At 41.6% G+C, this 59,073-nt stretch overlaps 3 protein-coding genes and 1 pseudogene across 11 annotated transcripts in view; 1 reads left to right on the forward strand and 3 right to left on the reverse strand.

Annotated features, from left to right (window-relative positions):
* Positions 1 to 479: 479 nt before the first annotated feature.
* On the forward strand, positions 480 to 11,715 carry pan2 (poly(A) specific ribonuclease subunit PAN2). Of its 7 annotated transcripts, none has more exons than XM_080763045.1 (26): positions 480 to 586; positions 1,226 to 1,525; positions 1,908 to 2,077; positions 2,190 to 2,310; positions 2,497 to 2,574; positions 2,973 to 3,243; positions 3,357 to 3,702; positions 3,951 to 4,047; positions 4,247 to 4,366; positions 4,475 to 4,594; positions 4,717 to 4,845; positions 5,266 to 5,480; positions 5,816 to 5,964; positions 6,075 to 6,181; positions 6,427 to 6,525; positions 6,971 to 7,059; positions 7,190 to 7,343; positions 8,107 to 8,244; positions 8,381 to 8,440; positions 8,536 to 8,626; positions 8,746 to 8,903; positions 9,535 to 9,678; positions 9,848 to 10,027; positions 10,109 to 10,202; positions 10,393 to 10,596; positions 11,079 to 11,715. In XM_080763045.1, the coding sequence occupies exons 2-26, from the start codon at positions 1,244 to 1,246 to the stop codon at positions 11,114 to 11,116; spliced, it is 3,654 nt and encodes a 1,217-aa protein (XP_080619171.1). In that variant the 5' UTR covers positions 480 to 586; positions 1,226 to 1,243; the 3' UTR covers positions 11,117 to 11,715. The 7 variants fall into 7 exon arrangements, with proteins under 7 accessions (XP_080619171.1, XP_080619172.1, XP_080619175.1 ...); XM_080763046.1 differs by having other exon boundaries at positions 11,082 to 11,714; XM_080763049.1 differs by having other exon boundaries at positions 10,393 to 10,584; positions 11,082 to 11,714.
* A 682-nt stretch (positions 11,716 to 12,397) lies between these two features.
* On the reverse strand, positions 12,398 to 27,085 carry LOC308315207 (synaptophysin-like). 2 transcript variants are annotated; one of them, XM_080763075.1, is made up of 8 exons: positions 26,984 to 27,085; positions 25,250 to 25,315; positions 17,195 to 17,319; positions 16,593 to 16,788; positions 16,148 to 16,339; positions 15,649 to 15,864; positions 14,651 to 14,715; positions 12,398 to 14,243 (listed from the first exon to the last, which is right to left on the reverse strand). In XM_080763075.1, exons 1-7 carry the CDS (start codon positions 26,999 to 27,001, stop codon positions 14,662 to 14,664), a joined length of 867 nt encoding a protein of 288 aa, XP_080619201.1. In that variant the 5' UTR covers positions 27,002 to 27,085; the 3' UTR covers positions 12,398 to 14,243; positions 14,651 to 14,661. The 2 variants fall into 2 exon arrangements, with proteins under 2 accessions (XP_080619201.1, XP_080619200.1); XM_080763074.1 differs by having other exon boundaries at positions 14,647 to 14,715.
* Positions 27,086 to 47,211: 20,126 nt separating this feature from the next.
* LOC308316024 (E3 ubiquitin/ISG15 ligase TRIM25-like) lies at positions 47,212 to 50,051 on the reverse strand (annotated as a pseudogene). The gene is made up of 2 exons: positions 49,812 to 50,051; positions 47,212 to 49,008 (listed from the first exon to the last, which is right to left on the reverse strand). The product of its transcript is annotated as an E3 ubiquitin/ISG15 ligase TRIM25-like (transcript).
* Positions 50,052 to 56,089: 6,038 nt separating this feature from the next.
* The window catches only part of cacna1fb (calcium channel, voltage-dependent, L type, alpha 1F subunit), a gene marked incomplete at its 3' end in the record, with an annotated part of 47,725 nt that continues 44,741 nt past the window's right edge, over positions 56,090 to 59,073 (reverse strand). Inside the window, 5 exon segments of the mRNA XM_080762841.1 lie at positions 56,090 to 56,377; positions 56,804 to 56,889; positions 57,216 to 57,258; positions 57,680 to 57,814; positions 58,184 to 58,275. Coding sequence (XP_080618967.1) covers positions 56,090 to 56,377; positions 56,804 to 56,889; positions 57,216 to 57,258; positions 57,680 to 57,814; positions 58,184 to 58,275 — 644 coding nt within the window.

Here is a 59,073-nt window from a genome sequence, read left to right on the forward strand (position 1 = left end):
TTACCTCCTTTATGCATGAATTCCTGTTCTGTTAATTATTTGGCTATATAGAAGTGTCTATTTGTACGCCTCTAAATGTTTTGATGAAAGGTGGACCCCTGTAAACAAGTGTAATGCTTTATTGGGTCGTCCACTCACAGTTAACAGTCTTTGTATTGAGTTGTGCTTGAAATGTAGGCTACTGTAATTCTGCAAAGTTAAATAAAAAATTAAATTAAAAAATATAGACTAGTGTCAAATTAACAGGATTCTTTATTCTTTATGAGCTAAATTTAGTTTGTTGTTCTCTAACTTATTGGATCACACAACGTTTTTTATTAGCTTTATTTTCCCATGATGTGGCACAAAATGGCATAATCGCCGTCGCTAAATTGGAAGGTGAGCTATTATAGCGTAATAACCTCGATCGCGTCACCACCATTGCTTTCCACCGAGGAAAACAGCGAGCGAGTGTCTTGAATGCGCCCCATAATATGGGGCCCATATGCCCCGGAAGTTTTTAGTTGTTTTTGTTATGAATAGAAGGAGCATGGATCGGATGCATGATATAAAAATAGAAGATATAAAACAACTATCTAAAGAATAGGTGGGTGTTAGGTAGAGTGGATGTCTTTCCCCCCAGTCCACTTAACGCTAAGCTATGTCTGTGTTTAAGCCACAGCTATCATTTGCTTGTAACCGTGTTGTTCTATAGTGAGCTAACGCTATTTGCTAACATTGGCTCAAAAACATCCCTGATGCTGCGGCACTGTCGATAAAGAGTCGAGTGTGGCTAAGAGAGACAATTATTTGTTGATGACATATTCATGTGTTAATATTTTATCCTCCATTGATGAGTTGAATACATAGGACCACAATAAACAAGACCTCTGGACCTTTTTGTTATGCATTTCATTTTAGCACAAAAGATGCTGATCCATGCTGTTTAATCAACCAATCAATCAAAAACATGACTGGATAAGATAACTTGTGGGAAAAGGTTGATCAAGAATAATAATGAGTTATTAAAGTTAGATATTGAAGAGGCAAGAGAAAATTAATATGTAAACTCACATCATGTACAGAGTAAAATCCTCAGTGTTAACTTAACTCGGAGTGTACAAATGTCACTCCGCTCATGCACCCGGGGACGTTACAGTTCATATAAATGATTTATACACTCTTGAGTAGCTACAAATGGATAAGTCACTGAGGATTTTGTACCTTGCTGTCCCCCATGTTCCAGGTTGACACAGTCGTACTCATGATGAACTTTGACGGTCTCGATCCAGGAATGGGCGAATATTCGCCCACTCTCCACGGGACCATGGATGCAGGGATGGAACCCACAATGGACCCACGCTTAAATCCCAGTTTAATGCAAGGCGTGGAGCTTGATCCAGAGGGACTCGCTGGACCAGACTCTGTGCACCTTTTAGAAGGAATGTTCTCTGAGCTGCACAGTGTGGTTGCCGAAGGTGGCATCCCAGTGACTGCAACTCATTTTGATCTACAAGAAGAGATGCTTTGGATGGGCAATCATAGGGTAAGGGACTAGGGATGCAGGATGATGTGGACAAAATCAAATATCACAATATTTTGGACCTTATTGTGAGTGACGATAATATCCTAATATTTATTTTTACATTTTTCAAAACTCTTCAGAAAGGAAAACTTGCACGCATTGTGAGCTTGTAGATTGTTATTAAAACAAGAAATGGCAATACTTATTCCATTATCACAATATTACAAAATCCCAGACGATATCTAATCTCATATCAATATATCGATATATTGCCCTATACAAGACTATATAGCGCCAACATATTTTGGAGACTTGTTATTCCTTTTTCGGTTTCATAAACATTGAAACATTTGATGTTCTGCTGTGTTATTGATATTTCTCTGAATCACCCGTCTTTCTTTAGGGTCATGCCAGCTCCTTCTTTGGACCTACTATGGGTCGCTATTCTTCTTTTCAAGTGCACTCAACTGATGACATCCGCGCCATTCAGAGCTTGGAGACGGGCGTCCTATTCCTTTCTAAGAGCAACCTCAAATGCCACACTCGTGGAGGCCTTGTCATGTTTGATTATCCGTGAGAGCTGCACATAATAATATACCAGTGCTTTTAGATAAGTGATTGTTTAAACATTTCAAACATTGGATTTAAATGTATCACTTATTGTAAAAGGGCATGTTTATTTCAGATTGGAGGAAAGCTCTGATATGCACAGTCTACTTATGACCGATAACAACACGTTGCTTGTGGGTGGACTACAGAGCTGTGTGGTTGAATTTGACTTGAATACTGTTCAGGAAACTCAGAAGGTGAGCGTTGGGGGGTAGCATTTAACTTTATTGAATGAAACCTATTAACCATGCATATTTTTGAAGCGCTGCATGATGCATGCTCAGTTTAAATCATTCCAAATTAAGCACATCATTTGAATTAGTTAAATCTTTAAAATGGCAAATGATTAACCACTTCCTTGCTGTGTCTTTGCATTGATATAGTTCACAGTTGATGTACCTGGAGTGGCAATCATGCGCCAGTCCAGTCGATTCTTCTTTTGTGGTCACACATCTGGAAAGGTATGGTCAAATTATTTCATCCTTTCTTTTAAACGTTTGCGTAATATGTGCAGTTTGTGAGGGGACAGGGCCCCCAACCCCCCCAACCTCTGGAATGAACTCCCCAATCATCTCAGAGTTGCTCCCTCCTCTCCTTCAAAACCTCACTCAAAAGTCAAAACCCACCTCTTCAAGATAGCCTTCCCCAGCTGAGGTCTGGTTAAGCTGTCCCCCCATCCCTTGCTTAGCCTTTTATATGTTTTAACCTGATATTTTACTTGCCTTGCCTTGTTTTGTTTTTTCCTAGTGTTTTATGTAAAGCTCTTTGGGTACTTAGAAAAGCGCTATATTAATCTGAGCTATTATTTGTTTATACAATTAAGCAATTAACCTTGTCTTTTACCTTCACTTGAAACCAGGTTACCCTTCGTGACATGCGCACGTTCCAGGTGGAACACGAGTTTGACGCGTTCTCTGGCAGCCTGTCAGATTTCGACGTCCATGGAAACCTTCTGGCCGCTTGTGGATTCTCCAGCCGAGGAATGAATGGCCTGGCATGCGACCGCTTCCTCATGGTGTATGACCTCCGCATGATGCGAGCTGTAACGCCACTTCAGGTGCACGTGGATCCCCTCTTCCTGCGCTTCATTCCGACTTACACGGCACGCCTGGCCATCCTCTCACAGACAGGTATCGAAATACTGATTGTGACATTATTTTTGACAAAGCTTTTAGTGGAAAATACAAGAGTTTATCTGCCTTTGGTCTCTGAATGCGAATCTTACATTATTTTTCAAATCTAGGTCAGTGCCAGTTCTGTGAACCAACTGGGCTTGCCAATCTTGCTGATGTTTTCCACGTTAACACTGGGGGCCAGTTGCTCATGAGTTTTGACGTGTCCTGCAGCAAACAAGCCTTGGCCTTTGGTGACTCTGGTGGATGTGTGCACCTTTGGTCAGATGCCCCAGAAGTGTCTTACAACAGCTTTTCTCGTGAGACAGAGTTTGCCCAACCCTGTCTGGTAGACTCACTGCCACAGCTGGATTGGAACCATGACCTGCTGCCCCTGTCTCTCATCCCCATGCCCCTGACCAGCACGGAGACATTGCTGTCAGACTGGCCCACTGCACTGGCTGCTCCCAGTCCAAGGTTGGCAATCAGTCCATAATTTCTATAGCAACTTAATCATACAATGAACATGCAAGTAAATAAGTAAATAAAAAAATGCACATAAACAGAAGTTGTTGTTGTTGTTTGTATTTATTTATGTATAGCTTTTCTTTTTAAAATTTCAAAAATATTTGATCTACAGACAATGCATTGTGAGCTTGTAGATAGGCAAAATGTGTGGTCAAAAAAGTAAAATGGCAATAAACAAACCCTTCTTTTGTGTTTAGACGAGCACCTCCTGTGGACCCAGAAATCTTGCGCACAATGAAAACGGTTGGATTCATTGGTTATGCAGCCAATGCTCGCACTCGTCCTCGGAATCAGGTATGTTGAAAGCCTATACAATGCTGATTTGTGTAAATAAAGGGATACAATTGTGATAGTAAATGTATTTATGCTTTAGTTCTGTCACTTACGTATTTTAGTTTATATATTTCATTTGAAATACACTTTTGTTTTAGAGATATTAACCAGGAAGGTTCACTGCATTCACTGATCAATTTTTTTTTTTTTTTGATTCCAGGTTCCATACAAACTTAAAGAGGTGGAGTTAGATTATGATAATTACAACCAAGTGCCTGAGTCGCCAATTGGCCGCGATGAAGAACCACACCTATATATGGTCCCCAAGAAGTACAGGAAGGTTTGAACTAATTTTGTTATATCCAAAGGCATGATTTGATTGTCAAGCCTGCACTATATTGCAGTATGAGTGTGTTGATGACTTGTTTCCACTGGCTATTTCCACCAGGTTACCATTAAGTATTCTAAACTGGGCCTAGAGGACTTTGACTTCAAACATTACAACAGGACCCTATTTGCTGGCCTTGAACCTCACATCCCCAATGCGTACTGCAACTGCATGATCCAGGTATGAGTCTGAAGAGTTTTGTCAAATTCTTATGCTATGTTTTGTAAATCATCCAATGGTCACAGTCCTGTTCAAGTCGACCTGTTAAACCCAATTGTTGTTAAACTCGGTTGATGCATTAGGTGCTGTATTTCCTGGAGCCAATCCGCTGTCTGGTCCAGAATCACTTGTGTCAGAAGGAGTTCTGTTTGGCCTGTGAACTAGGTTTCCTTTTCCACATGTTGGATCTGTCTCGAGGAGATCCATGTCAGGTACCTTTTACCACAAGGCCACTGAAACTGTACATATGATAAGTGTTAGAGTAGCTGAGGTTCAATTCCACTACTGGGACACAACAAAAACTATAAAAATGCCACCCAATGCATGCCTATTTGGCACGCAGCATCAAGGTTTGGAATGGGGGGTTAGTCCCTGTGACATACCTGTTACCTGCGACATATCCGCGTCATGTCCAGACTCAGAGAGGGTGTACTTCCTCACTCTACCACATGGCAAATAACATCATGCCAAGTAGCCTTGGGAACCAAGGGTTCCCAAGGCTACTTGGCATGATGTTATTTCCTTTTATTTGGGAATGACTTACTGGTTAGGGTTTATACCGAATTAAATTCCATGCATTACCCTATAGTTCTTGTCCGTCTTGGCAACCCCCCCTGCTTCCACTCTTGCAGGCCAGCAACTTCCTCAGAGCATTCCGTACTATCCCTGAGGCGTCTGCGTTGGGCCTAATCCTGGCAGACTCGGATGAGCAGACGGGCAAGGCTAGACTGGGCCGTCTCATTCAAAGTTGGAACCGCTTCATCCTTACCCAGCTGCACCAGGAGACACAGGAGCAGGAGGGTCCACAGGCCTACAGGGGAGCCAGTAGCAGGTCAGGGCAGGCAACGTAAAGACACAACCATGTTGTCAAATCTAATGTGTAGTGTGTACATCCTTCATCACGGCAATGCTTAACCACTTACATTCTATGTACTTCATTGACTGGTGTCCCCCCCCCCAGGATATATACTTGTTTCCCTCCTTTCCCTCGACACCAAATCTCTACAAAATAATCATCAAAAATAATCCTCGTCTATTATGACATGGCCAAAATAGGGCCACAAGGGTTGACGTGGTTGACGTTGGTATAAAGTGAGAAAAAAAATACATCTAAGGAGGTATAGTCTAATAAAGTATTTATGCCTTGGAGGCTCTGATGTGTTGCTGTTGCCTCTGTTTCAGTGCGCTGGGCTCCTCTGGTGAGTCTGTCATCGGAAGACTGTTTGGATGTGAAGTTGAGAACAGCAGCCTGTGCCGCTGTGGCAAAGAGACGGTTCGCTCAACTCTCATGTTGCTCTTCACCATCCATTATCCTGAACACAACTCCCACGGTTAGTTCTCCCCCCAAAGGACCTTTTATTAGTCTTCTAAAAAGATTGGAGTGTTTAGGCTGTAGAGAATGAATATGGTGGCTGTACAATTCTACTTCATGACCCACCAGATAAGGTGATAAAGGAATATGAATTTGCTGAGATCCTGCAGAAGAGCATCTGTCTTGAGCAGAGCACTCAGGCGTGGTGTGAAAACTGTGAGAAGTACCAGCCCACAGTGAGTGCTTTCCTAAGCTTAATGTATACTTCTGTGCACAACCTCAACAGGAATAACTGATTGGCCGACCGCGTTGATCAATGGCAATAACTGATTGAAAATTATCATTTTGAGGGACGAACACCGGTCATGCAACAAAGTGTAAATGATCCCAAAGCTTGTACAAATTATGACAGAATAAATGTATTCCATATTATGACTGAATTAATTTATTCCATAATGTGTCTTCAAAAATACTAATATAGGTACAAACGCGTAACATCAGGTGTTTACCAGACGTTCTGGTCATCAACTGTGAAGTGAACAGTGCCAAAGAGGCAGAATTCTGGAAGGTTCAGGCAGAGGTAGGTGTACTGTACAATAACATCATGAAAGGTTGATAAAAAAACATTTTCACTCGGTCATGAATTTAGATACACACTGTAATCCTTCCCGTGCTACTATATCAAGAGCAATACTTCATACTTCTTCAATACTGTTCATTGTGTTAACCACTTATGCACTACACACAATGAAGAGCAAAAATGGCTGATTTACAAGCTTAAAACACGTTGAAAATGTTAATGTTGGCCTGGGCCATGGCTCAATGGTCCAGGCACCTTGGCTGGTAATCCAGTCTGGCAGTGTGCCGCGGGTTTGACCTTTACTGCATGTCTTCCCCCCCCATCTCTCTCCCCATTTCCTGTCGGCCCACTGTCTGTGTTCAAAATATAGAATAAAGGCGAAAGCCACAAAAAAACATAAAAAAAAACTGAAAATGTTAATATTGTCATTGTACTCTCTTTACAGTATGCCTATAATAAGGCTATGCAGAAGGAAGCGATGGAGCCCCCCAAGGCCAAAGAACCCCAACCCATGCCCACAGAGTGGTGCTTGGAGTAAATATTGTTTTACTTTTTAAATAACTACTTATAATGTCCAGCTAGTGTCTACTTGTCTGTGACTTCACAACATTCAACTTCACAAATGGTCAATTCACCCAAGTTGGTGCTCTTCCTTCTTGTGCAGTGGAGAATACCGGGAGGAGGGATGCAGTGCGGAGAACTTGACCTTTGATACCAGAGCAGAGGACCTGCGACATGTATGGATTCCTCTCTCTCTCAAGATGTCAATCAGCAAGAGTCAAGGGCTGGAGATCAGCAACTGGCCAGAAGGAGAAGAGGTGAGAGGGTACCTCTTAAGTTATTGTGTCCATGCTCTTTATTTCCTTCTCTGAGAATCGTATATATAAGAAGTTTGAATGTGATGTATTTATATTCTCTATGGTCCTGCCGTAGAGATTGACAGATTGTATTCAATTCTTTGATGTTTTGTTTTTCTTTTCACTCCAGTTTTGCATTTTTCACTCTAGTTTGCATGTGTATTAAAAAGAGTACTAAAATTAATCAGAATTAGGGCATTATGGCATAGAGGTAAAACACTCACCCGCCACCACCGCAAAACACTCGCCCACCAGTGACCACCACTGCAGAGACCTTGCAGGTGGGAAGCTGGCCTGGGGATCATGTTTGTGTCTGTGCACAAGCGGCCTCTGCTGGTTGGGAAGGGAACTGGGAAAGATAAACCTCAACATTATGCTTTCCTGTTAAAACTCCTCATTAAGAGTTGAAAGCGAGCATAATGGTAACTCGAACTCCATGTGCAGTTGTGCACAGATGGAAAGAAAATCATATGGACACTATTGTTAATAGTACAGGTAGTACAGTCAAAGCTAATGCAAAAATAAGTCAAACTTATGATGGAGGTCAATACAGGGTGCCAAGACAGTTGACCACCCAAAATTGAATTTGTGAATTCTGGAAGGTTGACCATGTGGACATTTATCTACCAAGTAAATTCTAGTCATCAGTCTGCCACCTCCCCACGTGTTTTATTCAGCTAGATATGTCTTGCACTGTATGACTCCTTGTGTTGACTCCCTCCAGTTAAGTGCTGATGACGAGGGTGAAGGAGCTTCTCTCTATGACTTGGTGGTCACTGTCCCTCACATACTGGACGCTCGCACAGGAGGCAACTTGGTAGCGCACATCAAAGTGGGAGAGACGTATCACATACGGAAAGAGGTGAGAATGCACCTCAAATGTACTGTTCCAGAGAGTAAAGATACTCGACAGTGAGTAATGCTTGTATAGCATTGGACCATACTGACGCTGTGCATGAATATGGATATTCCGACTAATGCTTTGTCTTTTATTTTAGGGGGTCACACACCAGCAGTGGTATCTCTTCAATGATTTCTTAATTGAGCCAATTGACAAGGTAAACGTTTGGTTGTCTTTAATCTGTCATAATAATGTGATTAATGTAGCAGTGTTGTAAAGACTCATAAGCAAAGTGTTTTCCATAATCTTCAGGCTGAAGCCGCACAGTTTGATGTGAACTGGAAAGTGCCAGCCATGATGTATTATGCCAAGAGGAACTACCACTCCAAATATGACCTGCGCAGTAAGTTTTACTCCAGAAACGGGTTTTTATTTTGTTAATGCGCCATTCAGCACCAACTCTTCCCCTTTGAAATCTATAGCTTAAAAGTTAAAACCATTCCTTTACTTATTATTCCCCAGTTAAGAACCCCATCGAGGCCAGCGTGCTGCTAACAGAGGCCTCACTGGCTCGGAAGCAGAGGAAGAGTCATGCCACTTTCATTCCTCTCATGGTTAGCGAGATGCCCCAGGCTGGAGAGCTGGTGGGGTTGGATGCCGAATTTGTCACACTCAACCAGGTCCGTCTGGCATGCTCTGTTACTGTCCTTTCAGTGTGTCATGTCATATCATCGCTGTGTGGCGGAAACCATGTACAATAATTTTTACTTTTGAGGAAATGGAAAGAATAACCTGTTTTCTAATGTAGTTATTATTTATATTCATATTAAAGCTCTTGTTAATACATTTATTACATATTTATAAATAAAACCTGCATACAGACTTAACCACTTTCAAGTGTATCCGCTATTTTCCACTACCTTTGCACAACACATAAGATGTCATAAGACGAAGTATAATTCATTTTCTTTATGATAAAACACAGCAAACATTACATTTCAAGATACAAGGTTTCTGCCCTTGCACAGTGATGATATGCCTGGCCTGGATATGGCCTGAATATGCCTGGCCGCATAATCTATATATTTTAATGCATCCACCATCAACAACCAGTGGCTGGAGGCATTATATTTCTGGGTCGTCCGTCCTTCTGCCTTGAGGGAATTTCATGACATTTTGCACAAACATCCACTTGAACTCAAAGGACGAACTGATTTGGAAGTAGGTGGTCAAAAGTCAAAGGTCAACGTCCCTGTGACTTCATATCTGTTCCATTTTATATTGTGATGGCAATATGTGTGTTGTTGACAGGAAGAGGCAGAACTGCGGAGTGACGGCACCAAGTCCACCATCAAGCCCAGTCAGATGTCTGTGGCCAGGATCACCTGTGTGCGGGGGCAGGGCCCCAATGAGGGCGTGCCCTTCATCGATGACTACATCTCTACACAGGAGCAGGTATAAAACATAAGAAACTCATCTGCAATTTATAATTACTGTTGTCAATTTTGATTTGGAGTATTTATTTATTTACATTTGTCAAGCTAGGACGGAGAAGATCAAATTCAGAAACCATGGCACGGTGCTTTTTCCATTCGTTCTCATACTTCTATATTCTTTCACACAGGTGGTTGACTATTTGACCCAATATTCTGGCATCAAACCAGGCGACCTGGATGCTAAGATTTCTTCCAAACATTTGACCACTCTGAAGTCCACTTACCTGAAGCTGCGATTTCTCATCGACACTGGAGTGCGCTTTTGTGGCCATGGCTTGCAGAAGGACTTCCGGGTTATCAATTTATTGGTATGTTTAACTTTGATGATTTAACAGCCCAATTATAATTACACAGGTTTTCTGTTTAATCATTGTTCTTTGTTTTTACAGGTGCTAAAAGACCAGGTCGTTGACACTGTATATCTGTTCCACATGCCTCGGAAAAGGATGATCTCTCTAAGATTCCTCGCCTGGTACTTTCTAGGTGAGTGCTTTTCCCCCCACCCATTAATGTTTATTTCCTGACAATTTAGATGACTACATTTTTGGCAGTGGTTCTTTGGTATTTCTGGAGTTCACATCATATCAAGCCATTTGAACAGGCAAAAATATGAAATAGATTTTGTCTAAATTATCCTGAGAATTATACTCAATGTTTGAATCATTGTACCCAGACCTCAACATCCAGGGAGAAACGCATGACAGTATCGAGGACGCACGCACCGCTCTAGCGCTCTACAGGAAACACATAGAGCTGAGTCGCGGTGGTGGCACGGACGAAGTGAGGAAGGCTCTGAAGGGACTCTACGAAAAGGGACGGAAGATGGATTGGAAAGTCCCAGAGGTCGACACAGGAGATGGTCAAGGTAGCCCAAAATGTACGAAACTTACCCCAGGGGTACTTGAGGGAGTTCCAGGGGGGACCCAGCTAAATGATCACTTGGAACCAAATGGACCCTTATGGGTCTGTAACTCAGAGAGTTAAATTAGCATTGATTTTACAATATAAATTGTGGGTCCAAGAGATAGAAATGCTATTAAATAGTGGTCCGTAGACTAATGCATGTCAAACTGGGGGTCCTTGAAATTAAACTGGTTGAAAATCACTGCTAGAGCTGTAAAAAAATCTTCTCTTATCCATGGCATGTCTTTTCAATTGGGGGTCCGCGGGCTAATTAGTGTCAATTTGGGGGTCCTTGACATGAAAAAGTTTAGGAACCCCTGCTGTAGGCCATTTAAAGGGGTGTAATAATAGCTTCAACGTGGGTGTCGTTTTCTTTTTTTACTTGATTCATTACAGAAGGGCGGCAAACTAGTCATGTTTGGCCAAACTGTTTGAAAGTCATCTTTTCTCTTCCAGCAGGTGGTGCTGTCTTTCCCTCTGTGATGGGGCTGTGAGCAGGAGACAACCTAAATGAATTGAATTCCAAATCCATATCCAATCCAATACATTCTTGTCTAGTCACTGTGTCACACTTTGCATTAAGGTGAGAAAAATTGCAGAATATGTTTTGTGCCCCCCTCCCCCATCATGTACAGTGTCTACATTTCTGTTTCCTGTAAAATATTTAACAAAAAGCCAATAATATTTTGCTGGCTCAAGCCTCAAGGACTGGATTTTTTGTGTAAATGTTGTAGCAATTGGAAGCTAAACATACCACATTACCAAACATTCAGATATACATTTTTTTTAATGCGTCTTACTTTTTTAAAGGTTCTGGATTATGAAAATAAAGTGAATATTTGTTCAATATTATGGAGGAAATATTCTTTCCCAGATCTTTTCATGTTGCATCCCCCTTGATTGTACAATCTCATAATTGTCCACAATTCACAAAGATGTGATGGTGTAGTGCTTCTGAAGATCTTTAGGCTTTTTATAAAACATTGGCACAGACAAAATATAGCTGCTTAGTAGAGTAGAAGTAGGAAATTAAAAATATATATTTGTATTTACTGTCATGAAAGGAAATGATTGACAGCTTTCTTTGTACTGCTTTCAGGGGTAGAATTATAGACTACGTAGCATTTGAAGATTGTGGAATAGTTGTCTGGCTTGAAAGACAAATCAAATGAAGCTACGGGGAAATGAACCAGGACAGGAAATGGGTATATGCCATTTTCTGGAAACTCGCGACTACTACTATCCACAGAGGGGAAGATAAGATGAACATGGCATGATAGTATGATTTTTTTTGCCTTTACAGTTTGTACAGGCACAAATCCTCAAAAGGGCCTCCGTGTATCAGATGGGCTACTCTTATGAGGTAGAACAAAACATCACTATGTCCACAGGCCTGCAGGGCCCATAACAAAAATATTTTAAATGGCAAAATGCAGCAAAAGTGATGGAAAAAGCACAGAATAAAACAACCATGGAATGGGGTAGCTAATCTCAATTTTAATATTCTAATATAGTGCCCATATATCTGACTTATACCTCCTATACCTTGTGGGGAACATAGAACCTGAAGAACACAGGGATGACACTGTTTTGTCCTAGGGAATGTTTCTAAACTGATTGCAGCTGAGTACAGGTAATTAGACTGTTATGTTTTATGTTAATTTCCCTTTCAATGTGAAACACACACACACACACACACACACACACACACACACACACGCTTTAACACATGCACATTTGTTCATCAAAACAAATCAGCCACAAAGCAGCGGCGGTCTTGTCTTTTGGTCTTTATTGAAACGTTCCACCATGGATCCATAGAATATGATTTCACCACATCAGACACATCCTCAGGGGTCATGGGTTATGTTGTAACATTGTAGTTTTTTTTCTCCATGGTAGTATTTCATAGGCCTACATACATCATAAACCACGGTTCATCGTCAACGTCATCGTTGTTATTATGGTAGCCGATTGTTAAATAGAACAGTTCATTTTACAGGAAGTTACATCACGAGCCAGAGGGCTTTGAGAGAGTCACCACAAGAGTCAAGACTTTATCAAACACCAAAGAACGACGGCATACTGTAGCTATAAAACAGAGAAGGAAGAGATTAGGTTGAGGATGCCAGGAAAAAAAGGACAAAGGTACAAAAAAAGAAGAGACAGAACACTAGAAGGGGAGAAAAAGGAGCATAAATCAGGTGGAAGAACATAGTTTTAGAGAGAGAAGGGGTTAGAGGGAGTGTGAAAGACAGAAAGCAACAGGACAAGAAACTAAAAACAGTTTCCATCCCAACACGCACACGTTCACACACACACACACACACACACACACACACACACACACACACGCGCACACACACAAAATCCCATCTCACTGTACACAGAACGCCTATACAGCCAAAATATATTGAGGCTAGATCAAACTGGCTTCACACATCAAATACTGTACAGACATCACAACCGCAAGGGGGTTATTATCATTATAGTTATTATCATCATTAACAAGTCACCATGCTCAAGAGTGGTTTCCATAAAATCTAAATATCATTTCAACAATTCAAAACAGATTCAGGAGAGAAAACAAGGCCATGGTTAAAATATAAACTTACAGTACATGATGATGTAATCATAATCAGAAACAGCCCACTACTGATTGGCTGAGTGGGTGGCGTTAAAGATTTTGATGAATTGTTCAATTTTATATTTTGTCTTAAACCGATACAAACTAGAAATTAAGAAATGAACTGATTTAAATTAAGCTCATAAAAATGAATACCTTTTTACTAGTTATTTTTTTTTTAAATTTAATTGCTTTTCACAACAGGCAAGCTCATCTCCTTTACTGACCTTTGCTTTTTAAACAAACAACAAAGGATGTGTTTTTAACAGTGAATAAATAGCTAACTTTCTGACAGCGTACTCTCCTCACCACACACTGGCAAGGAGTCAGTCTGGATATGATGGACAAGTAAACAACAAAGCTCTGTTATGCTCTGTTATGATTTATACTTTGTGTCACTCGTTGAAAATAGCCGACCTACAAACTCATAACATAAGGTGTCACATTAGCGACACGTTGTCGGCTTGTTGTCGGTCTGCTATTTTCCGCACGCAACACCGTTGTGCTCCGGAGCATAAACTATCACCAAAACAACCTAAATAAAACCAGTTTGAACTGTAGAGAGGAGCCATTTTGTGTCTACCACTGTCTGCTGTATTTTGTTTTTAATATTTCAAACAAGGTTGATACGTAATAATAAAAAATGTTGTCTATATATTTATATATTTGTAAATAGTGATATTTTTTTTACAACACAAACAAATACATTCTCCCAATGTTTTTCAATAATATGCCTTTTTTTGCAACATTATCATCCATTGTTCAATAAATTTATCATATGCATTTTATACGATTTCAGTCATTTTGGTGCAATGTTCAAGTTAGTTATTCATTAGAATTCCCTTCTGTCATAAACACAATATTTATCATGACACCTACCTACTGCCACACCACCCACCCCCTATCAGCACACTAATGGCACAGACAGACATACAAGAGTGTTGCATTGTGGGTAGGTTGCAGGCGACCCACTCGATGTTCACTCCAACGCCACTCTGTGGAAGGGGACGGAAAAATAAATAATCTGTAAAATACTCTTCCCATTTCATAATTCAGACCCCTTAAGTCTTGAGCTCTTCACGGTACAAAAATAAACAAACTGTCTTATATATATTGTCGGGGAGGTGTCTCTGTATTGTCTGAGTCGGTCATATTTGATACAGTCTGTTTCTAGCGAAGATGTAACAATTTCGGCAGCAGTAACATTAGCATTTTCTCTCTGTCAGTTGATTCTTCATATCCATATGAGTGAAACTCCAGGATGATTTTTTATTTTTCAAACACAGTTCCCCTACAGGGATTACAATGCAAATTAAAAAGTACATGAACCTGTGGATTTAGCACCCTATATTACATAGAGATATTGAGTGCTCTATGTTGTCTTCCTATGTGACTTACCTACTAACAGTGTGCTCACATCTGATTGGAGAAGGAGGTTGGTGCCCCCTGCTGGCCGTACTCCGCTTCCTGTAGAGGACAGGAACAGGAAATACAGCTCACTAAACAGAAATGTTAGCGTTTAATATAAATGAATTAATATAAATCTTGAAGCGTTGTTCATGAGGTCGATGTCCCGCTCTGCCCTGATGGGGTTCAATTTCCCAATAATGCTTCGCTGTACATTATTGTGCTTATAGCTTCTTATGGACACAATCACTAAGTTGACATGATATGGATCAGAGCATATGAGAGAAGCAGAGTGCGGAGGCAGTGGAGCAGAGCAGCCAGGTTTTGACTGGAGCAGGGAGCGAACTACACATCCATAAAACCGGCACTTTGTTGGAACTGGCTAAAGCCCCAGAAGATAAAGAAATTGACAGAAATGGTCGCATCTGCCGCATCGGCAAATGCAGCATTCTGGCGCGACTGTCTGACTGTACCTTTATGCAGAGAGTGTCTATAAACTCGTATGTACTTCCTTTGGAAATGATCTTTTTCTACCAATCACAGCACTCATTTTATGAACGGAGAATGTAAAGAGATGGGCCCATTTCCTTGGGCCAGCTAGGTGTTGCCGAGCCTGAGCTAACATGTTAGGTTTCTGGTCTAGAGGGGCGGATCGCGGATTTTTTGCGGCGCAGACAATGAAAGCCTGGGTAACGAATCTTCAACACTGCAACAGGAGTAGACAACACATTTCTGCGGTCTCATAACATTCAGTATTTACGGTAATTCTGAACTTAATACTGTTAAATTTGCACTGTGCTGGTTATCTTGTGTCAGTTATGTTTATATCGCCATTCAATCAAAGGGTACCTTTTGAAATGCAGTAGTTTTTTTGATGATTGTTCATACCAGCTATACCTACTGTAACTACTTACACCTGTAGGTTGTGTCCTTAGTGGGTGGTGGCCATAGTACTAACTCATTCAAATTAACTATCTAATATTAATCACATACCTGGTTGTAACCTTGCTGGCTGTAGTCTGGCTGGTAGCCCCCCTGGTTCTGGGCATAAGGGTCCTGTTCGTAACCCGGCTGCTGGGCGTAAGCATCCCCTGCAGGTGGTTTCTCCTGGGGAGGCGGGGCTCTCATAAACGGAGCAATGATTCCTGTCTCCTTGAAGACGAACCACAGGTTTCCTCCCCACAGAATCAGGTTGATGAATCCAAATGCCTGGAGAGCATGACAGAGGAGGGGCGTGATCACAATCTTGTTAATGCCACTATACTGCACCGCAGTATCAAGTGCCTGAACTTCTGACTCAGTTTCTACCCAGCTACCATCAGGAAATATCAGATCTACGAGCTCACAATGTGTTGTGAGCTTGAATATCTGCTATTTTCGCTATTCTTTAAAATAGAGTTAAAGTGGTTAAAACTGATATTTTTAGTCAGCCTCTCTTTTCTGGCAAGTGAAAATAGATTGTAGACAGTATAGTGGAAATAGTGTATCTTACCACAGATGTATTGAGTCCAGACATGACCGGGTCGTGGACTTCACGACAGCGGTTGGCCAGGTCCTCACAGGCGCTGATGAGAGTGAGGACCTTGTCAGGATCGGTGGCTGTTTTAACGTCTGACAGACCTTTAGCCCACGCTGCTGAACTCACCAGCCACATGAATGTAAACACTGCTGTCACCCCCAGATCCTGTTGCACGCACGCACGCACGCGCACACACACGCACACGCACACACACACACACACACACACACACACACACACACACACACACACACACACACATACACACACACACACACACACACACACAATTAAAACATTTGTGCATTTTCTTTAACAGTAAGACAGACAGACAGACAGACAGACAGACAGACAGACAGACAGACAGACAGACAGACAGACAGACAGACAGACAGACAGACAGACAGACAGAACTCACTATGAGTGGTCCTTTGTTATTCTCCTTGTACTTTTCATAGGTAAAGACATAAATGGCGAGAGCAGCAGTCGCGTACAGGAAGGCAAACACTCCAATGGTCACAAAGAACTCGGCAGAAGAAGAATAATCTCCAACCAGGAACAAGCGTTCTGGACCACCTTTACAGGTAGGAGCATCAAAATACACCTGGTGGAGCCTGGAGAGAGTGAGAGAGAGAGAGAGAGAGAGAGAGAGAGAGGTAAAAGTGAAGTAAAAAATAGTTATTGTTCTCAATGGAATAGTAGGGAGACCACCTCCAACCACTGCAGATGTAGCCTACTAGTTATATTGTATTAACATAATTACTCGCTTTAAAGGAGTAGTTCACCCGAAGAATTGCTTATTTTCTATCAATTACACACCCCATGAAACCTTAAATTCAAGTTCAATAATTTGATGACTCCGGCGGAGTCTCCTTGCCGGACTCCGCCAGAGTCTCCTACTGAAAGATGACCCATATGTCATACTGACCTGAATGCCTGAATGGTGTAGTTTTTTTATATGCCACACTGACCTGAATGGATATTAAAGGAACAGCTTGTGTTCTTTTGTGTCATACTGACCTGAATGGATATTCAAAGTCCACTGGAATGTCGAGGTCGCTCTCTGTTCGGTTCTTACACTCCACTGACATCTTGAATAGGCCAGAATAACTCCCACAGGTAGAGAATGCAAAGATTGAGAAAAACTGTAGGGGAAAAAAAGGAGAGTTTAGGACACAATATCATCAGATGTGTGGAGTCATTCCTGACTAAACACTGAACGGGTACAACTGCATGCCAGGGTGAACAAAGCAATATCTCCCTATACGACCAATGCGGGGGCTCTGCAAGGGAGCGTGATTTCACCAGTAGTGTTCACGTTGTACACAAGCGACTGTAGGAGTGACTCAGATCACCTGTGGTTCTTTTAATTGCAGACGACACAGCTATTGTTGGTTTGATTGAGGATGATGAGATAAGCGAAGAACAGTGGATGAGTTTGCTGAATAACTTCCTTCAGTTGAATATTAAGAAATCTAAGGAGGTCATATTTGATTTTAGGACTAGTGCTCATGCACACTAGCAAATAGTCATTGATGGGACAAGGTAGTGCATGACTGTGGAGGAATACTTGGGTACAACAATTGATTCCAAGTTGACATGGAATTTCAACACTGATGCCATGTATAAGAAATGTCATCAAACGGGGTACTCAGGAAGTGGAAGGCTATTGCTAGGGATAGAACGCACCCGTTATACAGCCAATACCATCTCCTACCATCGGGGTGACAACAGTACACAGTACATTTGTTGCAGGCTAGTGCTTCAAGATTTGACCGGGTTTGTCCCCATAAGTATATATTCTATACAACTTTACAAGCAGGCCCCAACAGATTTGCAGAAACAGCACACTGGGCATGCGCCTTGTTGACGAGTCAACAAGTTAGTGTTATATGATTTAATATTCAACATGGCAATTATAGCTTGACAAAGACTGTCAAGGATTGACGTTGGGATATATATGCCAACTATCATCGATGGTCATTATTACATCACCCCCTCACACAGATTATTACGCTCACTTTACATGATAAGTAAATAATGTTCTGATGGGCCCAGGCGGTGGCGTAACCATCTGGGCACTCGAACCCGACTGGTAATCCAGTCGCAGTGTGCCGCGGGTTGGTAAATGGTAAATGGTGCATTTATATAGCGCCTTTATCCAAGGCGCTTTACATAGATTGTGCATTACATTCACCCATTCACACACCGATGGCAGCGGAAACCATGCAAGGCACCAACTAGCACATCAGGAGCAATTAGGGGTTCAGTGTCTTGCTCAAGGACACTTCGACAGTAACTCTGGGGGAGCCCGGGTTCGAACTGGCAACCTTGCGGTTCCCATCCAGGCACTCTACCCCTGAGCCACCGCCGCCCCGTGGTTCGACTCCCGAGCCCGACACGGCCTTTACTGCATGTCATCCCCCCATCTCTCTCCCGTTTTCCTGTCAGCCTACTGTCTGTCCCTTCAAAAAAACTATAAAAGGCGTATTAAAGCTGCAAAAAAAAAACTTAAATAATGTTCTGATGAATTTGGTGAATTCTGGGTGAAATGTTCCTTTAATAGCAGTAATAACAGGAACAGGACACATCAAATTAATGGAAATAGGAGCCAGACTCTCAGTCAGTTGTACTCTTCATCCTCATCATCCTCATCATCAACATAACCATCATCATTTGCCAGCTGGCTTAACTCTGCCAGGTCTAGGACAACCACTCCCATGGATTAGTAATAGTAAATCATGTGCGGGCACGCACACGCACACGCACAAACACACTGGCAGATGGTTTACGATGACTCCTGGGAGAGGTGAGTCACAACAACTATGAACTATTATTCTATTGTACTTATGGGAACGGATACGGAGAGGAGACAGAAAATGAAAATGATCTCTTGAAAGTACAGTGTAAAGTATGAGTTGTAGCTGAATTTATAATAGCTGATATTCCTCCTCATGGAGTCTATTGATTGTCTTATAATTGATTGCTCATTGTCTCCACCAGCCGAAAGCATGAAGCCAGAAGATTGAGTTGTTTCCTTATGTCATGGAGTTTAACTGAAGTAGAACTTGATAATAATACTGTACTGTATATAATATAATTCTAAATAAAATGTGATATTCAGTATATGTGCTATGTGCTACGTTGTGCAGTAAATGCCAAATGTGATTGGCCCGGAATGTGATGATGTATGATGATAAGAGCACCCCTCACTTCACACAAGTGTGATTTTGAAAGTACCGGTAGCTATCAAGTCAAAAGTGTGGGCACCCTTGGGTTAAGGATACTGTCACAGGGCAGCCCGTGCCCTGACACTGCACATAACCTACATAGCTCCTTCCATTTGCTGGCCATAAAGCCAGCTTGGAAGAGATGGGTTGGTGTGATTGTTTGAAATATGATTGTGTCTTTTGTCTACAGTATGTGTGCCTAAAGCGTTTTACTTTGTGTGTGATAGTATGGGAATGCATGCTCGTATAGGCACGCCAGTGCATATGCAGAACGATGTGGGGTTGCTTGAAGCAATCAGTGCACGCCTCAATATAAAGATGCAAGAAAAGAAAAGGCTGATACCCCCGGCAAGCCCTTACTTGTTGGGTGAGAAAGCTGGATGTTCATGATCAACTCATCAAAAAACGAACCAGTGAATCAAATGGCTAACTAATGTATGCAGGACCATGCCAAGGGTGGGTGTCCTCAAGCCGAATATAGTCATCATTATTATACTGTGGACTCATTCTATCTCACAATGGTCACTAGCCAAGCTTTACCACAATGCACTGTAAGTGTACTTATAAATCAAACCAGGGTCTCCACAATACTCTTACAGTCTCTGCCTTCGTGTCACTCTCCAATAGTTAAGAAAAAACTAGGCGGGCACTCAAAAAGAGGAGAGGGTGGATATAAAATCTAATGAATTAATCATGTTAAAACGCCAACATGTTTTGACTCACAAAGGAGTCTTCATCAGGGCAAGTCGCCGCCTTCTCTTCAGCATTTCAGTCCCTTTGATCTTTGAAGCACCAGTTGGCTTTTTAAAAAAACTTTTTCTGCACCTCCATTGCACACTAAGGCTGCCCCCAAACATTCAAGGTTCGACTGTTCGCTCGTTAGGGTTGGCACTCAAATCTTAATTAATGGGTTTGAACCATTCTTTTATTATATATTTTTTCTCGAAAATATATCCCGGCGAGAATGATATATGTTAAAAGTAAGTTTCTCGTGCATTCCTGTCAGAAGTTATGTCTATCTCCTTGTTGTGCTGTCCCTCTCCAAAATCCCCTGTGCACGTTCATTTGGTGATGGGCCTGCAGCCAATCAGCCAATCAGCAACAAACACACACACACACACACACACACACACACACACACACACACGCACACGCACACACGCACGCACATGCACACACGCACGCACGCACGCACGCACGCACGCACGCACACAAACACACACACACACACACACACACACACACACACACACACACACACACACACACACTCACACACACACACACACACACACACACACACACACACACACACACACACAGAGAGAGAGAGAGAACTAACCTTAGGCCTGGGCTACACGTACTCAATCTTTAATAAAACGGATATTTTCGTACTCCGTTGTCGTATGGACAGGGGCCCATACGACAAAGATATCTGTGTCCACACATACAACCCAAAACGATCATTTTTGACTCCAACAAGCATGCCATGCCAGTAGGTGGCGATAAGAAATATGTAACGCAATAGAAAAATGTTCTGAGCATGCGCGGTGAGCTGGTTTCCCAATAAATCCCCCCACATAACTCGGTAGTACGTGCAGACAGGGCTCCGTCTAGTGAGCAACTTTAGAACTCACATTCTAATAGAAACAGAAACCCATTTTTGCCAGCTGTCTCGCTAGCCTAGTGGACTACTACGCACACTTGTAATATATGCTTTGCTTCGCTTCGCTGGTTCGCGCCCCACTGCCGCCGCTGTTTTTACAACCGCAGACTTTTTAATAGTTTTTGGATTTTGGATTAAGGTTGCATTATAAAGACTGGATTAAGGTTGGTGAAGGATGTGTTGCTCCCCTGCTTGCATACATAACCGCAAGCAGGGGAGCAACGCATCCTTCACCAACCTTAATCCAAAAACTATTAAAAAGTATGCGGTTGTAAAAACAGTGGTGGCAGTGGGGCGCGAACCAGCGAAGCAAATATTACAAGTCGGGGAAGTAGTCCGTGGCTAGCAAGGCAGCTATGCTTGTGTTTCTTCATGACTCCCCTAGACGGCATTAACATCCAAGCTATTTCTCATAATTGATTGAAATTAGGCCTATTCATTTTAGATACATGATTTCAGCAGAATGGGGTTTGTGTTTATATTAGAAGGTGAGGCTGCGCTGCCATCGTGTTTGTTGTCGTTTCTATGGTAACCTCGCGTTCAGCCTGGAAGTTGTTTCAATCCATGAACTGATGCGCATGCTCAGTGTTAAAAGCAACAACGAACATGCGCGACTAGGGAGGTGACGTCATCCTTCCTCAAAAACTCCGTTTTGCATGACTACACAGCTCCACCATCCGGATCTTTTCGAAAATCTCCACTTATTTATCCGTTGCCAAAAACCTCCGTTTGAGTGGCCGAAAACGCCGTTTGCGTCTGGCTGAAAGGCCCAAACGCACATAGAAATGTGCGTTTGCAAAAACACCCAGAGTCGTGTAGCCCAGGCCTTAACCAGTGTGTGTGTGTGTGTGTGTGTGTGTGTGTGATTGGCTAATGTTTAGGAGGAGCCAAGCTGCTGATTGGCTCCTGTGATGGCCTCAACTATATAAAGCGGAAGTGGAAGCAGCATCCTGAATGTATTCTTCCTGGTGTGTGTTTGGTCTGTCTGTAGCTGGAAGTTACACACCGTCTGGCTGTAGCAAGAAGGTAACTAAATGTTAAACTTAGACCTTTAGCTTTGTTTTAATTTGGTTCAGTTTGGGGAACTTGATCTGTGAATGAATGCCACTGAGATGTGAGTTATGTTTTATAACAAGAGTTAAGGTAACTGTTCCAATATGGCTCATGGTGTCTTTTTGACTGGCATTCAAACTCTTGACAGTGGACAGGGTCCATTTGGTTCCATTTGTACAACGAGAGCTGTAAGGGTCCATTTGGTTAAACACTTCATCTTCAATATAAAATTGGTATTGTCACAAACGCACAATACAATGTTGGGTTTAAGCTTCATTCAAAGCTGAAGGGAAAACATATTTCAAAAGTTGGGGGAAAATGTATATATAAAAAATGGGGGAGGGATGTTAAGTTGTAAAATATGGGTTGTGGGGGCTGACAAGGCTATACAGCCACATGTGTTTCTAATGTGATGTAGGCCTACATACTAATGACACTTATCTTTTCTCATGTAATTCCAGAATATGAAGAGTCACTGCACCAGTGGTGTAGGCAGCACCAAGCCCTGGACCCTGAGACGAGCCATGTCCGTTGGCCCCACAGCCCCACCAATTTAGGCTTCCGAGGACCCCCACCCTGGAGCCCATGTGAAGTGTCCCAGACCGATGCCCCCCTCCCTGCACAAGACATTGAGGTAGGAACTGTACGCCATAGCTGCTGTTGGGAAGAGCTGCTTGCTGCGCAGTGAGTACAAATCTTGTTTATTGTCGCTGGTGTGCAGGTTAAGCAGGGTACTGATGGTGTTGCTCTCGTTTGCGTTTGCGTTCCGGCTCCCTGCGGTTGCGTCGCGTCGGGCAGCCTGCTGTTGCACTCGTTTGCGTTGCGTCTTTTGCGTCGACTGCCACAATTTCGTGCCGGTTCTGTCATTTCACCTCATTTCACCTAACTTGTGGACACTGCCTGTCATCTGCAGAAGAACGTGATGGTTCACGGTAAGTATCTGTTTTTGTATTCTTTGCTGCTGGTAGGGTAGGGCTGGTAGGGTAGGGCTCCTACTCCTAGGGTAGGTTTTTGCGTTGCATCGCAAACTAAGCACTTTGGCACAGGCATGGAGCTCCTGGTTTACTGGGATGGGGTTCGATTCCCTGCTGCGCCCTGCTGATTTAATCTGTTAAACGGGCATCCTTTTGCACAATAGAGCGTCGCAGTCCCTCCCCCTTTCAGAACTACGAGTGGCCCAGGAAATTCTCCATTTCATTTTCTCCATAGGCATTTCAAAACTTATTTATTTAAAGACCTTTAAGCGTTGTACGAAGCCAACTCTTGTCGTGACAAATCATGACAACACACACACTTTTGGACCAAATGATTACAAAGAAGAACAAAACGTGTTGTAACCTGCCGTTTTATCTACTTTCTAATTCTTTGTTTGGCCCGAAAAATTGTGTTTGTCATGATTGGTCCGAATGTTCACTCGAAAATTCCTGCCGAAGTTCAAGTCCTAAAATAAGGGCTAGGGTACAGCCTTATTGCACACCCAGTTTTTATTTTTTCGGTTAAAAAAACTAATGGAATACGCACATCACTTAGTGGTGCTGGGTTGGAATTAAGTGACACCAGAAAAATAAGGAACCTGCACACACATATCGAAATGTCTTATGTCAATAAATTATATTGGAGCAGGTGTATCTGCAGGTTTTTCTTTTTCTGGTGTCACTTTCCAATGTTCCCATATTGTATCGTCCCTCTAACCATTGGCAATCCACCAGACCAGACCTACATGTCTGTCTGCTAGTGTTGGACAGTGGTGTAATGGTGATTTATTTTTCTCTGTACCACGGCAATTTAACGATGTGCACACACGCGTGCGCCTACATGTGCACAGAACAGCCTATGCAGACTAGCCTACAGTAGGTACTTAACAGGTCAGACATGGACCATTGATATGTACGAGTTGTGTCTGCAGCTTTTGTAGCTTGGTAAAAAAAAGTGCAAATGAGCCAGTCAATGATCTATTGTTGTCGGAGGAGCAGCTTTTTTAATTTATTTTTCACCTCCGTCTTTCAGCAGCCTGCTCGGCAAGCTTAGAGCACTAGAGCTCCGTTGACTGGGCTGCCCAAAAGACGCTGGGATTGGGGACGCGTTCCTCCGTTTTAGCGTGCACGCGCGTGCACCGTACCGTGCCCTACCTGCGAGTGCGCGTGAAAAACATTATTGGTACCACGGCGTGGTACTGCGTGCTACAAACATGACTACGAACATGACACCACTGTTCTTGGATCACATCCAACACCAACAGTCTCCAAGCTTTCCTACTGTCTTTCTCTCCTTTATTCTAGCGTCTTTGTGAAATCTGCATGGCTGAACTGGGGTTGGCCAAAATACACATTTCGGTGGTCCGAAAAGGTTTGAGCACCACTGACAGCCTATATCAATTAACATACATTTTTCAGAAAACTGATGAAGATATTCTTTTAATCTGCCTGAGAGGCTGTGATGTGATCCTTGATGTTTAGTTAAGGTCGGGGATCAGATCCACCTCCTACAGCTCACTATCTCTCTCAGCTTTCCTATACTGTCTCTCCTACTGTGTCTCTCTCAGCTTTCCTACTGTCTCTCCTACTGTCTCTCTCTCAACTTTCCTATACTGTTTCTCTTCTACACCGTCTCTCTTACAGTCCTACTGACTGTCTCAATAAAAAACTAAATTCCAAGGCCAGTCATTCTGAAAGACAGCATTGTTTCAAACTTCATTATTTCCTATAAACAGGAAGTGTTCTGACATTCACCATTCACTAGCATAGTGCATGCAGGGCAGGCACGCAAGTGTAGCAGGCTGGCACTGAGCCTCTGCCTGATGACCAAGAGCCTCATATCTTTCCTGGTCAAGGGGGAATTCCCCTTTAGGCTTTTGGCTTTCGTGTGCCTTCCCAGGGTTCGATTCCCGGGCGTGTTACACACGCACGTCGCATACATACACTACAGGCATAGCCTACATACAACAGTTCTATAAAATGTGATAATGTGCATAATGACAATGGTGCGGTTTTAACTAATATTCCTATCCAACGATCTCAGCTCCTCCCATTTTTCCCTTTCAAACAATGACTTGCTTCCAGTATACAGATGGGCTTGAATGTGGGGTTGATTGATATGGCAACAGTGCCTGTTTGGCAGGTGGCTCACCCATTGTAACACCTTGATGAATCCCAGTGGAACCTTGAGCACTCTGAACTGGCCCTGGGCGACCAACTAGAGACACACAGAGAGAGAGAGGGGGAGTTAGAACATAATACAGACATGTAAGCAAGTATTAGTTATCACTTATCAGTTATCAGCAATTTATTCAGTTCAAGACTAACTAACTAACACATTTCATTCTCTCATCTCTTCTCCACTATCTTCTCCTCTTTAGCCTACAACCTCTCTGACTACTTTCTCTTCTCTCTCTCTCCTCTCCTATATTCCCTTCTCTCTCTTTACTATCTTGAAATTTCCCTTAATCTCTGCTCTACCCTTTCCTTCTCCCCCTTTACTTTACTGTCCAATCTTTTCTACCCCTCTCTTGCATCCTGTTCTTCTCACAATTATCTTCTTTCCTATATCCCCTATAGCTCATCCTCCCAAATAAAATTATAGGGAGGGACATTCATGTCAACATGGGAAGCAACGTAAAATCAATCATCACCCATTGATTAGATATATGAGACCTCTGAGACAGATACTCAGATGGCAGAAAAACAGCCAGGACTCCATTTCACTCACAACTCAAAACACAAATACCATGATACACACTAGTAGCCTACACACATAAAGCAACCAGATGCCCCCCTCCCCCCCCCCCCCCCCCCCCCCACACACACACGCACTCGCACGCAGACGTGTGTGTGTGTGTGTGTGTGTGTGTGTGTGTGTGTGTGTGTGCGCGCGCGCGTAGAGAGGGGGGGGATGAATCGGGGTCGGGACACACCTTTGCATTATAGTCTTATGTCTATTCAACTGATCCTTACGGCGCATTTAGGTACGGGCTGTGATGCTGCATGGAGGTTTGCGGAGAAGCTGCCATTTTACAAGGTTTATCTGCGACTCCGCTCTACACTCACATGCATGATGCATCCATACCTACAGACATCTCTCTCTGCACCATAGACCATAGCGTAGCCTATCATAACATTTCGCCATTAGTCGACTATACCAGACCTCATTTGCACATTTATATGTAGCCTATCGGCAGAACGCGTGTACGGACGCCGACACGACGATGTGAATATTTTAGGTAGACGATATTGTTGATTAGATTTAGGCCCTTTCGAGATGCGGGTCTATTTCGGTAAAAAATAAAAATCACGTTTCATCTGACAGTATAGGCATCCGACGTTTTATTTAAAAATGTCGGATGTTTTCTTTATCAGAAGAAACAGTGATGTAAAGTAACAAAATAACGAATATAAGAGCAGCGTTACAACAAATGCCGGGTGCGCATCGGACTATATACTGCACAAAATAAATAGCCTACAAAATAAATAAATAACAGACGAGGTAGTAGGCTATTCCCCTGGTAGGCCATAGGTCCAGATGGGAGGTTTTACTGGTGTTGGTGAGCAACCCCCCATAATATATCACATGCATCATCACAGTCCCCCCGGAGCGCCCCAGCCAACACACCCTATTAGCTCTCAAAATACACACACTACAAAATATCACAATAATATATGACTAGCCTAAGCCTGTACATATTAGGCAATCCTCCATCTTTCCAACTACACCAAACCACCCCCCCCGACAGCAATACCACAGTCTCACCGGAGAGGCAATACGCATCACAAACACACCCTCCAAAAAACAATGAATTAAAACGAAGCAAAAACATACACATTCTAAAGATGATGATGGAATTTGATCTAATAAACGTTTGTGTACCTGGTTAACGATGTCCATCTTGGCCTCCTGCTGCGTCGCCTCGCTGGATGAGGAGTAGTGGAGAGGAGAGAGTAGAGGAGAGGAGGAGGAGGAGGGAGGCGACGAGAGGATGAGGGAACAGCACAGAGAGATGGGGAGAGAGAGAGAGAGAGAGAGAGAGAGAACGGAGGAATGGAGGGGGAGGGGTTGGATGGAACAGCTCGCCTCTACTGCGTCATTCTGGTTGTAGGATGGCGTTGACGTAAGCAATGATGATTATGATGATGAAGGCATGAGGGTACCGTGTGTGTGTGTGTGTGTGTGTGTGTGTGTGTGTGTGTGTTTGTGTGTGCCTGTTTCAGTTTCACACATCATGTTATGACATATGATCTTGTTTGCACTAAGAGAGAGAGAGAGAGAGAGAGAGAGAGAGAGAGTTGAATCATCATGAATCATGACTTACAGTATAGGCTATATAGTTGCATATTTATTGCATTTCAGATTAATGTTGCTGTGCAGTAGAAATAGAATATTCACCTGTCATTGTTTCTTCTAGGATTTACTCACCTCACCTCCAAATGCATATTTGCCAACTGTAATATTGCTGATCTAGGATTTGAACAATATTCTACATTGTTGTTGTAATTTGAGAGTCTGCATTCACTCTGGATCAGAGAATCAGGTAACGGGTAACTGAATGGAGGTCACAGTCATATTCACACTCATATTCATATTCATATTCATGCTAGAGCGTTGGGCACTTTCCTACTTGGAACGATACAAGTTGGAAATGCATGCCCCATTGCCCCACAGAGATATTATGTCTGTGTCCCTTTTATGCCCGTATATGGAGTTATTTGTCAGGCATGCCCAATTATGGAGTCTATATGCAGATGTCAGAACGTCATTGTGATGTCAGAACAGGCCAGCTTCATATAGATCTAGGGGTGATCAGGTGTGATCAATTTGGCAAATTTGGGCCCTGTCCAGAGCCCGGCTTTTGTGTTGGTTCTGGACAATCCGACGGACTGGACACCGGGCACTGCACTCCCTGTGGACAGTGGAACGTGTGTGTCAAATTTGAAGTCGATGGGGCAAACGTTTCTGGGGTTCCGTGGATTACAGACGTACACACAGAGACGTGGTGCATTTATAGGTTATAATGAATTGCATTTTTATAGCGCTTTTCCAAGTGCTCAAAGCGCTTTACAATGGTTCATTCATTCATACATTGGGAGGTGAAGCGGCGAACAGTCGACGCCAGCGTCCTCACTTCCCACCCCAAATCCAACCTTTGATGCTGAGTGTCAAGCAGGGAGGCACTGGGTCCCATTACTTAGAGTCTTTGGTATGACCCGGCCGGGGATCGAACCCCGACCTCCCAGTCTCAGGGCGGACACTCTAACCACAAGGCCACTAAGGTAATTATTATCATTATTACATTTTCCTTTCATTCACAGAACATCACAGGGCCAGTTTGTGACAGAGCAGCCTCTGTCAGCGTAATGTAAGCTGTTAGTAGTCTATTAAGACACGTATTATCCCTGACCGGAAGTATTTCGCAGCCCCGCCAAATCTAAGATACTTTGTGGGCGTGGCACTTCCTCATTTGGTGACGTCATCATATTTTTGACAGTGTCAGCATATTTCTAGTTTCGCTTTCGATCAGTTGTTGTTTCCGGTATGCAGCTTCCCCATTTCGGTGGGGGGTGGATCTCTAACCAACTGGTAAAAAAACTGACAGACTGTAGGCTGGGTGGGCGTATTTCGCAATCTGCCCCCAGCCTGTGTCTGGACAGGGACATGTGGGGAAGTGTGTGTGTGTGTGTGTGGTTTGTTCCATATATGGTTTGCACTGTGTGGGTGTGTGTGTGTGTGTGTGTGTGTGTGTGTGTGTGTGTGTGTGTGTGTGTGTGTGTGCCTGCTACTTGAAGTTTTATTTTGCAGCCATGGTGCTGATGTTTTCAACCATTTCTCATCTGAGTGCTTAATGGTTGTCTCATACAATATATGTCATTAAGATGCTAACATCCACAATACAAATGTAACAACTGGTATTGGCCATAGTTCGCACAATACAATAATGAGAACACACAATCCTAACACTTAGGCACACCAATATCTATTTATTTATTTAACTACTCTCTCGCTCTCTCTCTCCCTCTATTTCTTATATTTTTTATTCCATGGTTGAGTAGCAGTGTTAAAATTTGTGTTCAACCCTAATTCTGTGATAGTCTGTGGTATAACACCCATCTGTTGGTGTAGATGTCCCTACAGGTTCCATCAGAGACCCCCCCAAAGTCAGATATGTATGTGAGGTTCTGAGCATTGCGAAAGTATGAAGAAAAAAAAAAAGTGTTAAGACACATTTTGATGCAGAATCAGCAGATCTGTATTTCTCACAATATGTCACTCTTAGCAGTCTCCAATTCTATGTCTCTTACTATTATTTCAACAAACCTCAACTATAGCATCGGTTTCTTTAACAATTACAAACTTCTCTGTCTGGCTTCACTGGTTTCCTTTTTTCATCAGCCTTGTAACTTCTGTGATCGTACGAGTTCTGTAAAGCAGAGGACTAAAGCATTAAAAGGCGATTGAACGCTGATTGATTCCAAACATTTATACTTTACAAATTAATTGGGTATGGTGGGTTAGTAAACATATGATTATTGTGTTTCATGAGCTCGGTGGATGTGTGTGTGTGTGTGTGTGTGTGTGTGTGTGTGTCGTAAGTGGTATTTTGTGACCTAGTAGCAGTTGCTGGGGTAGCAGGTAGTTCCTCATGTGTTGGAGGCCGTATATAAAACTCTAAACTATGTAGAATAATAAAATGTTTGAACTGTTCAACTACTGGATAGTTAGAAGGGTCATGACATGCTAATGTATGTTTTTAATACAAATGCATTAACAAACACGTTAACATCAGCATGTCTGATGGTGCAGTGTAAATGTAACAAAGACCATTATAACAGGCTATGTACACTGTGTATACTAAAGTGTGTAATACTGATGTACCGATGTTTTTCCAAGAAATCAGAAACTATAGTTTAGAAACACGTGTAAGTATATACTATACGAACTCTTTAGATCCCTGTCAACATCAAATACCATATACCAAAAGCCTGTATCTTATGTTCAGTATGTTTTATTTCGACAAGAAAATAGGTAATTATACACATGATACAATACCATGTAGCAAATGTACAATCATGCAAAAAAAAAGAAAGAAAAATGTGGATAATCCATACAATCCGTACATTGAATTCATCAGGTCATCAGCTAATTCTAATATATACAACTAAGCCCACAAGTCATTCATTGAGGCTATGTCTCTGATTATTATTTTTGTGTTATATCAGGGTACTCGGTTATAGCCTTTTCGAGTAGTTGAGTAACGTGTATTTTCATAATATCTATAAGTTTTGTGGGGTTCGCCCCATCAGTCTCATCCATAGTCAGTGGGTATGGCATCGAAAGCAATGGTGAGCCGGAGGTTGGTGTGGATGAATTTGCGGATGATAGGTCTACCCACTCAAAATGTTCAGTGTCCCCCATATCATAGCTCCAAAAGGCCCTCTCAAAATATTCAGTGTCCCCCATATCATAGCTCCGAAATGTCCAGTCATCGTCATATTCATCGTCGTCCGTATCCCCATTATTGGTGTTATTCCGCCACGGTGCCACATACACAGTCCTTTGTGGGTCCATCCAACAAGAGCGGGCTCCTTCACTTGAGTTTGATTCTTCCAATGAACACATAGAATCCTCCATTGTGAATGAATATCCTAGTGTGCTATACTGTAGGAGGGGGTGATGTATCTGTAGTTGTTGGTCCATCATTTTCTAGGTCGCTGTACGAATTATGATTTACAGGACAGTTATCCATTGAGAATAGTGTAGCACCAGATGGCTTTACGAGATCGATAGACCTACTCTTTGGTATATATCCCCCGAACGAGTACCCTGTAGTATGTGCTGAAGGGCATGTCTGGTAATCTACACACCGCGACTTCTTTGTATAGGGGTAGCCCATTGATCGTGAATCTACACGTTTGGCGTCTCTAAGGCGGACTTCCAACACTGCCAACTGTCGGCTCTCTATAGTTGTCTTGAAAAAATCTAAGGTTTCACACAACACATGCTTTAGTATCCCTAAATCTTCCAAACCAACGGATAGTTGAATTGGAAAGTATTTCTCTTTCTCCCTGACACTCTTAGGTAATTCAAACGGGATAGTGTCTTGAGATTTGTATCTTAATAACAACCATAAATTTGACCTAGAACAGTCAACAATGAAGGCCTCAGTGTCACTACGTGAGGGTATTTCATTGTTCACACGTACAAATCGAGATGGCTTGATATATCCAGGGTTTATCTTTGTATCCAACTGCAAATAATTACAGAACTCTAGAATAGGACCGACCAATCTCTCAAATTCAGATGCATAGATACGTAGGTACGGCAAACGGTCTTCAAAAATACTGTCCCCTGACTCCAGGGTATAGAGTTCAATAAATCGATGATTCTTGAATGGGAAAAAAGACAACCGAATTCTCCGGCCACCAGATAAGTCCCATACTTTCTTAGCCTCATCTTGATAACAGGTATAGTACATATTTTCTTTCTTTCTCCGCAGGAGATAGTATGTCTATTATAGAATTACTCCCTTATGCGGGGTTGTTCTCCGTATTTAAGGACATCCCCAGAGAGGTGGAGCCTATGTAATCCTAAAGAATAACTGCTATGCTAATCAGGGTCGACCTTTGAGGTCAAACTGTTTTTCCATTTTTTTATACAGGACTGGATACATTACACCCCAGCAAGTTACAGTAAGTTACAATACTGCATTGTTTAGTATACTACCCACGTAAGAACCTAACTAGAAATTGAATTGAAATTGAAATAAATATGAAATAAAAAACAAAATACGTCTGATATTTTTTATTTAGAGAGAAACATAATATGTATTTACACAGGTACGTTACACACAATGTTACACACATTTCGTTCTGGGGTTTCAACCATTTAGAATTGGGTTTCATCCAACTAGTTTTGACTGTAGGTGAAACAGACGCTGAGATCGCCGACATGCCTTGGGGGCATCTAGAGGGGGTCTTCCAACCTCATCATCAGATTCTGTATGGGGTGACTGTGGATTGCCGTTCTCTGGTTCAGAGTTCGGTGCTGGGGAGGATGGGGTTGTGTTGGGGAGTTGACCAAATTGTCCATTTTCAGAAAGTCCAGGAGTTTTCTTGTTCGTCAGGTCCAGCGGTTCAATAGTATCAAAATATTCCTCATCCATATCGATTATTAACCCATCTGACTCCAAGTCTTCCTCAGCAATTCTCGACATATGTCTGCTTAACATCTCTGCGGCCATTATCTGGTCCTCTGCTCTCCTTTCGTAAAATTCGAAATCAGGGGTATAGACAAATTTACCCTGTGCTGAATTATATTCCTGTAGTATGAGAGGATTGATATATCGTCTATACGGTTGGTGTTCCACAGGTTCAATACGGATATTGGGGATACGTGGTTTGTCCATAGGTTCCATGACGAGTAGATAGCTGACGAAAAAGGTTGTTTCTTGAGAAAATATCTCCTAGCCTTATCCTCTGGCGTGAATAAGTCTAGCTGTCTTGGCTCTATACATACATGTTGATCTGAGACCTTCCTTTTAAATAGTTTACTCCTTTTTCTATACACCCCGCCCTCTCATTGATTATTCACGGGAATGTCTCTGATGTAGGCGTACACACTTACGCAGACCCCCTTGGTCTTTTGTTTGACTTAGGTAAAAGAAATTTGAGGGGATTTGTAGTTGGCCTACTCAGTACTCAGTAGACAGTCTAACATATACAGTATTACTAATTTTCAGTAATACTGAATACTGTCGCTTATGCACAAAATGAGGAGCATTGAAGTTGAGGTGGACAGGCCTGAACCACTACGCACACATCTCAGCAAACCAACCTCGGAAAGTGAAGTGACCAGCACAGAACCAAAACAACCACGAGAATGGCACAGAATCAGTCAAAGATGGAGCCAACAGCTAGAGAAACTTGCAAACATTCACGAGGTTGATGACGCTGTCAAGTGTGGTAATTTTATCATTGGGAAAGGTAGTGAATTCACCATAGGAAAGGGAAGTGATGGAATTCAAGTCTACTTGGGGTTAAGAGAGGATGGCACTGAAGTCGCAGTAAAAAGAATGATGAAGAATGAGAAAAACTTGTGTCTTCCAGAGATTGACCATCCTTCAATTGTACAATATGTGAACTTTATAGAGGATGAAAACTTTGCATACCTTGTTCTTGAATTATGTGAATACTCATTGGAAGAATACGTCAAGTTAAGAGACGAGTTTCCTGGAGGCCGTCTTTGTGAAATGCTGATCGCAAAACAATTTCTCATTAGCTTAAAGACACTCCATCAACACATTCCTCCAATTCTCCACTGCAATATCAAACCCCAGAATGTGATGTTTGGTAAGCTATAGATGAAAAAATATTTATATAAATTGTCATTTAAAAATATATATTTTGTTATTTATTTATACAATTTACCTGTAGATGTTACAAAGAAGCTCAGATTGTCAGATTTTGGAATACGCAGACAGCTGCGCAGAGGACAAACAACCTATGTCACAAACAGTGCAAGAAGAAAATGCTGGAAGGCGAAACACTGTAAAATGTTTTTTCAGAGATTTGAAAATCCCTTTCGGCCTATCAAAATGTATTTCAGAGATTCAAATATTCTTTCAGAGATTCAAAACGAAAATTCAGTCTTGAAAAAAGAGTTTCAGACATGCAAATATTTTTTTCAAGCTTTTGAACCCTTTATTTTCAGTTTGGACTTTACAAGGTTTCAAACGTGGAAACAAAGGGAAAACAGTGCCAAAAAGTAAATTCTGAAGCTGTGCATGTGACAAACTTGATACTCTGAAAATGCCTGGGCGAAACCCTGTAACATATTTTTTCAGAGATTCAAAAATACTTTCAGAGATTCAGAACGGATTTTTAGTGTTGCAAAACTATTTTCAGAGATTCAGAACGGATTTTTAGTGTTGCAAAACTATTTTCAGAGATTCAGAACGGATTTTTATTGTTGCAAAACTATTTTCAGAGATTCAGAACTTGAATTCAGATTCACGTATTTTGGCACTAATCTAATTCCATATGGAATAGCCATGGGGGTGTTTGAGTGATGCATTGGAGCTGCTAATGATAATGTGACATGTGGGTTATCTTGCAATAGTGGGCATCATTGATATGCACTTACCGGTGTAGGGATATAGATTTATAGGTTCATGTGATGTGGGTTATGTGGGGTTCAGGAAAGTGTTGCATGTTTAACCAGGTGAAATGGTACAGTCTGCACTGATTGGTTCAGCTGACTATAAAAGGCTGCCAGGGAGCACACACCCACTCAGTGTTGGATTCAGTGAGAGGGCAAGGTGGAGCTGCACACCAACATGCCCTATTTGTTTTCTGCCTGCGTACTGCCATTTCCCATGCCGTCAACCTTCTTTTTGGAATAAACCACGGTGTGGCTGCTTTTTACCTCCTGACTCTGTGCTCATTTCCAGCCGCTTATCGGGCAGACACTACAGGACTATGTCACTAATTAAAATATATCCCCATATATTCAAAATTAATCATCAAAGCATCAACATTTGTTTGAGGATCTTCACCTGTACACCTCATGTGCCTCCAGCATGTGCCTGGCTTCCCCAACAAACACTCAAATCAGGCTCCTGGACAAACATTAGGCCTCAAACCCCAACAAAAGCAACAGCAGTCCTGGAATTGTTGAAAGAGAAAGACACAGCTGTATAAAGGTATAGCTTAATATAAAAGCAAGCTGTCATTTCCCAAATTACCCGCGCTAAACTACAGCATGCAAAAGTATAGCAGGTACACAAACTCACAGCGTGCTGCTATTTTTGTGTATTTGAAAAGTTTTTGGAATAATTTGGAATTGTTTTAACACAAATCTTCTGGGGGTGAAAACATTTTCATGGGTGCTGCAACGTCTAAACAGATGATTGTGGGGGTCCTTGGCAAAATAGGTTTGAGAACTAGTGGTTTAGAAGGCATTTGTAGAATCGGCCTCTCGCGGGTGTATTAAAAGTGATATAACTTGGAAGCAGTATTAGGCTAATATATGTTGCAATGGACACATGTTTGAGAAATGCCTTTTTAAACTGTTACCCCGTGTCCTGGGGTGGGAAATGGGGGAAGGCGAGCCAAAAGGAACTGTTCAAGCTGGGGTTTGTCTCGTCCATCAGCCACAGAGATCTAAATATTTATCCTCTCTGATCCACATTTATTCATTCGCTGGCACGGCTCTATGGGTCAAAAACATTATGTTTCTGAGAAGATCCAGTGGACACACACATTGACCAGTACCCAAAACCCATTCATCCAAAAAATGTCAGTGTTTACAATAACACAAACTCACAGCGTCTCACTAAAATCATTATACGCCCTGCTGCCTGCATGCAAAATGGTTTCACCATGAGTTAAAAGAAGGCACACACGTCACACAGCCCTTTATTCTGATGTTTGTGAATAAAGGAAAAACAACACTTAGAATTATCCAAACTAGAGACAATTGAGTCAATGGACTTTTTATTTTAATACACATTACAAAGAATATAATGGCTTTACTTGACTCAAGGGCAAAATATATAACAGGATTAGGAAGCCATCACTGAATACAAACAACAGACCCAGAAGACACACACACACACACACACACACACACAAAAAAAAAGCTTAGTATAGATAGTATAGGCACATATCTTAAATTGAACACTATTTACATCCTGCAGCCTGCAGATTTGTGACAAATCTTTTGAGGGGTGTCCAACTGTCCATGATTTTCCATCATTTCTTATGTTAACATTGATGATTGACTGCAGTGCTTCCCTTGAATAGATTTTTGACAAAACAAAATGTATAGAGGATGAGTTAATGCATTTATTGTTTAATGAAACCTCCACAATTGCACGCAAAGCGTCTTACAACATCTATAGTTTAAAAGTTTGGTAACTGTATATGATCTTTACTTTACTTTACTTTTGAAATTTTGAAATGTATTATACGCTTACCTGACACCCACACTATTGGTATGCAACTAATCTAATTTATATATGGTCTAGATCCAGATATTCTCTGGTGAATACATTTTCAACCACAACCACAAAAATGGCCAATGTGTTGTTTTTTCCTAATTAGTGGGAGAGTGCAATCATCCAGCTATATATAAATGCACCATTTACCATTTAAGCAACTCAAATAAGGGTGAATACCATTTTCCGTTTTGGCAATTATTTTGGAGGCGCTACCCATGCACACGTTGCTCATTCCATAAATGCCTGGTCTTTACAAACTGTACCTCATTGCCATATAAGGCCAATACAGAATTCATTCCATATGTTAATCTGAGCTAATCAAACCCTTAGATCTCCATATATGGAGCTGGCCTGTTCTGACATCACAATGGTATCATGGTATGACAACTACGGCAAAACCTTGAATGTCAACAACCTTTGCCACTACTACACTACCAGTAATCCGCCCATTCTCTCTGTCCCTGGGGGCGCATTCTTAATTCCGCCCATGGTTTTCCAGTTCCAGCCTTCATGGAGACGATATTGTGTGACCAGGTGTGTGTCAGGGTTTCGACATTCAAGGTTTTGCCGTAGTTGTCATACCATGATACCATTGTGATGTCAGAACAGGCCAGCTCCATATATGGAGATCTAAGGGTTTGATTAGCTCAGATTAACATATGGAATGAATTCTGTATTGGCCTTATATGGCAATGAGGTACAGTTTGTAAAGACCAGGCATTTATGGAATGAGCAACGTGTGCATGGGTAGCGCCTCCAAAATAATTGCCAAAACGGAAAATGGTATTCACCCTTATTTGAGTTGCTTAAATGGTAAATGGTGCATTTATATATAGCTGGATGATTGCACTCTCCCACTAATTAGGAAAAAACAACACATTGGCCATTTTTGTGGTTGTGGTTGAAAATGTATTCACCAGAGAATATCTGGATCTAGACCATATATAAATTAGATTAGTTGCATACCAATAGTGTGGGTGTCAGGTAAGCGTATAATACATTTCAAAATTTCAAAAGTAAAGTAAAGTAAAGATCATATACAGTTACCAAACTTTTAAACTATAGATGTTGTAAGACGCTTTGCGTGCAATTGTGGAGGTTTCATTAAACAATAAATGCATTAACTCATCCTCTATACATTTTATTTTGTCAAAAATCTATTCAAGGGAAGCACTGCAGTCAATCATCAATGTTAACATAAGAAATGATGGAAAATCATGGACAGTTGGACACCCCTCAAAAGATTTGTCACAAATCTGCAGGCTGCAGGATGTAAATAGTGTTCAATTTAAGATATGTGCCTATACTATCTATACTAAGCTTTTTTTTTTTGTGTGTGTGTGTGTGTGTGTGTGTGTGTCTTCTGGGTCTGTTGTTTGTATTCAGTGATGGCTTCCTAATCCTGTTATATATTTTGCCCTTGAGTCAAGTAAAGCCATTATATTCTTTGTAATGTGTATTAAAATAAAAAGTCCATTGACTCAATTGTCTCTAGTTTGGATAATTCTAAGTGTTGTTTTTCCTTTATTCACAAACATCAGAATAAAGGGCTGTGTGACGTGTGTGCCTTCTTTTAACTCATGGTGAAACCATTTTGCATGCAGGCAGCAGGGCGTATAATGATTTTAGTGAGACGCTGTGAGTTTGTGTTATTGTAAACACTGACATTTTTTGGATGAATGGGTTTTGGGTACTGGTCAATGTGTGTGTCCACTGGATCTTCTCAGAAACATAATGTTTTTGACCCATAGAGCCGTGCCAGCGAATGAATAAATGTGGATCAGAGAGGATAAATATTTAGATCTCTGTGGCTGATGGACGAGACAAACCCCAGCTTGAACAGTTCCTTTTGGCTCGCCTTCCCCCATTTCCCACCCCAGGACACGGGGTAACAGTTTAAAAAGGCATTTCTCAAACATGTGTCCATTGCAACATATATTAGCCTAATACTGCTTCCAAGTTATATCACTTTTAATACACCCGCGAGAGGCCGATTCTACAAATGCCTTCTAAACCACTAGTTCTCAAACCTATTTTGCCAAGGACCCCCACAATCATCTGTTTAGACGTTGCAGCACCCATGAAAATGTTTTCACCCCCAGAAGATTTGTGTTAAAACAATTCCAAATTATTCCAAAAACTTTTCAAATACACAAAAATAGCAGCACGCTGTGAGTTTGTGTACCTGCTATACTTTTGCATGCTGTAGTTTAGCGCGGGTAATTTGGGAAATGACAGCTTGCTTTTATATTAAGCTATACCTTTATACAGCTGTGTCTTTCTCTTTCAACAATTCCAGGACTGCTGTTGCTTTTGTTGGGGTTTGAGGCCTAATGTTTGTCCAGGAGCCTGATTTGAGTGTTTGTTGGGGAAGCCAGGCACATGCTGGAGGCACATGAGGTGTACAGGTGAAGATCCTCAAACAAATGTTGATGCTTTGATGATTAATTTTGAATATATGGGGATATATTTTAATTAGTGACATAGTCCTGTAGTGTCTGCCCGATAAGCGGCTGGAAATGAGCACAGAGTCAGGAGGTAAAAAGCAGCCACACCGTGGTTTATTCCAAAAAGAAGGTTGACGGCATGGGAAATGGCAGTACGCAGGCAGAAAACAAATAGGGCATGTTGGTGTGCAGCTCCACCTTGCCCTCTCACTGAATCCAACACTGAGTGGGTGTGTGCTCCCTGGCAGCCTTTTATAGTCAGCTGAACCAATCAGTGCAGACTGTACCATTTCACCTGGTTAAACATGCAACACTTTCCTGAACCCCACATAACCCACATCACATGAACCTATAAATCTATATCCCTACACCGGTAAGTGCATATCAATGATGCCCACTATTGCAAGATAACCCACATGTCACATTATCATTAGCAGCTCCAATGCATCACTCAAACACCCCCATGGCTATTCCATATGGAATTAGATTAGTGCCAAAATACGTGAATCTGAATTCAAGTTCTGAATCTCTGAAAATAGTTTTGCAACAATAAAAATCCGTTCTGAATCTCTGAAAATAGTTTTGCAACACTAAAAATCCGTTCTGAATCTCTGAAAATAGTTTTGCAACACTAAAAATCCGTTCTGAATCTCTGAAAGTATTTTTGAATCTCTGAAAAAATATGTTACAGGGTTTCGCCCAGGCATTTTCAGAGTATCAAGTTTGTCACATGCACAGCTTCAGAATTTACTTTTTGGCACTGTTTTCCCTTTGTTTCCACGTTTGAAACCTTGTAAAGTCCAAACTGAAAATAAAGGGTTCAAAAGCTTGAAAAAAATATTTGCATGTCTGAAACTCTTTTTTCAAGACTGAATTTTCGTTTTGAATCTCTGAAAGAATATTTGAATCTCTGAAATACATTTTGATAGGCCGAAAGGGATTTTCAAATCTCTGAAAAAACATTTTACAGTGTTTCGCCTTCCAGCATTTTCTTCTTGCACTGTTTGTGACATAGGTTGTTTGTCCTCTGCGCAGCTGTCTGCGTATTCCAAAATCTGACAATCTGAGCTTCTTTGTAACATCTACAGGTAAATTGTATAAATAAATAACAAAATATATATTTTTAAATGACAATTTATATAAATATTTTTTCATCTATAGCTTACCAAACATCACATTCTGGGGTTTGATATTGCAGTGGAGAATTGGAGGAATGTGTTGATGGAGTGTCTTTAAGCTAATGAGAAATTGTTTTGCGATCAGCATTTCACAAAGACGGCCTCCAGGAAACTCGTCTCTTAACTTGACGTATTCTTCCAATGAGTATTCACATAATTCAAGAACAAGGTATGCAAAGTTTTCATCCTCTATAAAGTTCACATATTGTACAATTGAAGGATGGTCAATCTCTGGAAGACACAAGTTTTTCTCATTCTTCATCATTCTTTTTACTGCGACTTCAGTGCCATCCTCTCTTAACCCCAAGTAGACTTGAATTCCATCACTTCCCTTTCCTATGGTGAATTCACTACCTTTCCCAATGATAAAATTACCACACTTGACAGCGTCATCAACCTCGTGAATGTTTGCAAGTTTCTCTAGCTGTTGGCTCCATCTTTGACTGATTCTGTGCCATTCTCGTGGTTGTTTTGGTTCTGTGCTGGTCACTTCACTTTCCGAGGTTGGTTTGCTGAGATGTGTGCGTAGTGGTTCAGGCCTGTCCACCTCAACTTCAATGCTCCTCATTTTGTGCATAAGCGACAGTATTCAGTATTACTGAAAATTAGTAATACTGTATATGTTAGACTGTCTACTGAGTACTGAGTAGGCCAACTACAAATCCCCTCAAATTTCTTTTACCTAAGTCAAACAAAAGACCAAGGGGGTCTGCGTAAGTGTGTACGCCTACATCAGAGACATTCCCGTGAATAATCAATGAGAGGGCGGGGTGTATAGAAAAAGGAGTAAACTATTTAAAAGGAAGGTCTCAGATCAACATGTATGTATAGAGCCAAGACAGCTAGACTTATTCACGCCAGAGGATAAGGCTAGGAGATATTTTCTCAAGAAACAACCTTTTTCGTCAGCTATCTACTCGTCATGGAACCTATGGACAAACCACGTATCCCCAATATCCGTATTGAACCTGTGGAACACCAACCGTATAGACGATATATCAATCCTCTCATACTACAGGAATATAATTCAGCACAGGGTAAATTTGTCTATACCCCTGATTTCGAATTTTACGAAAGGAGAGCAGAGGACCAGATAATGGCCGCAGAGATGTTAAGCAGACATATGTCGAGAATTGCTGAGGAAGACTTGGAGTCAGATGGGTTAATAATCGATATGGATGAGGAATATTTTGATACTATTGAACCGCTGGACCTGACGAACAAGAAAACTCCTGGACTTTCTGAAAATGGACAATTTGGTCAACTCCCCAACACAACCCCATCCTCCCCAGCACCGAACTCTGAACCAGAGAACGGCAATCCACAGTCACCCCATACAGAATCTGATGATGAGGTTGGAAGACCCCCTCTAGATGCCCCCAAGGCATGTCGGCGATCTCAGCGTCTGTTTCACCTACAGTCAAAACTAGTTGGATGAAACCCAATTCTAAATGGTTGAAACCCCAGAACGAAATGTGTGTAACATTGTGTGTAACGTACCTGTGTAAATACATATTATGTTTCTCTCTAAATAAAAAATATCAGACGTATTTTGTTTTTTATTTCATATTTATTTCAATTTCAATTCAATTTCTAGTTAGGTTCTTACGTGGGTAGTATACTAAACAATGCAGTATTGTAACTTACTGTAACTTGCTGGGGTGTAATGTATCCAGTCCTGTATAAAAAAATGGAAAAACAGTTTGACCTCAAAGGTCGACCCTGATTAGCATAGCAGTTATTCTTTAGGATTACATAGGCTCCACCTCTCTGGGGATGTCCTTAAATACGGAGAACAACCCCGCATAAGGGAGTAATTCTATAATAGACATACTATCTCCTGCGGAGAAAGAAAGAAAATATGTACTATACCTGTTATCAAGATGAGGCTAAGAAAGTATGGGACTTATCTGGTGGCCGGAGAATTCGGTTGTCTTTTTTCCCATTCAAGAATCATCGATTTATTGAACTCTATACCCTGGAGTCAGGGGACAGTATTTTTGAAGACCGTTTGCCGTACCTACGTATCTATGCATCTGAATTTGAGAGATTGGTCGGTCCTATTCTAGAGTTCTGTAATTATTTGCAGTTGGATACAAAGATAAACCCTGGATATATCAAGCCATCTCGATTTGTACGTGTGAACAATGAAATACCCTCACGTAGTGACACTGAGGCCTTCATTGTTGACTGTTCTAGGTCAAATTTATGGTTGTTATTAAGATACAAATCTCAAGACACTATCCCGTTTGAATTACCTAAGAGTGTCAGGGAGAAAGAGAAATACTTTCCAATTCAACTATCCGTTGGTTTGGAAGATTTAGGGATACTAAAGCATGTGTTGTGTGAAACCTTAGATTTTTTCAAGACAACTATAGAGAGCCGACAGTTGGCAGTGTTGGAAGTCCGCCTTAGAGACGCCAAACGTGTAGATTCACGATCAATGGGCTACCCCTATACAAAGAAGTCGCGGTGTGTAGATTACCAGACATGCCCTTCAGCACATACTACAGGGTACTCGTTCGGGGGATATATACCAAAGAGTAGGTCTATCGATCTCGTAAAGCCATCTGGTGCTACACTATTCTCAATGGATAACTGTCCTGTAAATCATAATTCGTACAGCGACCTAGAAAATGATGGACCAACAACTACAGATACATCACCCCCTCCTACAGTATAGCACACTAGGATATTCATTCACAATGGAGGATTCTATGTGTTCATTGGAAGAATCAAACTCAAGTGAAGGAGCCCGCTCTTGTTGGATGGACCCACAAAGGACTGTGTATGTGGCACCGTGGCGGAATAACACCAATAATGGGGATACGGACGACGATGAATATGACGATGACTGGACATTTCGGAGCTATGATATGGGGGACACTGAATATTTTGAGAGGGCCTTTTGGAGCTATGATATGGGGGACACTGAACATTTTGAGTGGGTAGACCTATCATCCGCAAATTCATCCACACCAACCTCCGGCTCACCATTGCTTTCGATGCCATACCCACTGACTATGGATGAGACTGATGGGGCGAACCCCACAAAACTTATAGATATTATGAAAATACACGTTACTCAACTACTCGAAAAGGCTATAACCGAGTACCCTGATATAACACAAAAATAATAATCAGAGACATAGCCTCAATGAATGACTTGTGGGCTTAGTTGTATATATTAGAATTAGCTGATGACCTGATGAATTCAATGTACGGATTGTATGGATTATCCACATGTATTTTTCTTTCTTTTTTTTTGCATGATTGTACATTTGCTACATGGTATTGTATCATGTGTATAATTACCTATTTTCTTGTCGAAATAAAACATACTGAACATAAGATACAGGCTTTTGGTATATGGTATTTGATGTTGACAGGGATCTAAAGAGTTCGTATAGTATATACTTACACGTGTTTCTAAACTATAGTTTCTGATTTCTTGGAAAAACATCGGTACATCAGTATTACACACTTTAGTATACACAGTGTACATAGCCTGTTATAATGGTCTTTGTTACATTTACACTGCACCATCAGACATGCTGATGTTAACGTGTTTGTTAATGCAATTGTATTAAAAACATACATTAGCATGTCATGACCCTTCTAACTATCCAGTAGTTGAACAGTTCAAACATTTTATTATTCTACATAGTTTAGAGTTTTATATACGGCCTCCAACACATGAGGAACTACCTGCTACCCCAGCAACTGCTACTAGGTCACAAAATACCACTTACGACACACACACACACACACACACACACACACACACACACACACACACACATCCACCGAGCTCATGAAACACAATAATCATATGTTTACTAACCCACCATACCCAATTAATTTGTAAAGTATAAATGTTTGGAATCAATCAGCGTTCAATCGCCTTTTAATGCTTTAGTCCTCTGCTTTACAGAACTCGTACGATCACAGAAGTTACAAGGCTGATGAAAAAAGGAAACCAGTGAAGCCAGACAGAGAATTTGTTATTGTTAAAGAAACCGATGCTATAGTTGAGGTTTGTTGAAATAATAGTAAGAGACATAGAATTGGAGACTGCTAAGAGTGACATATTGTGAGAAATACAGATCTGCTGATTCTGCATCAAAATGTGTCTTAACACTTTTTTTTTTTCTTCATACTTTCGCAATGCTCAGAACCTCACATACATATCTGACTTTGGGGGGGTCTCTGATGGAACCTGTAGGGACATCTACACCAACAGATGGGTGTTATACCACAGACTATCACAGAATTAGGGTTGAACACAAATTTTAACACTGCTACTCAACCATGGAATAAAAAATATAAGAAATAGAGGGAGTGAGAGAGCGAGAGAGTAGTTAAATAAATAAATAGATATTGGTGTGCCTAAGTGTTAGGATTGTGTGTTCTCATTATTGTATTGTGCGAACTATGGCCAATACCAGTTGTTACATTTGTATTGTGGATGTTAGCATCTTAATGACATATATTGTATGAGACAACCATTAAGCACTCAGATGAGAAATGGTTGAAAACATCAGCACCATGGCTGCAAAATAAAACTTCAAGTAGCAGGCACACACACACACACACACACACACACCCACACAGTGCAAACCATATATGGAACAAACCACACACACACACACACACACACACTTCCCCACATGTCCCTGTCCAGACACAGGCTGGGGGCAGATTGCGAAATACGCCCACCCAGCCTACAGTCTGTCAGTTGTTTTACCAGTTGGTTAGAGATCCACCCCCCACCGAAATGGGGAAGCTGCATACCGGAAACAACAACTGATCGAAAGCGAAACTAGAAATATGCTGACACTGTCAAAAATATGATGACGTCACCAAATGAGGAAGTGCCACGCCCACAAAGTATCTTAGATTTGGCGGGGCTGCGAAATACTTCCGGTCAGGGATAATACGTGTCTTAATAGACTACTGCTGTTCAATACACAAATACACAAATGTGTGTGTATTCAATACAATACACATTCATTGTATTGTTGCTGTATTGTCTTTGTAACAGGTTGATTCTCAGTCCCACAGAATGTGCACATTCTGCTGTGACATGTGAATCTAATACTTGTGCTTATCTATGCAGATGCTTTTATTGGGAAGCTGCCTTGATTGCCTGAAGAGAGATTGATTGCTTTAGGGGGAGTGTCTTGGGTGTTGCTAAATGCTTTGTGATTTGCTGACTGCTTAGCCAGGGGTGGAGTCAGGAGTCTATATAAAGGGGAAATGGTTCAGTAGAGAGTGGGCTGCCACGGGGAGAGGTTGACACCGTCACCAGTACCTCTCTGTTTAAGTTATGCTTTGTTGTTTGAGTTCTTTCTTTTCGTCAGTTATTTCACTTATGTTGTCCAGGCCTGGAACACATTAAACCTTATATTTCACCTGCAAGTCTGCCTCATGTCCAGTATGTCATTTTAAAGGTTTTATTACTGACAAACAGCCGATCTACAATCCCACTTGGTAACACAGTTACTCTTCATAAAGGTCAAAGGTCAATTTGAATAAAAACTACTGCTGCTGAGGAAGAGCAGTGAGCGGGATTCTTTTTATCATAATATCTCACATGCTTTAGTTTAGAATATTGTGAATAAATAAATGCATGAATGAATACAAATGAACAAAAAGTTAGTTGTTCAACTATAAAAGTATGTGTGTGTGTGTGTGTGTGTGTGTGTGTGTGCATGCGTGCGTGCGTGTGTGCATGCGTGCGTGCATGCACGTGTGTGTGTGTGCATGTAAACAATATGTAAACCAATATGAACCCTAGGCGTCTTTGTTTTATTTTTTACCAGTAGGCCTACAGCTCTTGTAGTGTGAGGACTGTATTTACACTTAAGGTAGATTTGTGTTAAATTGTTTTACATTTTGTTGTCACTACTAACCATTGTAGATTCCTCGCATCACTTAATTGTCATTGTCTCCACCAGGCCGAAGGCTTGGGGGAGAGAGTATGTTTTGCACAGAGAGTATGTTTTGCATCCGTCCGTCCGTCCGTCCGTCCGTCCGTCCGTGGACAGCTAATCTCTGGTACCGTTGGTTTGATCGCAGCCAAGCTCTTGAGTCTTCACACACACTCCCAGGATGCCAGAGCTGAAACTCTGCCCACGACTTTGGACAGATTTGTGTTTTAACTGCACCCATCTCTGTAAAACGTTGTATGCACACTCCCTACGGCAGCGGTTCCCAAACCTTTTTGGCCATGCACCCCCTGTTATCTCCCGACCTAGCTGACACACCCCCACACATATAATGGCATAAGCTGTATATATAGACATATATTTCCTTTTTATCCACATGCACATATATGAACCTAAATATGGCATAATATATGCAGCATAGGCTATATTCTGCATATACTTGCCATATATTGGCATAATATGTTAATATATTTAAAATAAAACCATATAGCACCACCATTAGCCTTTTCATGTCGCGCACCCCCTAGCCTAGAATGTGCTCGCGCACCACAAGGGGTGCACGCACCACAGTTTAGGAACCACTGCCCTACGGTATATAGGCCAAGGAAAAACCTTTGCCCTGTATTTTTCACATCTGCTCTTTATAGCGCCAACCGGGACTTTAACCTAATAAATTGCATTTTTTTTAAAGAAGAAAGAGGGGAAAAAAAAAATCTGATCTCCATGCACACAACTCTCTGTTGTACTCTACAGCGTCCAGTGACAGAAGACATAAAGTACTCTCATAAAACTCTCCTTTAAGGTTCAAGGTTGTACTTTATTGTTACATCATACTGTATATGTTGTGCATGTTTTCCCTGTAGTAGCAAAGTTAGGTGAACTTTGTGTAAACAAATTTAGCTTAGGAAGGAGCAATTAGAGCACAATAGTGCGAGAAGAGGGCGAAGGTGTGTGTGTGTGTGTGTGTGTGTGTGTGTGTGTGTGTGTGTGTGTGTGTGTGTGCGCGTGCGTGCGTGCGTGCGTGCGGGGTGTGTGTGTGTGTGTGTGGGGGGGGGGGGGCGCCTGTTTTCCTTTGCCCTGTTTCGCTCTAGTTCTTATCAGTTCATTCATGTACAGTATATCTTGATTGTTCAGGGAAAGAAGATTTTCTACTTCCAGTGGCTTTGAGACTGCGAAACCGCTTTCCATGCGGCAGCAACTCAAACAGTCAAACGGTTGGGATGGCTTGAATCCTTAATTGTTCCTTTGCTGACACAGTGTCCATCAGGGCTTCGATGGGGGGAGAGCACATCTGCTGATGCGTTCGGCTGTCCGCACAACCCTCTGCAATGCTTTGCGATTTAGGTCGGTGCAGTTGCCATACTCCATATTGTATAATCTCATATTCCAATTCCACTAATATTATCATGTTGGCTACTTTTTATGACATTATATTTTTGACATTTTAATTTTTGTAATCAATATTTCACTTGGAATATCAATTCCATAAAATGGTGATTACATTACAACAAAACAAATGGTGCTAAGAGTTTGTATGAATATACAAGAGAACGAAATGTTATTGTTAAAATAGATGAACCACTTTAAGGCCTTTATATACTTCTTCATACAGCAGCTAAAATAGCTGAAACCTGAGAAAAACAAGAACGTTATAATGGAACTATGCTTAGAGACACAACAAAAGTCATTGAGCGGGTTCATAACATTCGGCGCGGGTGAGTCATTCTACTTGAGGTCACACAACTCAGCAGTGGCTCCAGGACTATGAAGATAAAATCCAGCATGGAGGTTTTGGGTGAATGTGGTGTGGACTGTGTCTAGGAGAGTCAGAGTCATGGTGTCAGACACGCTGTAGAAGGACAGTGTACCTGCACTGTGGTCCAGGTACACTCCTACTCTGGAGGACACAGGGCCTGGGATGGGAGTTCCACTACCATTGTGCATGATTCCAGATTTGACATAAAAAGATTCTTCCTCTGTACATCGTAAAGCCCACGACTTATCATTGACTCCAAATCCACTTACATGACTCTCTGTTCTGCTGATATCTTTATATGAAACTGCTATGTGAACAATCACTCCACTCCACTTCACCTCCCAGTAACAGCGTCCAGTCAGACCCTCTCTACTTAGAACCTGATAACATCCAGTGAATCTTTCTGGGTATTCAAGACAGAATTGTGGGTAGTCATTAAATGTTACTTTTCTTCTGTTCCCTTCAGGGAAAGACAGGTAATGATTCATTGTTTTGTGATCCAGTGTGATTGGACATGCATATTGTAAGAACTCAGCTCTGGTCTTGGGTTCTGGTGCTGTTGACAGTACTGCCTGTGCCTGGCCCCTGTGAATCTTTCTTTTATTCTTCTTCTTCTTTAATTTCTTCACTCTGTTCCCTGTCTCTGAGACATTTGTCCCTTCCTCTGTAAGAATGTCCTCTAGTGTGTCAGCTCTGGTCTTGGGTTCTGGTGTTGACGGTAAAACATCCACTGTGTTCACTATCTCTGAGACGTTTGTACCTTCCTCTGAAAGAATTTCCTCTAGTTTGTCCCTCATCTTGGACATGGCCACAGTCACATCTTCAAAGTATCTCAGAAGACGGACATTGCTGCTGACTGGGTGTGTCAATGCACTGACCCTTGAGAGGGATGTGTAATGCTGTAGAAAATGGATGTGATCCTCTGTGAGTGAGAGCTGCTCTAGCTCAGCATGTCTACTCCTCAGTTCAGTGGCCTCCTGCTCCACACGCCTCCTCAGTTCTTCAGCACGACTCACTTGACGTTCCTGCTGTACTCTTATCAGCTCCCTCACCTCAGATTGTCTTCTCTCCATGGAAGAAATTAGCTCAGTAAAGATGGTGTCACTGTCATCCACTGCTCTGTCAGCACAGTGGTTGATGGACTCCACCTCCTTGTGAAGCACCTTCACATCTTTCTCTCTCTCCTGGATTCTCTGCTGGATGTTCTGCTTCTCGTATTGAGCTCTTTCTGTCTCTCAGTCCGTTCTGCTGCAGCTGAGATCATATTGTGACCTTTGTGTTCTTCCACGGAGCACAGAGAACAGATACACTGCTGATCGGTCCGACAGAAAAGCTCACTCACCCTGTTGTGACGAGAGCAGATGTTCTCCTGAAGCTCGCCGGAGGCTTTGACCAGCTTGTGTTTCTTAAAGGCAGGAGACTGATAGTGAGGCTGGAGGTGAGTGTCACAGTAAGAGACCAGACACTGAAGACAAGTCTTCACAGCTTTCAGTCTCCTCCGAGTGCAGACATCACAGGCCACATCTCCAGATCCAGCGTAGCAGTGATCAGGAGGAGCAGCTTGGAGCCCTGTTGATAGATTGTAGATGTATTTATGACATGTAAACAAGAAGGCACTGGAGCAGCTATACTGCTGCTGGCTGTGTGACATTGGTTAACTAAGGGCCTGCCCCCTGCACCATGTGTGTACTTAAGCCTTACTGTGTTACAATTTACAATTTAGGCATTTAGCAGACGCTCTTGATCCAGAGCGACTTAAATTAAGCCCCCTCGGGCTATGACCTGACGAAGATGTAACTTACACATCGAAACGTTGTCACTTTTTATTTGCACCCTGTTATAATAAACTAAGGGCCTAAATCGTCTGAACTGCTCCAGTGCCTTCTTGTTCGCATGTTATCTGTCCTGCTTCTGAGATGCACCAGACTGGCCTGCTATAGGCTAGAGGCTTCTGAGATGCACCAGACTGGCCTGCTATAGGCTAGAGGCTTCTGAGATGCACCAGACTGGCCTGCTATAGGCTAGAGGCTTCTGAGATGCACCAGACTGGCCTGCTATAGGCTAGAGGCGCGGTTGGAACTCCCTTTATGTATTTATGAATCTGATAAAAATATATATTTCATTTGTAGTGCCTGTACCCATGTATCCTCATGACTCCGCTGCCTGGTAACTATTGTTTTTGTTACCGTCTATCTGCCTTACCAATCTGTTTTAGACTGTGTGTCTAATGTTTCCCCTCAAGATAGGCAGCCACACAACCTTGTTGATACTGTTTAATATTCTTGCAATAAGACATTTCATCTCTTTATTGGTTTTATAAATGTATATCTGACAGACAGTGAACTGTACAAGAGAACTTAAATTGGTCTCACCTGTCTTCTTCAGGCTCTCCACCACCTCAGCCAACATGGTGTTTTTCTTCAGAACAGGCCTTGGTTTGAAGGTGTGTCTGCATTGTGGACAGCTGAACCTTCCTCTCTGATCACCCTGCTTCCGATACACCTCCTGCAGTAGCTGTGTCCACAGGGAACAGTCACTGGATCCTTCAGTATATCCAGACAGATAGAACAACTCAACTGTTCCTGATCCAGTTGAACTCCTTGCTGCGCCATTTTAGTATGACTGTTTCACTGTCAGACGAGTTAAGTTTGTTTGCGTTTCCTCAGAAATCACATGACATGGGAGGTTCCTCCTGTGTGTGTGTGTGTGTGTGTGTGTGTGTGTGTGTGTGTGTGAGAGAGAGAGAGAGAGAGAGAGAGAGAGAGAGAGAAGAAAAGGCTTGGCAGGAATCTGCTGACTCAAAGTTCAAGGTTTTTCTTTATCACCTTGTGTACAGACAGTATAGGGCCAGGCTACATGAGATTGCATCAGCCATGGCTGGACTGGATCGCCCCATGCACACACACACACACACACACACACACACACACACACACACACACACACACACACACACTTGCGTTGGTACACGTGTCTCTCTGTCTTGCTGTATTTCCTCTGAGGTGGAAAGCCTGGTTAATTGTCTTGCTGACTGACTGAGTGACTGAAGAGTTGTGTTTGGTTGCGTTTCCTCAGAAATCACATGACAAGGGAATTGGAGGTTCTTCTTGGTTGTGTGTGATGAACCTTTAAAGACAAAACACTGTTTCTCTCTCTCTAAATAAATCTGCTAGAACTAATACAAGAGAAAAGAGGGAAAAGGGAAAAAAGGCACACTGATCTGAAAACATGCACGCACATTATACAGATCCATCTAAAACAAGCATATCTTGGACATTTTCATTTTCATCCGCAATATAATTTAAAAAGTGAAACCTTCAATATATTCTAGATTAATTGCGCATAAAGTTTAAATGTTTGAAACCCTTTTTTGTTTTAATCTTGATGATGGCAGCTAGAGCTCATGAAAATCAAAGAGAAAAAGAAGACGGGAAGAAAGGATTTATAATACAGAAATCCATCTGAAAAGTCAACAATGAAGAACCTTAGTTCGATTCATTGCTGCACCCCTTTTGATTTCAGTAGCCTATAGCTGATCAGAAGTAATGGGACATACACTGTATTAACCACATTGAATAACAATGTTTTAATGTGACACACTGCATCTTTTATTGTTTCTTGAAGAGCATCATGTAAGATCAACGGTATAGGTGATATTAAAGAACTATGTAATTCAAAATGATAACAGAAAATGTCTGCTTTAGTCACATAATGTGATTACATTGCTAAGTTATTCTCAGTCACTCTGGATAAGAGAGTCTGCTAAATTGTAGCATGCGTTTGAATAATCAGCGAACTGAGCGTTGAATAAAATGCTAATCACATAACAGTGGCTAAAATGTAATTATTGCGACTGCAATCAATACGCTTCAAAACCACCATGTAAAAAATAAAGCAAATTTTCACAGGAAAGATTTAACATAACTATTTAGAAATTGTACATACCTACTATATTACGACCAGCTCAGTGGCCTTGTGGTTAGAGTGTCCGCCAGTTTTTACAGTGAACAGATCATCTCCAGTGCAGCAATCCAGTGGTTCCAGTGGAACGTACAGCTTCTCTCCAGCCTGAGGGTCACCAGATGTTAACTCAAAATGTAATTCGTAACACAACACAAAACAACAGTGACAACACAACACAACACAACACAACACAGAGAAAATACAATGACGAGATGAGCGAAGACATGCAATGTATAATGCTGCCTGATATTAGACGAGACAGGCAGTATAGGAAAGCTCAGAGGAAGACAGTGACAGAAGACAGACAGTAGGAAATTACAATATAGGAAATGGGAGAGAGACAGCGTACTGTCTACAGGAGAGACAGGGGAGGGTTGTCTCTGGTGGGATCTGATCCCAGACCACAGGGTGTATGTATAGGGCCAGAACAGAACAGAACAGAACAGAGCAGAGCAGAGCAGAGCAGAACAGAGCAGAGCAGAACAGAACAGAACAGAACAGAACAGAACAGAGCAAGTTAACAACACATCAACAACCACATCACAGCCTCTAATTAAAGGAGTTGAGATGAGATGTTAAGTAATCAGTCTCATTAAACCAATTCAACCATTCACACAGTGACCCAGAGACTTCTGGGTCACTGGACTGACAGCTGTCAGCCTTCCAGAGACCGAATACACTACAATGTACTGTAAATTCAGTCCCTATCACATTTCAACACAATTCAACTGTCTTAAAATAGACCAGTAGATATTTTTGGAACGTCTCCCCCTACTCTATCACTACCAAAATACAAAGGTCACTTGGTGGCCTTTACCACTCTCTTAGCTAGGCGTCTAATTAAGATGAAATGGAAGTCCTCTGCTCCCCCATCCCATCTTCACTGGATTAGAGATGTTCTCCACTTTATTAAATTAGAAATAAATTGATGTAACTGTCCTTGAGAGGCTCGGTATCCAAGTTTGAGGACACATGGGGTCCCTTCCTCACACTGGTATAACTTATAGTTCCAAGCTTTTCCAGATTGAATGAGTTTAAACTGAGCATGCTAGACGTGATCTCAGACGCAGCTGGGTTGTTCAGTATATTCATTATGGCTCCAATTCTGGCTCCAAAACTATGGAATGGAATGCACTTCCCATTACAACCAGAACTGCAGACTCACTCCCAATCTTCAGCCGTAGTCTGAAAACCCACCTTTTCAGACTCCATCTTGGTCCGTAGCACTTGTTGTAGCACTTGTTGTAGCACTTGCCCTAGCCCCGACAAACTTACAGGCAAAGGCTGAACTCATGTATCTTAGATAGCATTTTATGTAGACACAGCACTATATAGAATATATGCATAGTTTCATTATATAGATATTCCACTGTTACGTTCTTAGCTTACGTATGATTCATGATAACCTTTTCTTATGAAGTCTGAGTATAGACATGTTTTTTGTTCATGCTTAATGTACGTAAATCGCTCTGGATTATAAGAGCATCTGCTAAATGCCTGAATTGTAAATTGAGGAACTATGTGTGGGTGCACTGCTATGTCCATAATATGTTTTTGAGGGGTGACTATGCCATGTTGTGTGTTGTCTTGTTTTGTCGTATGGTTTGATTCAGGATATGCTGTTTGTAACTGTCAGTGTCACTTCCCTGTTAGTGTAGGGCTACCGGTATACATTTTTATTTATTTATGCTACCACACTATTTTACCAGCTCAGTGGCCTTGTGGTTAGAGTGTCTGCCCTGAGACTGGGAGGTCGGGGTTCAATCACCAGCCGGGTCATACCAAAGACTCTAAAAATGGGACCCTTCTTGACAATGAAGTTCCAATTAAGTTGGCCCATCTTCATATATAAACCATCTTTGTTGACACTCAGCATCAAGGTTTGGATTGGGGGTAAATCCCTGCGACAGATAGGCTCCTGCCCTATGGGCCCCATCATGGCCCCATGGCCCGGCAAGGCCACTTACTTACTTAACACACTATTTTGCATATGGTGGTCATATGACATTTATATATATTATCATCTTTGGTATATGTTCCGTATGGGTGTGTCACATATATTGTGTTATGTTATTTATTTATTTGATTTACTGTATACCCTGAAATCTTGAATAAACAAAACTGTGAAAAAAATATACCAATAGAGCAGCACACCAGTATCCAAACCAGTTAGAAGTCTGTATGTCATTACTATAGCGTTTCAATTTCACATAAAAAGTTATTCTACCTCAAATATTACTAAAATTAAATATCACCAGGTATACAACTATTATTATTATTATTATGAACCAGTGACTATGAAGGACAAGAAATATATGAATAATAACTATCAGACTTTCATTAATGTTGTAACATAATAGTATAATAATACTATATTAGAATAATAATCATAAGATCGACGATAATTAGTTTATCGCATACCCATAACCCTATAATTATAGTTCAATGGTGTTTTGTTGTCAGTTGCTGTGATAGTATTAAAGCTACTAGTTAGTACTAGTAGCTTTAATACTATCACAGCAACTGACACAAAACTTCACGATCCCTTAGCTTAAACCCTCAATACTGTGACGGCCCTGCCCCTGCTGCCTCACTGTAGGCTAGCCGGCAGCCTGGGTGATTAGGGCAGAGTGGAGCAGGCCGTCAGGCCAACTGTGTACACCTGAGTGGGGTGTGGTTTGGGAGAGTATATAAGGGCTTCTCCTTCCCAGCGCTCAAGCCAGCTCTCTTTCCAAGCAGTTGCACACCTTGCTATACATGAGTGATTACTGACATTGTCACATCTCACACCAGTTTATTTGCCTTTTTGTCATGTATTGCCCTAGAGTGCATGACAATACTTTGAAAATCTGTACTTGGTGTGCTCTATTTTCCCCTGGCCTACACCAAACCTTTTTGTTGAAAATTGCCAATTATCTACAAGCTCACACGTTCGTGTAGTTAAAAGAGGACACCGTCCATCTTTTACACACCACCGATTATAGATTTTGACCGATATGTTGTCAAAACGTGCAACACTTTCTAATGAATTTGAGAAAGGTTTAAAGTGGTTTAAAAAATCCAATAATTTTACAGACCGATATATCTGTAGAGCTCTAATTCTAATCTATCACAATCTATTATCCTCTATTCAATATTGATAATGGTTTTAGAACATCATTACTATATTTTTAAACAAGCTGTACAAAGTAACTTCTATTTAATAATCACATCAGAGGAAAATTTCAGCAGGGTATTTTTTTACTTATTCTATTCTACTCTCCATTGAGATAACATGAGAACACTTAAGCTTGTATTTCTCCCAGGTCATCAGTGGAATAAAATGATGGTACTGTATGCCTTTCAGACATGAAAACCAGCAAGCTGTGAATTCACAACCTGAATTGAGACAATAAGAGATATTACGTTAATCACATTTCCAATTTATTTTGAAACAACTGAATGAACAGAGAATTTCAAAGAATGTTGAAAAAATAATGACAGTGTTCCGGCAATAGGAATCGGGTTTATGTGTGATGTGGTGGTGTTTGGTGGAGCTACTGTAGATTTAAGCTAATCCTTTATTGATCCCAGTGGGGAAATTCACGTAAACATAATTAAGATAATTCACTGGTTTATTCTTTACATATTTGGATGGAGGGTTGAGGGTTCAATTCCAGGGTAACATACAGGGAGTATTCACTTAAAAGCCCTTTACTTTAGAGAACATCACATGTCCTCTGAACAAGATTAAAAAACTAAAACTAGAAACATAAATAAACGCACACAAGCATGCACTCACTCACACGCACGCACGCACACACACACACACACACACACACACACACACACACACACACACACACACACACACACACACACACACACACACACACACACACACACACACACACACGCAGAGTATATCAAAGTTTATGTAAAACTTAAATTATTTTCTTTCCTATTAAAAAGTAAAAATGTGAGATGTCAGAAACACACAGAGAGAGAGAGAGAGAGAGAGAGAGAGAGAGAGAGAGAGGGCTAATGAACATTGATACTGACTTTACCGTGTGATGTTGCCTTTAAAAAAATATTTTAGACATTGGTGCGAACACTTTTATCTTCTACCTTTTCAGTTTGTTTTGTGGTTTCTGTGGTCTCTCTCTCCTCACTCTATTTTAGACAGACTGTGAAAGGTCATTCTCTGTTAATATAATCCATAATAATAATCCAGTGTATCCGCTCTCTCGCACATTTTAATTCTTTCTTTCGTTGTTTTTTTAGGCAGTGCTATAGTCGCTTCTATATCCGACTGTGTGTTTGTATGTTTTCACTGTCTTTCTCACTCCTTTCCCTGACGGACCAAAGTCCACCGCAATCCTTTCTTCTGATTGGTCCAAATTCAATCAATCTCACAAATATTACAGTCAAATATGAATGCACCCCACCCCCAAGTCTTTCTTACAGAGGTGTCGAAGAACTTCTCTCTTCTAATTGATCCAAACGCAGGTCAATCAGTCCAATGTAGCAGCGCCAATACCATTCATTGACTTTCTCTGCTGACTGGTCCAAAATTTATATCAATTTCACGACCCGATTTCTGTCTCTCTCCTGATTGGTCCAATCGGTGTCATCCTCCAAAGTCCCTTCATTTTACCTCACCACTCCGCCTCTTACTATTGGTCCAAAGAGCCGTGCGTCGGTAAAATCAAAAGGAGGTCACGCAGGTCATCTCATCGGCCAGGTCCTCCTCATCCCGCCCCCCGCCCATTCTGATTGGCTCTTCGTCGCTGTACTGGGTCCCCAGGTCGGTGTTGCTGAGGAAACCGCCACTTCCTGTGCGCCCGGGCGAACTGCTGCCTCTGCTGAGCAGGTCGCTGGCGGCTGACTCCATCTCGTCGACGGTCATGTGACATGCGTCTGCGATCTCACGCTTGGCGAATGCCACAAACTTTGGATCTCGGGCGTATAACCCTAAACCTTCTGATATCAGCACCTGTAAACGCACACGCACGCATGCGCGCACACACACACACACACACACACACACACACACACACACACACACACACACACACACACACACACACACACACACACACACACACACACACACATTTAAAAAGATTAAAGTAGGAACCTTCATTCATACATCGGAGGTGTTTATTGTATTATTCTTTTTTGTGTTAAAAATGGCATATTGCAGCTTTAAGGTGTTTCGACAACTTTAGCGCACTCATTAAATGACATGCATGTGTAAACACAGACCGACAGTTTGTTCTGTATCTTTCTGGTTTAGCCAAGATATTGAAACAATCAATGAACGTACAATTAATTTATACTTGCACTTATCAGCTGTACCTGTGATTTTCAGTATACATTCTTAATACCAGTAAAGACCAACATGGTGACTGAAACTCACCGCTTCGACCAGGCTGTCAGCTGACCCTCTTTTTTCACTGTAGTGAGAACTGAGCTGGCTGGGAACACGCAGTGTAGTGTAGGCCACTATACGACACACATACACACATGTTCTATTATTATTATTATTATGAACATATGTACAGTAGACCAGTGAGGACTGTATGAAGGACAAGGGATATGTGAATAACATAAGCATTACGTTATACTTTAGCTATTGAAAAATAGCAGATTTACAAGCTCGAGCTTACATAGCACGCTACGAGCTTGTAGGTCTGCTATTTGTGAGTGTGTGTGTGTGTGGGTGTGCCTGTTTTAGAATACACATTACTGTATAATGCACATGAGGTATACAGTATATCATTTGACCAATCAGATTAGTCCTACCTGATGACCCTGATGAGCCACCATACCAGCCTGGTCTGGAGGCGGAGACTGGTACACTGCCCCCTCCCCCTGCTGGACACAGGAAGTGATAACAAGCTATCAATAGGCTTATTATTATTATTATTATTAATCAAATTGCATGATAATATACTGAATAATGTAAAAAGGTTTGATTTATTAATCAAATTGTAAATAATATTTAAATCAACAAAATGCAATTACACGTGCTGAAATTTATTTTTATTTTGTATTTACTGTTATATTGTATTGTTTGTGATATGGATCCTCCTGGGTCTGAAATAAAGATTGATTGATTGATTCAATAGAAAAACAAAAATGTAATAATGACATAAAAGCACCAATAGCATTACTGATTATTATGGCCAATATATTTCTACAATTATTTAATATTCCTGTTACCTCCTCCTCCTCCTCCTGCTCTTTCTACGACTCTCTTCTTGGCTTGCCTTCCTCCTCCTCCTTCTCCTCCTCCTCCTCCTCCTCCTCCCCCCCAGGCCTGTCCCTCCTCCTCCTCCACCAGGATGAGAGGGGCGTAGAGGAGACGCCCACGGCGGGGGGAGGGGTTGGCCCACGAAGAGCAGCGGGACTCATAACTGCCATATGTCTGTGTGGTGGAGGAGAGAGAGAGGACAGTGGGAGATTCAGAGCTGACCTGAGATCAGATTCTATTATAAATATCTTCTACATCCTGACAGTTTTCTGAAAAAGCTACGTTTCTATGTCAGTCAGTTCTTCGATTTCTTCAAAAATAGCAGACCTACAAGCTCGTAGCGCGCCACTCGGTGGCGCGCTATGAGCTTGTAGATCTGCTATTTTTCAATAGCTAAAGCATAGCATGATGCTAACACCAAAAGGGGCTCCCGCCCAAAATGGGTTAATGGAAGCAAATAAAATAATAGGTGTGTGTGTGTGTGTGTGTGTGTGTGTGTGTGTGTGTGTGTGTGTGTGTGTGTGTGTGTTTGTGTGTGTGTACCTGTGCTGTTGGGTTGTAGGTTCCAGGGGGCGGCAGGTCATCTCCACTCTCCTGCCTCCTCAGACAGTGGATGTTAAAGGACGGCTTACGACCTGACACGGTCACATAAAACAAACACACTGTCTATATCAGAGTATGTATAAACTGCAGGTTGCCTATAATGATTGCATGCGTATATTGTTGAACAAACCAAGGTGGAGCAGTGCAAGTGAGTTATTCTGTAGTGTGGGAGTATACACCTTTCATGCCTTACTGAGAAACTTAATGTATAAATGTATGTGTCGGCTCAATGAGTCTCAAAACTGCATAATTATGCTGCGATGTAACCCCAGCTTCAGTAGCACTATAGTACCGGTCTGCTTTTTGGAAGCACTGGTATGAATGTTTATTGTAAGAATGATGTTTTTATGGGGTAGGGGTTCTCTGTATGTAGTGTTTTATGTTGTCTGTTGTTTATTGGACCCTGAGTCTGAACAAATAAAGTTGATTGATTGATTGAGAATACTACAGAGCAGTGATTCTCAACCCTTTTCTTTTGAAGCGCTCACAGCCACACCCACGTTGGATTACTATAAAATCTTGTCATCTCTTGGACCCCAATTCTATACACTGAGAGTGCACAAATGGAACCAAATGCAGATATTTGTGACACACTCAGAGTTACAGAACCATAAGGGTCCATTTTAGTAGATCGATTTAATATTGATCTCAGGATAAAATGTCACATTGTTGGAAATCTTATTTAAAGGTATATTCAGTGATTTCACTTAATTCAAATATCACTTCTTTTTTTTGTTTTGTTGTGATAATCCTCCCCACTATAGAGTGTGCTGACCATATAAGGAGTTCCTCCCTGTCCCCAGTTAACCCCTGGGGGTCAAAAAACCGTA

Source organism: Protomyctophum bolini (genome assembly GCF_963924005.1).
Source record: "Protomyctophum bolini genome assembly, chromosome: 5".
Classification (NCBI taxonomy): domain Eukaryota; kingdom Metazoa; phylum Chordata; class Actinopteri; order Myctophiformes; family Myctophidae; genus Protomyctophum; species Protomyctophum bolini.

Excerpts from the sequence above, each read along its gene's own strand:
- pan2 (XM_080763045.1), top strand. The coding sequence starts at position 1,244 with ATGATGAACTTTGACGGTCTCGATCCAGGAATGGGCGAATATTCGCCC. Across the intron at positions 7,344-8,106 it reads ACTGGCCAGAAGGAGAAGAG|TTAAGTGCTGATGACGAGGG; the intron begins GTGAGAGGGTAC and ends GACTCCCTCCAG. Across the intron at positions 8,441-8,535 it reads TAATTGAGCCAATTGACAAG|GCTGAAGCCGCACAGTTTGA; the intron begins GTAAACGTTTGG and ends CATAATCTTCAG.
- LOC308315207 (XM_080763075.1), bottom strand. Across the intron at positions 16,789-17,194 it reads GACTTTGAATATCCATTCAG|GCTCCACCAGGTGTATTTTG; the intron begins GTCAGTATGACA and ends CACTCTCTCCAG. Across the intron at positions 15,865-16,147 it reads CTGGACTCAATACATCTGTG|GCATTTGGATTCATCAACCT; the intron begins GTAAGATACACT and ends CATGCTCTCCAG.